The sequence below is a fragment of the Perognathus longimembris genome, chromosome 13 (assembly GCF_023159225.1).
Source record: "Perognathus longimembris pacificus isolate PPM17 chromosome 13, ASM2315922v1, whole genome shotgun sequence".
NCBI lineage: Eukaryota > Metazoa > Chordata > Mammalia > Rodentia > Heteromyidae > Perognathus > Perognathus longimembris.
In genome coordinates this window covers 31985726-32057814 of record NC_063173.1, presented here as the reverse complement: position 1 = coordinate 32057814, position 72089 = coordinate 31985726, and the positions used below count along the sequence as shown (strand labels likewise).

Sequence of the window (72089 nt, the reverse complement as noted above, 5' to 3'; positions counted from 1 at the left end):
GAGGGGAAAAGAGACAGAGACAGACAGAGAGATTACTGAACATGGCAAAAGTACTATCATCTGTCAGCTTAAAAGAGCCACAAGCAGAAAACTGTCACACACCTCACATATATTAGCTCTCCATTCCTGTGATCCCTGTTCATCACCTGACTTGGATGGCTCAGTTAACTTTCTTTTCAATCCTCAATAATTACTGTTATTCACTCAGTGACTATCTGAAATTCATCCCCATTTGTTTCCTTAGATTTTGTTCATAAACATCTAATTCACCATACATCTCCTCTGCAGGACTCAATAGCTCAGATAGCTCATAAAGCTCAGAAGGGTAACAATAATTCAAAGAAAAGCCCTCTGACACCAGACTTCATGAATCAAGCCTGTAATCATAGCTACTTGGAAGGCAGAAATTGGAGAATGGCAGTTTGAGGCTAGCTTGGGAAAAAAGAAGTTCATGAGACTCCATCTCCATCTATGGCTAAGATAGTGGAGCACATCTATCATTTTGGTGACCCAGGGAGTCAGAAATAGGAAAATCACAGTCAGCCCAATCATAAAACAAGACTGGATCTCAAAAGCAACCACATCAAAAGGGATTAGAGGTGTAACACAAGTGGCAAATATGTGGGAGGTTCTGGGTCCAAAGTTCAATCCTCAGTACTGAAAAATGAAAACAAACAAAAACAACAACAACAACAAAAACCAAAACTTCCATATCTAACTAAGATATTCTCTGGTAAAACCAGGTGTCCAACTCTCAGTGAACTGAACACTGTAGCATAGTGGCACTTCTTATGAGGAAATATTTACTGTTATTTTAACTTGTACCCATGAAAATCGCCAGGCAAATTCTTGCTACCCTCTTTCACTAGAAACAAAATAAGTATTTAGGTCTTCCACGACTATAAGAAATTTCCAATGACATAGAAAAAGAAAAAAAAAGTGTAGTTTTGTCTCTGAATCAGGAAAGTAGAAACAAAAAGATCTATTTCCACAACAGCAAAGTAATCAATAACATTCCTAAGCCATTCCTAAAATGTCAAAGAGCTATCAAGGAATGCTGTAGGCTGCCTGTGCTCCTCTGTCGGCTAGGCCTTCTACTAAAGGCCTCTTAACAACTTAAAGAGGCTACAGAACTGTAGAGTCAGCCAATAGAGTAAGTAGAGTAAGAAAAGAAATCTACTATCTGTAAACTAATCAACAATTCAAAATGAGTAGGAGAGCCAAATCTTGTAGTGTGTACTTTTACACTTAGGTCCTCAGGAAGTAGAGCTAGAGATAAGCTCCATTTGAGGCCAGCCCTGCCAAAAAAGTTCAACAGGATTTACCACCTCAAACAACTAAGAGTTGGGTGTAGTACCCTATGCTTGTTAATCCTGGCTGGGACACAAACATAGAAGGTTCTTGATTCAGGCCAGTGCAGGCATAGACTTATGTCCCTATTTGAAAAATAACTAAAACAAAAAGGGCGGGGCAAACTGCACTGTTCACCATAGCCAAGATATGTAATCAACCCAGATGCCCCACTACAGATGAATGGATCCAAAAAATATAGTACCTGTACACAATAGAATTCTACACAGATATTAGAAATGATAAAATAATGACATTTGCAGGGAAATGGACAGGTCTAGAACAAATCATTTTGAGTGAGACAAGCCTAGAATATAGAGACAAATGGTGCATGGTCACCCTGATATGTGGGTGTTAGACATAAATAACAAAGAGACATGACAAAGAAAGCGGAACCCAAGGTACCAATCCACAGGAAGACCAAAAAAGGTCACTCTTAGAAGAAAGGCACTAAAAAGTAAAACACAAACACTAATCCATATGTACATAAATTAATATTCAGGCTGTAAAGAACTCCAGAGATAAGGAAGCACAGGACTTCTTCTTAATTAGTCAGAGAATTTAAAGGACTCTATATCCTTTACCTCACATAAGGTGTATACATGTGCACATCTGAAAGAAGCTCAGAGGAGGGCACAGAATCACTGGAAAATAGGGGGAAATACATTGGAAAGGGCTCTACAGCTGCAATGGACACTGATGAGAACAAACTAAGCAACTCAAGGGCAGCAGGGAGGAGGGAAGAAATCAGAGAAAAAGAAGGAACAGATTACACTAAGCAAAAGAAAAGAAATGCAGATGCATATATCACCAGATCTGGAAGGAATTGTTTTACAGTTAATAATCATAGAGGTCAAAAGCATTGTAGACTAGATTGACAGTGTACATCAAGGGGAAGATTTTTTTTTTTGAAAAAAAGTGAAGAAAGCAAGGGGATCAGTTGGGGGTTTGTGGTGAGGAAAGGAGAAAAATGAGAAAGGGGGTAACAAGTATGACAAGAAATGTATATGTATCCACTGCCTTAAGTATGTAACTGTAACCCTTCTGTACTTCATCTTGACCCTTAAAAAAAAATCCACATAGGGAATTTTTTTTTTTTCTTTTGCCAGTCCTGGGGCTCGGACTCAGGGCTTGAGTACTGTCCCTGACTTCTTTTTGCTCAAGGCTAGCTAGAACTCTGCCACTTGAGCCATAGCGCCACTTCTGGCCTTTTTTTTTTTTTTTTTTTTTTTTTTGTATATATGTGGTGCTGAGGATTTGAACCCAGGGCTTCATGTATACCATGTATACCAGCCAAGCACTCTTGCCACTAGGCCATATTCCCAGCCCTCAAAAAAATTTTTTAAAGGGATGGGCAGTGAACAAGAGATTTGTATAGAACCTTAGTTCCTATATTTCTTTTCATTCACTCTTAGCAGGTGTTTCAATTTTGCTTTTCTCATTTGAATTGAGTTTCCATGAAAAATCATTCCTTCTTACTTGTTCTTTATCACATGCTCCAGCGAAAGCAGTTCATATTAAACCCTGTTTTCCTTCTTAGGTATGTTGTATACAAGGAAAGTTCAATAGAGTTGATCTTATCAAACAGATCAATCAGAGGATGGTGATTCTCTTCCATAACGATTCTTTGCTTTTCAAAGAGATATCTAAATAGGATTTCTCTAAGTAGTTTTGATCCATAACATACTCTTATCACAACATATTATTGACAATTCGATTCAGCATAGAGTATTTAAGAAATACCTATTTTTGTTGATGACCATGATCTTCCTGATTACCATAAGTATTTCTGTATCTATCTGTCCCTTCTTTAGAGTCAGGTAATAGCTCATTCCAAATCAGAATGACTGGAAAGAGCTGTCTAGAACTTTGCATTTTAAATGGTTTTGAGACCCAATCTAGGTTCACATAGAAAAAAAACAGCCTCAACATTGATTTAAAATGTCTAATGTGAGAATAAGAAGTACTGTGCCTGCAAATGTGCTTTCCAACTGCACCAGAAATAAATAGCTTCAGCGAAAGCATAGCATCCATTTTTTTTAGTTAGAGCACAAAGCACAACTTACAGTATATGTAAACATGGTGTATATTCATCAAATTCAGCTTAATGGTAGGAATGAGAATTTCAAGACTATTTGCAATCAATTCAATTGTTTCTCTATATATACAAAAATAGTACTTTTGTCAGTTAACAAATTTATTGAGTGCCTATTAGTTGCTTTTTTTAAGTCCATCCTTAAATGCTCTGTCAAATTCCCTCTTTTCCTCTTTAAAGAGACCAAATACATAATCACTCCTTTGCATGTCATCCAAGCTATGCAGCAGGTTGAGATCCAGAAGATCATTGTTTTAAGCCAGACTAGGCAAAAAAAAAAAAAGTTTAGAGGGTTCAACAGAAGAGGCTGGATGTGGGATTGTGTGCCAGTTACTTCTGCAATGGCAGGAAACATAAATGAGATAATGGTTCAGGTTGGCCTTGAAAAGAAATGAAACCCTGCTCAAAAATAATCATACCACAAAAGGCTAGAGGCATGGCTCAACCAATAGAGTACCGGTCTAGTAAGCACAAAATCCTGAGTTCAGTCCCCAGGGCTGCCAAAAAAGCTCATGATGATGATAACATAGGAGTCCTACGAGGCCTTTAGCTCATAATTCATTATCACCAACTCCTTTGCAATTCTCCTTGTCCTGTTTTCATTCATCTTACTTGCAGATAGAATTTATACATTGCCCTCCACCCCAAGATAAGTATTTATACATGTGAAGCAGGAGTGAGGTACAGGGCCATATCCCCCAAAGCAGTCTCTTCATAGGTATTCAGACAAAATAAGCATTCATTCAGTAAACCACTGATGCTGGAAGGAATTAGCCATCTATTTGTAACAATGTAGTCATTGAGATGTTAAGCAAGCTCATTAGAGGCCTCAAGTTTGGGTTTGACTTGGTGGTGTGTTCACAACTTGACTTCCTTAAGATTTACAGATGAAGGAAGGAACTTATTCTAATTCTGAGTTTAAATATGACAATAGATAGCAATTAGCACAGACATCAAAGGAGTGTAGACAATTTCATCTTAAGAGGCTAAGGATGTTATTATTATCACCAAAAGAAAAGATGATTAGATGCAAGGCTATTATAGCAGCTTCTAATAAAATAAAGCCTCGTAAAATGCGTTAAATTACCTCCTTAATATTAAACAAATGCTTTTACAGAGATATCTTGCATGAGTTAACTACAAGGGCAAATCAGGGTACATTAGCTTCCCTGTTACTGTATTCTATGACAAAGAAAATAATCAAAGACATGCAATAATGACTACATCACTATTCAGGGAGCTGTCTCATCCTTAATACCCTTCCTCAAATATGTTCATTAGATGAAGTTAATCAAGTCAGGTTTGGGACATAGGAGTCTCAAATCCATATTTGTTTTATTCATTAAATAATACATGTAGACCCTAACAATTTCTAGCAAAAGGACTGTTATCTATACAAAGGGGAATTTTAATTCTTTTCTTCTTTCATCCTCCTCTCATAAAATAGGGATCAACCAGTATGAAATGACTTTTATGTCATTCAAAGTTACTGCTTTTAGCACTGGAGAACAAATAATAAGTTTCTAAAAATTAATTACCTGAAAACATACACTTTTAACTGTTCAAAATGAGTCTTAAACCTCAGGAAAGATGCATAGTCCTTTAAAAGAAGGAATACAATGGCATGTAAATGAGGTGACACATTTGCTTAACAGCCAATGACAGAGTTCACAATAATTTGGAATGGGAAAGTGCTTATCTTATCCAACTGAAGAGTACAAGAGAATGCAAAGTTGCCAGAGTGTAATAAATCTTGCTGGAATTTGGTCAAGTCAACATCTGACACTTCTGAGCAATTACATGGTCCTTTGTCATGAATACAAGGTCTTCAGACTGAATTTCACCTCACTTCAAGGTAGAAACCTACACTTTGAGAGGACAAAGTGTCAAGACTTATTAGTTTACCACTGTCAGGTACAGAATTTCCATCCCAGACTTCATTGGACATAACAACTTTTATTTCACAAAAAGAAACTGAGGCTGGGAAAACACAATACCATAAAAGAATGAGTTAATAACTCTTCTTTTGGAGGGGTCCTTTTGTGTTCTTGAATCTACAGTTTCCTCAGTTCAACTTAATCTGTCAAATATTTATTTGCTCTTGTTCCATGCCATGTTCTTTGCAGGACATCGGAGAATTTAGAGATGAAGAATTCTCGATTTCTGCTCTATTTAATGTTTATTTTGTTTAGCTTATTTATGCCTGTACTCTAGTTTTAAGTACAAGATTTCGAGCTTGTTAGGAAGGCATGCTACCACTTGAGACTTGCCTTCATCTTCTTTCATTCTGTTTACTTTTAAGATAGGGTCTTGGCTTTTCCCTGAGCTAGTCTGGACCTATTTGTGCTTCCCACCAAAGCTGGGAAGCTAGGCACATACCACTGAAAACAACAATTGATTGAGATGATGGTATTGGGAACTTTTTAAACTGACCTTGAAGCACATCCTGAGTACATAGCATTACCCAGCCCTAGTTTCTACTTCTAAAAGCTGTTACTCTGGCTGAAATCTGGACCCAAGTAATTCTATCAGAATGCAGAGTGTATATTCACTAGCTTTCCATCTGTATAGCAAATATTTGAGATAATCAACTGATAAACTAGTATTGAGATAATGACAAATTGTGGCACAAATGTGTGGCAGAGTAAAAACACTTACCTCATGGCTAAGAAGAAAAATAGAGAAAGACACTGGTGTTCCACAACATCCTTGAATAAAAGGACACAGTGATCCAATGACTTCCCACTAGGTCCCACTTCTTAAAAGGTTCCACCACCTCCTAGTTATTCCGAATTAGAGTCAAGTCTTTAACAAATGGGCCTTTGGGAGATTCCTCACTCCAAACCCTAACAATGTGCTATGCCATGGAAATATGCAGAGGGAAGCAATCCTTTCCTTCAAGAAAACTGGGAGAGGAAGATGAAGAGATAGAGATAGATGGGGGGGGGGGGTAGAGTGCCATACAGATATGAGCCCAAGGCTGACCAAACAGTAACTAGCTCTATTACTTTGTTCATGTCCCTTCTCAGTTTTTCATTCCCCTTCTCTTAAATAGGGATAATAATAATAAGTGCATAAAGCTGACACATATCCTAATTGTCCAACACTCTCTTTGACTTGAAATCATGTCCAGGAAAAGGCTGTCATAAAGTTTACTTCTTTTTCTTTGTCATAAAGTTTACACTTTTTCAAAAGTGTTTTTCCTTAACAGTTTCTAACATTTTGCCAGTTACACAGATGTCTTGAGAAAGGTGCCTGTTTCCCAGCTTAGGTATCAGTGAGATTTGGCCATGTGATTAATTTTTGGCCAATGCAGGAAAAGAAAACTCCTAGAAAGCATCCTTAAAGCAATAAAATGTGCCTTTGTCCAACCCTTATTTCTTTTCTTTTTAATTTTGCTCCTCCTCTTCCTCTTCCTCTTCCTCTTCTCTCCTCTCCTCTCCTCTCCTCTTCTCTCTTTCTCTCTCTCTCCTTCCCTCCTTCTCCCTCACCCTTTCCCTATCCCTCTGTTTCTTCCTGTCCCAGGGCCTCACATATACTAAGTGCTCAACCACTATCCTTCATCCCTATCCCACACTGTTTTTCCTATTTTCAACCATTTGCAGCCAAAAACAATTCCAAAAGTCATTAAATCTTGTGTGTGCTCTTTTTTCCCACTTTGGTATATTCCAGTTTGTGATGTTTTAGCATATATGAATCTTGCCAAATGTAACTGGGAATTTAAGGGAATTTGAATTCTTAAACTGAAATGTCACAACTCACTAGTGAGATATTGGCCCTGTGGCTGTCTAGCGAGAGCAGCTGGTTTGGAAGGGGTACTTCATCCAATCCCACTGGCAGCCGTAAGAGCTGGCCCCCTTTCCCCACAAGCAGCAGCACCAGTCCTATAGCAGTAATGGTGGCCACTGTTTATTGGGCATTCACTATTTGCTTAGTAATGTGGCAGCTAATTAACTCATTAAATCCTCACAGAATGCCACAACATAAGTATAATATTTCCTATTTTACCAGTGAGTAAACCGAGACCCTGAGATATTAAGTGACTTGCCAGAAAGAAAGCAAGTGACTTGCTAATTGCATTGCTTACCAAAATCCAATCTCAGCCAGAGCCTTGAACAGAGCCCTACTTCTTCAATAGGTACTAAATGAGACCTGTTTTGTGTGTGTTTTTTAATGTGCCTATATAGAATTGATATAACCTAAGCATTAATCAAGTCATTTTTAAAATTTGTTTTACATTGCTGTAAAAAGATATTCCAAAACTTAGAAGTGTCTACCAACAGCTACATATTGGATACTTTGGTGGACTTAGGCCTTGGCCTCTCTCAAGATGATTTTTAAGGGGTAATCTAATGTCCTTTAGCTGGTGCCTGATCTGGTCTAGAGAGTCCAAGACAGCGTTATTTACACGCACAGCATGTTAGCAGGTCAAACCAGAACACTCTTCTACCTCTTCTCCCTCTCTACCTTGTCTCATGGCCTCTTTCTTACATGGTGACTTAGCACTTCAAGATGAAGTATTCATGAGAAAGGGAAAGGAAAGATTGTGAAGGTCCAGGACCAAGGAACTGGTGCAGCAACACTCTCCTATGTTCTGCTGGTGAAAATGGTTGAAAAGCTCACCTACATTTGGATTAGAAATACATAAAATACCTACCCCCTCAAAGAGAAAACTATCAAGGAATTCCCAGTCAATGAATCCACAAATACTAAACTTGCTGAAAAATGAATTGCAGCCACAAGAAGACTAGTAATTTAGCCACTTAAAATCTATATAAATTTGCTACAACTTCCAAAATAATGACCACACTTTGGGGGGTGGGGAGGTAAACAGGGAGGGTTCCACAACAGAAATTTATTTTCTCTTCCAGTCCTAGATACTAGCGATCAAGACCTAGGTGTTTCCAGGTTTGGTTTCTTCTGAGGCCTCTCTTCACGGCTTGCACGTAGCTGCCCTCTTTCTGTGTCCTCACATGGCCTTTTCTCTGCGCATATACACTCCCTAGAGCCTCTGTCTCCTTATAAGAATCCAGTCATATTGGATTATGGCCCCACAGTAACATCCCCATTTTAAATTAAAAACCTCTTAAAACACAGCTCTAAATATAGTTTAATTCTGAGATACTAAAGATTGGAACTTTAACATATGAATTTGGAGGAACACAGTTCAGCTCATAACAAAATGTCAGCTCAAGTACTATTCGATAAATGGAAAAACTGAGGCCCAAAGAGAAAACATGGCTTCCCAAGGTCAGACACTCCAACCTGTAACAGAATCAGAATGAGAACTCTTTGCAGTGTAGTCTGTATCACACATATTAGAAAGTTTTTTTCCCCAAGATTTACATTCTGTCTTACAGCAGGTAGAAAATAGAGACAGGCCCAGTGTGGGAATTAGAAATGACCCCCTGCACAATCATCTCTATTATAGGTCACAGGGCTCATGGGCCTCTCTGCTAATCCAGATCTCTGTTCTGCTCATTCCCTTTCCTTTTTCTTGGCTGACATTTCTAGCGTTCAGGTCATTGTTTAGATTCTGAATCACAGTAATATTGGAGAATATGATGTCCTTGTTTCTGCCTTAACATAGATCTGTCAAGACTTTGGGAACATCTCCACAGTAATTTTCAAACTCATCCCCATTCTGGGACTCTGAGTCATCGCATTAGTGCCCCCTAATTTGCAGTGTATACCCCATCTTTGATTTGTAGCTCTTGGATTGCAAGAATAACCTGCATCTTAGAAAGAAATTGGCTTATGTTCTGATTAGGCCACCTTCTAGGATGGAGGTGGGGAAAGAAGAGATTCCAGCAGTGGTTTAGGCCTTCCCAGATGCACAGCACTACTCTTCTTTTACCTTTTCCTTACCATCCATGTTTCTATGTTGAATGAGATTAGAAAGCCTTACCAGGGATAAAACACACATAAAAAAGAAGTTTGATTATAACTCATGTAATAAAATTATATTTACTTTCTATTATATACCAGTCACGGTTTTGGAGGTGAGATGAGGACTAGCTTTTCTCAATAACCCTAGCACAAAATAAACATTAAGGGAAAGGAAAAGCAGGAAAGAATTAATATAGTCTAGTGATCATAAATTGTGGAACTTGAAAAATCCTGTTTTCCCTCTTCCAACACCATTTGCAAGCTGTTAGCAACTTGATTAGCCTCTCCCTGCCTTAGCTGTCACAGAAACATCAAGAGGTTAAACTAGAAGAATACAGATAATGTCTTAAATACAGAGCCTGGCACAGTGGATAGAAGCTATTACTTTAACATGTCTCTCAATATGGATGTGAAGAGTAAGTGACCTAGACTCTTGATTTCCCCTGCCCCTCACCTAGACTAGAAGTAAGTATAATTTTTCTTCAGTTTCCTTCACTCTGCAAATGATTTCTTTTTTTTTTTAAAGTTTTTATTATAAAACTGATGTACAGAGAGGTTACAGTTTCACACGTTAGGCATTGGATACTGCAAATGATTTCTTGAATGTTTCAGATGGTCATGCCAGAAACCTTCCCTCTTCTTTATTCTCTACTAACCAAATCCTTTTGATTCACTTGCAAAATGTATTTCACATCTATCCATTTCTTGAAAGCTGAGCCTCTGTCATTTCTCATCTGACACCTATAGTGAACTCCTACCTAGACTCTAAACCTAAATGCTTCTCATCTGGTCTTCACAAGACATCCAGTCAAGTCTACTGGTGATTGAAGTTCTGACAGAACTTTTGACTTCAGCATCAAGAGGAAAACTCTTTCTCCTTATACCAGAAATGCTAAGCTGAGTGGATTCACAATTCCCATCCCACCTGGGAATGATTAATGTGAACATTTATTTAAGCTATTAGATTTTGAAGTGATTTTTTATACAGCAGAATCTAACCCATACAGCACCTTGGGAGCTTCCCTGGGGTTCTTGTCCTCTTGGCATATGCTTTCCTCCTTGCCTCCCCTGGCCGACCTTTATTTGAAAGCAGAGAAAGGCAATGCTTATGAAAGAAAGGGTTACAACCCATGTCTTGATGGAGGAGAAGGTAAAAGCAATACAAGGTATACAAACACTATATATTTATTTTAAAAAAATCAGAGAGAGCTGCTTTGTTTCTCTAACCTGCTTCCAGAATTATCAATCACTCACAACAACCTGCAACTACATAAAGTAGTAAAATTCGAGCAATTCCTTCTAAGGTTGGTCCTACTGAAAAGATAAAGGAAAGAATAATAATTTTGACAGAAAGTTAGAATCTTGGGCTAACTTATAATATAATTGACATTTTCCAGACAGCTCATTGAAGGAACTTTCAAAGTTTCTGGAAAGCATACATATTCCAACCTACACAGATAAAATCCAATGATTATTAGTTCTATAATCACTATATTTCCTGGATGTAAAATGATGAAATTGGTCAGGTCAGCCTACAGGCCTTGTCATCTCTCAGCTCCACCAATCATATGATGATGTTGAGACCTCACATTCAAAGTCATGTACAAAATTTTTCTATGAACTAAACAAATGGATTCCCTCCCTTCAGGATTGATGTAGAAGAAAAAGTAACTTAGAGCAATAGACATTGTTGTATTCCTTTGCAGAATTGATATGAGTGCCATTTTGAGTCAGTGATGCTCCAGTATCTTGTAGCCTTCAAATGTGCCATTTGAGGAGCAGAAAGTGGCACAGATTTGATATGTTACAGAAGCAGATACCCTGAGCCTGGGGAAGGTTTGGTAAAGTTCACCATATGTTATGAGTTCGGGACTTCTATACAATTAGTAAATGCCCATTTGAAAATGTTCTCAACGAACAAAGATATTTTCTTATTTCCTACCTTTCACATATTTTCAGATCTCAATCCATTGTTTATGCTTCCCTTAGTGAAAGATGGAGTTTTGCCAATAGGAGTATGCTCATCGAGGATCTTTAGAAAAGCTACAGCCATTCTTCTAGGCTTGATTTCTTGCCAGGATCCTTTAACTCCTGTTTCCATAAGGCACTCCTGTCGCATCCTATTACTTCCACTACTTTTAGAATGATATCACCTCAGTTAGGTACCATCTTTTCTCTCTTACAAAAGAAAACAGACCTAGTTTCTTTAACCTTTCAGCAGAAGCAAATTCCCCAAATCCCTCTGTCATTCTGGTTGCCTTCTGCTATGCCTTCTCTAGTTCCAAATAGCCTATTTATAGAAAGGAACCCAGAATGAGCTCAGGACTCATAATATGACCTAACCAATCCTCTTTACATGACGAGAATAATTTTCCTTGACTTCTCTCTCACTTTGCAATGTGCTCAATATATCTTAAACTGGTTCTTTTTTTTCCTTTCATTGCCAAGCATATGAAATGACAAATAGTCAAACTATAGCCAGTGTTATTGACTCTAAGACGTTGACGCCACTGGGGTCAGGAATGTTGTAGGATTGATAGGTACCACAGCAGATTAGTGTTTACAGTCTGTATGACATTAGGGTTAGAAGAGCACATCTTTGAATTATTGTTACTATTTAATAATATGAACATTGACTTCAGTTACTAAAGAGATTAGCTAGTCATAAATAAGGCCACAATGCAAATGAAACCAGAACTGAGTGTCATGCATTAACACTTAGCTGTGCAAAAGACAATGTAACCTCATCATGTGGGAACTTGTTGACAATGCCAAATCTTGGTCCCCAGACGCAGAACCTGCTTTTCTACAAGTTACCTAGAATATTTACGTGTATGAGCGTACATTTATGAGATGCACAGCTCAGCACCTGTGAATGTTCTCCTCCAGTTGTCATAGGCAGATTCAATCTCCAATATATTTCTCATGTTTCACTACAATATTCTGTTTTCTCACTGGCTTTCATGTGTCTTTCTGTGATTGTAAGTTTGATGACGTCTCTGAGATTGACATCTTATTTTATCCAATTCATAAAATGATTTTACATTTAGTTAGGTATGATTTATAATAAACTTTTCTAATCTGATCTCACATTTAGTTAAGTATATTGTACAATATACTTAGTATTTAAATATATGACCCTTATGTTTTACAACATACTTAACTAAATATAAAATGCAACATACATGTAACTAGCAATACTAATATTGTATAATATGCAATGCACTTAACAAGTCCTGCCTTGAGATGACCTTGACCTGTCTCAACCTCTTATCAACTTTCGATTTCAATGTCACTTCCTTCTTCCTTGTCACCCATATATTTTCTTCTTCATCTTTTATCCATAATATGGTTTAAGAAGACTCATTCAGTTCTTCTAAGTATTCCATGTGGTCTTGTTTCAGCCTCATTATGGGGCTGTCTGGTTTTCTGAAATTGAGTTAAGTCACATCCAGATCTTCTGTCTCATGCTTGTCAGGCTCAGGAATGCACAGAGGTTATTGTAAAGTAAATCCTGAGTTTCCCAAAGCTTTTTCTCACTTGCTTCATTTTGATGCTCTGATTGCTTTCTTTCTAACTAAAGGAGGTTCGGTAGATGGAAGATTCCTTGAGTTCTTTTTAAATATGAGCTCAACACCAGGTTCTTGGCAATCATTGCCCATTCTTGTTTTTGGAAAGCTTTCCAAATTGTGCATCGTGATTCTTTGCCTCTCCTCCTATTGCCTGTGGAGAACCATTAGAGATCAGGAAATGACTAAGAGAGCCAATCTTTCTTTCTACCTGGTCAGAATCACTGCTTATATCATAAGCAGAAATCTTTTGCTATTTGTTTTCTTAGGCTCCTAGATCACAACCACACCACTATCTGAGCCTCTCACATAGAACATTCACCTTCAATCATTAGGGAACATTAAAAAATAGGCTAAAAGCACTATATATATCTTAACAATAATTAGCCAAGTGTTCAAATCTGAGATTCAGGAATGTTTTAGGGAATTGTTAACATATAGATCTCTAATCCTTATCAAAGTACATTGGCTGGTGGTTCAGTCCTTTAATCCTAGCTACTTAGAGGCTGAGATTTGAGGGTCATGATTTAAAAGCCAGCCAGGGCAAAAATGTACATAAACTCTTATACAAAGATAACTACCAAAAGCTGGAAATGGATGTGTGACTCGTGGTAAAGTAAAAATACTAAGCAAAAAAGCTAAGTTAGAGTGCCACAAGGCCCTGAGTTCAAGCCCCAGCACTGGCACACACACAAGAAAAGTCCTTGGCATAGAATAGGTACTGTAAAGGAAGGAGAGGAAGTAGTCATATAGAAGGAAGGAAGGTATCAAACACAACATGAGGTAAAGAATTTGTCAATAACTACAAGTAAATAGATTTAGCAAGAAGAGTTGAGAGGAAAAAATAGTATTTTAACCTGCCACATATGCCTTGATATACAGGAAAAAGCTCCTAAGTCATCGCTTTGAAAGTGGTGTGCTGGGCTTCTGTTTAGAAAAAGAAAGAGTAGACTTTATTTCAAAAGGTTACATTCTAAATATCTTTTATTCTCTAAGTAACAAGGGATTCCTTTATTTCTGATTTTGTAGACTCATTTGATTACCCCACTCCCACTAATTTTGATATATTTGTACATTATTTAATCATTTTTTGCTCCTGTACTCTTGATGAGACCTTTCCAATTCATTTTTGTTATCTTCATAAAAGAACAGGCACAAGATAAATCATTTATAACTGCGTTATTGGTAGAAAAGAGTATGTGAGCACCAAACAAAGCAAAAATCGTTCCTTCTAGTTTAATTTAATCTATTTTACTTTAAGTCTGGCTACTTTGTTAGGTAGTGATTTCTAAGACAGAACATTTGTTTACCATCCAGTTTAAAACATTCTTACCACTGCTAAAAATGAACCGGGTCAGATAAACCTGCAGAAGTGTGATATACATATCACAGCTGACTAGAGTTGTGTGGGAAAAATAATATGACCTCAGGAATAAGTGCTCCCAAGATTAAAATTGTAGCAGGTACACTGCTTGGCATCTATTTTAACAAATGAAATGACTGCAGCTTTTGCTTACATTAGGCCCTGGATTTCTGCAGATGGAATTAAAAAAAAGAAATATGTGAGTTTGTGGACATAAAAGGCTAGAGAGCTAATAATGTACCAAGAGAAGAAAAATTTCCTCATGTCCCTAAGAAACCAGGGAGGAAAAAATATGTGTGTATTTGTCATACATGCCTAGATGACATATACATATATATGTTGAATACATGTTGAGTACCATCTCCACAGCAAATCTCATTATATAAGTAACTCTTGTTGTTCATCTTGGTCCAGAAAATTTTAAGTTTTAGTGAAGTCTGTAAGAAATAAGGGAAATATCCTGTGGGAAATATTTTTAATACAATCTTACGTTGTCCAGCCAATTGTAATCTATTTAATCTATGTAATCTATGTAAGCCATTTCTCAGGCACCTAAGCCAATAATTTATGGTGTCCTATAAAATGTGGCATTAACTTTCAGAATATAGATCCAACAGAGAGGTAACTAATGGCCCCCACATAGAACATACACTGTTGACTAAGTCAGATAATGTATAGCATAGTTGACAACAGGGAATAGTATATTCATATAGAGATCATCTTCTGGTGTCTTTTCAAGATTTCAGATCTATACTAGAGTAACAATCTGTCAAGCCACAAGGCTTATTAACAGCATTATGAATTGCATTCTCAGGAAACCAGTTTTGCCCACAGAGCCTGTACCCCAAGACCTCTAAGAATGGTTTATGCCAGCTGTCTCAGTCTTAGGGCAGCATCTGCTGGCTAATTCATGGATGGACAAAAAAAAAAAATGGCAGTTTGTGGACAATGTGAACAGTTCTTTTAGTTGGAGGAAACTGTTGCCTTGGTGATTGTGAGGGTGTCTGGTATTCTTTTGTGGTGACCTACCTCAGATTTGCAAGAGCTTGGTAAATCTATAACTGCTTCTAATGAGGTCCTGAAAACCTCTGTATATATTTACTTTAGTGGAAGCCTAAGATTAGCTGAATTGGAAGCACATATAGCTAGGCTGGGGAATATATATCCCTATAGAGGCACATGAGCTCAACACTAGACTAATCGGGTACCAGTAATCGGGTACCAATGAAAGTGCCAAGAAACAGAGACCTGAATACAGAATTAGTTGAGCTTATCCTTCCATAAAGAAGGCATTTCTAGGGTAAGGGGGGGGGAGGGGAGCAGAACCTTAAAGCAGTCACTAAATCCTAATGTCCTTCTGAGTGCTGGAACTCTGGTTTTTATACATTAGGAAACACGAATGGCATCCTCACACAGCACTTTTTTCTGAGGAGAACAAGGGAACTGGAAATTGGAAAGGTCTGAATCTGAAGAGTTATCCACCATCTTCTGCAGCTCTGCTTCCTCCCAGCAGTCTACAGCGCCACAGCCAGGGCCTGTGACGCCGTTGGGTGGGCCCACCATGATGGGAACTCTGGGTGGCAAATCAAATCATGGTGCCCGTGCCAACAAGGATGAAACCTGAAAAGCGTGTGGGGACTTCCCCAGGGCACTCGCGCTCCTCAGAGCGACAGGCATCACCATAACAACTGGTTTACATTCATCCTCAGTTCCTGTGCTCAGCCGAGCAGGAGATGGCTGAGGATAGGCAAAGGACAGCATCAGTGGAAAGATACCTTGGGCTAGCGCCTCCCTACGCTGAAGGGAGGGAGGGTGTTGTCAGCGCTTATTTCCTGAGTTACTGCTTATTTCCTGAGATTTCCAGAGTTCTCCCCAGGTCTCCCGCGGAGCCCTTCCCCCACCCCTCCGCCCTCCCCTTTTACACATGGGAAGTGGGGGGGGGGGGGTGTCTCATTGTGTTTGTTTCTTCTTCTGGAAGTTCCTCATTTCCCTTCCAACTTTCAACACGTGACCTCTCCACTTCCCAGCCTCCGCAGCCACGGGTGGGGAAGCGCGGTGTTAACCACGGGACTTCCTGAGAGTGCCCCCCCCCTCCTGCTTCAAGACTCCCCCACCCTCACCCCCTGTTCGAAAATGAAGCCTCGGAGCGCGCGGGGCTGGTTCCCAGCTTCTTTCCCTGGCACCCTGGCGGTGGGGGAGCCCCTGGGTGGTGCTGTAGGAAGTCTGGGGAAGAAGGAACCCCCCACGACGCGGAGCACCGAGCCTGGAACCTGCGGTGGCCCAGGTCCCTGCCTGGCTCGGCGGCTTTGCTCTCCGTGGCTCTGCTGGCCAACCTCGCTGCGCACAGGGGCTGTTAACTCCTATTTGAGAAGCCATAACCCATTAGAGCAAACGCAGTCGTAACTTCATTCAACTCAGCCGCTCGAGAGAGCTCGGCTTACACAGGTTCCTGTGGGCAACTAGTGGCTCGCCTCGGTGCCTCTCGCCTACTCACCGGTCCCTAAGAGGCAAAAAAGGAAAAGTTCCCGGGCTGATGCGCGCTTCGACGCAGGCAGTTGTTCCCTAGGACAAGTCACTGTCCACCCCCCCTCCCTTCCCGCCCAACCCCCACTCCCAACTTGATCATCACTCACGACCACATCGGCTGGAGACCCTTAGTCATGGTGGGGGGAGGGGTACGAACTTTTCTAAGAAGTTTCCTTTTACCAAGGGAGTCACAGTGAGTTGGTCACGTAAACAGCACACAGAGCCGTCGTCGTGGCCCCCACCCCCCATCCCCCTCGCCCCCTCCCCGCGGCGCTTTTCTGGTATTCTTATTAAAGCCGTGGCTGCCGGCGCTGTTCAGCAACAAGTTCCCCAGCGGTCTTCCCGCCCTAGCCTGACAAGGCGAAGAAGGCTTTCTTACCTGGAGACAGGGAAATCTCCCGAGCCGAACTCAGCTTTGCCAGAGCCCCAGGTGTGAATTGAGCACTGGGGAAGGGAACGGTGTGCAGACTGGGTGATTTGTATGGGGGGAGGGGGATTATCCTAAAACTCCTTCCTCACTTTCTCTGGGAACTTTCTGTGCCAGGAACCAGTGAGGAACGGTGAGGAGGCTGCCTCCACATCCACCCGCTATAGAACCGGGCAGTTGGGCAGTCATTGGTAACCTCGCTCATTCATTAGAATCACGTAAGAACTCAAAGGGAACGTATCTCTCACAGTGAGGGCGTTTGCGTAAATCTATAGGTTTTTCAACATCGATGCCAGTGGCTTTGTCTTCTGTAGTGCGCCAAGGTGGTTGAGAGTTTAAGCTTGCGGATATTGCAAAGGGTTATTAGATTCATAAGTCACACCAAGTGGTGGGCGATGCACTGAGCAAAGCCGAACTTCTCACATGATGACTTCAAACAAGACACATTACCTTCCAGCATCTGTTGGGGAGACGGGATTTTAAGACACTTGAGTCTCCAGGACAGCAAAGGCACAATGGTGAGTAGCAATAAACCCTGAATTATAATTGAAAAATCTTGACATGTTGCTTAACAACAGGCATATCATGGCTCTTTCTAGCACTTTTTTCAAGCCAGAGAATAGCAGCTACTCAGGCCAGGGGAATCGGATTTTGTTGCTGTTGTTGTGTTGTTTTGTTTTGTTTTTTAACACAGTGCAACTTCAATAGTAATGATTTGAGATTTAACACTGCAATGTGGAACTGCGTGGAACAAACTTGGAACTGAAGGGGGGTGTGTGTTATATTGGTTGTTCAAAGCTGATGCTTGTCTGCCAAGCCGTCTTGTGTATTCCAGTCCTTGCCTTTACGTGTACGATTGTATGAGCCTGTTCTATGATTTACATGTGGGCATGTAATTGACATCCACAAGGGGGTTAATTACCACCTAAAACAATAATGCTGTTAGAGGCTGGGGGTACAGAAGAGGAGTGGGAATAAGGATGAGGTATAAAGACTGGGAGTTTAGGTAAGGATGGGGGTGGGGGGCTGGGGGAGAGAGAAAAATCTGAAGTGCCTATCAGCACCGTCATGAAATGGGTAATAGAAGAAAAAAAGGTCTTATCAACATGTGATCAACTGTTAACAGGATGGCTTTGGCAAAGCCATTCACACGTGACAAAACGTAAGGAAGTGGAAGAAGCCGTCTTGAGCAATATCAAGTATCACTTAATTAGAGATTTTTTTTTAGCCTTTTCCGCCTGCTGCGCCGAGTGTGTGAGTGTGTGTGATCTGGCGATCAGAGTCCATTCAGCACCTTGGACAGAGCCAACGGATTTGTCCGAGGTGGTGGTACTCCAGGTAGCCTTTCCTCTCCGCTGTCAAGCCAACCCTGTGTCGCCCTTAAAAAGCGTCTTTTCTGAGGTTGGGCTTACACTGAGATCGGGGCTGGAGAGAGAGTCAGATTTTTTGGAGCTGAGCGTTTGGAAAGCGAGTCCCAGTTTGGTCCCCTCATTGAGCTCGCTGAAGTTGGCTTCCTAGCGGTGTAGGCTGGAATAGATTCTTGGCAAGCTCCGGGTTGGTATACTGGGTTAACTTTGGGAAATGCAAGTGTTTATCTCCAGGATCTAGCCACCGGGGTGGTGTAAGCCGCAAAGAAGGTAAGCACCGGGGCGGGGACCCCTGCATCCCCAATTCTTCAGCTATTTTGATACTTGATCTTCCGGAAAGGACGCGTGATGGAGGGGAGGAAGTCGAGGGAGAGCATGAGAGAAGGTTGTTTCTTGATATTTGCTCAGTTTAAATTGCCCTAGGTGAGAACCCTGGGGCAAAGAGAGACGGGGGGGGGGGCTCAGTCTTCCTGCGGATATTATGAGTTTAGTTAACTTGGATCTGCAAATGACTGATTTAAATGCAAGATTTCTCTCTCATTTTCTCCCCTTTCCCTCCCTCTTTTCCGTTCTTTTTGCTTGCTTGTGTGTATGTGTAGTAATTCATTACTAATTATGAAGCGTTGGCACAACATTCGATTTCTTAAAATTTGACTTTGTACCATTTAGGATCAGGCAGTGGAGGTAGTAGTGTTCATTGGAGAAAGGGAGGTGAAGGTTGGGGAGAGGAAAAGAGGTAACGCTAAATCTCTAACACAAAATGAATCAAGGTAATTCCAGCTCTTCTAGTGAGAAGGATTCATTCTCTCAGTATCCCTCCCTCCCTCCTTCCCGCCCCCCTTCTTCCACCCCGCCCCCTCCTCCTGCCTCCATCCCTCCCTCATTCTATCTCTCCTTCTCCGTCACCCTCGTTCCTCGCTGGATGTTTCTTTCTGGCTCCCCCCCGCCCGCATCCTCCTTTTCCCGTGACTTTCGGGCGCTAGCTTGGAGGGCTCCCGTTTTCTCAAGGGAAGGGGAGCCGCTGAGACCGCGCTCTGCGTTCCCTGCCGGGTCGGATGCCTCACTGAGCACAGGTCCGAGTCAGTCGTGATAACTCCAGGGAAAAGAGGGGGAGGGCCTCCGCTTGGGAGTGGATGGTCCTTTCCGGACCCCAGTGCCCGGGAGCCGGCCCTGGGGAGGGGTCCTGGGCGGCTGGACGAAGCGGAGAAGAGCCCTCGTAGCTCGGTTCGGCGGCTGGACGGAACTGCCAATCAGCTGGGCGCGCTGACCGCCCAGCCAGGGCGAGGTTGCGTCCAGAGGCGCGGGTGGAGAGTGCGGGCTCTCCGCCCAGCTTCCGCCGCCCTCCGGGTGGGCCTGGGGCCCAGCCCGGGGAGGTGATGGGGGACTTGGCCGGTGAGATCGAAGCAGGCTCGGGGCCGCCCAGCCTTCCCTTTCCCCTCCCAGGCCCACGTATGAGCCCCTGGGGGACCCGAGCGGCTGGAACTGAGACTGCGTTATCCTCCCGTCTCTCCTCCGGGAGTCCAGGGACTCGTGCGCCCCTGGGCGGGGGCCACCAACCTTTCTACACTCCGACAGCCTTCACCCCCACCCACTTCGGGGCCCTTTGTTCCGGCCACTGAGCTTGGCCGAGCGGCAGCTTTCGTCCCAGGGTTTGGTTGTTCCGGACTCCTCCCGGGATAGACGCCTTGCCTTGGGGAGGCTAGGGCTCAGATGTTGGGGGGTGAGGGGAGTTAGGGATAAACTCATTTCCAAAACTCAAGATGGTTTTTTTAGTGAACGAAAGGAAGAATTCCCAACTCTGCGCAGGTGGAAATGATGGGTTCATAGGCAACGCGAGGATATTGTGGAAATTTAGAAGAAGAAGAAGGAAAAAAAAAAAAAACAAGGCATTTGGATCAGATGACGGTGATAGGCTGCCCGGCACACAAAGGGAGCGTAGGGCAGGGTTTACGGAGCGAGCTCGCAGCGAATGGGGCACAGATTGTTCCGAGATCCAGTCGTTTTCTCAGTCAGATCTACGTGAAGGGAGCGGAGGGGAGGGGCCGGGAGGGGAGCGGGGCGGGAGGGGCTGGGCTTGGGGGCGGGGGGATTTCTGATCAGTCTGATGCAATTTCAAGCGTGCTGCAGAGGAACTCCAAGGCACCCGCATCACCATCGCCACCCACCCTTCCCAGATGGTGCTGTTTTAAATACGGATCTGCAGGGCTGAACGCAGAACTGGGAGATTTATTGCAAAATCCTGGGAAGGAGAGGAAGGGTGGAGCGGGGGGAGGGGGGGGACGGGACGGGGACAGGATAGAATTTAAAGGTGCAACGCCTGCTTTTCTCCCCATCCAAGCGGCGACCGGTCGGAGTTCCCCCCCACTCCTGTCTACTTTTCTCTGGATTCTAATTCACCGAGGAAGAGGTGTAAATATTGTGACATTTTGAGGCAACTTGATGGATGGAGATGGGGGGGAGCAGTCATCTGTCATTCTAAATGGCACAGTTCCCTCTCCCCGCGCCATGCCTTGCTAGAGAATATGCGCTGCTGCCTCATACAGTTGCTAGGGCTTCAAATGAATGCACCGTTAAGGGAATATTATCCATTTAGTCGACTTGCCAATTTATGTGACAGTTGAACTGAGAAAATTGTAGATATCATGTCTGGGTGACAAGGAGGGGAAAATGCTTAACAGCCTGGTTATTTTAACCCGAGATCTTTCACAACTAAAATAAACCTCAAAAGTGTCACGTCATCCTCTTACACACACACACACACACACACGAGTCATCCTGAACTTGGAAAGGAAATGGTTTCTCCTAAAGTGTCACTTTAAGAATGATGCACCTGGTATTCACTGTAGCCCTGTATGAACATAGGGCTCTTAAGCAGAAAGCAAGAAATCTCAATTGCTCTCTTTGGAATCAGTAGATAGATAGACAGATCGACAGACAGATAAGATAGATAGATAAACAGACAGACAGACAGAGATTAAATGAGAGATCATTTTTAACCACAAAAATTTAGTAGTAACAGCCTACTTTTGCACTCCCTGATCTTGCATACTAATGTTTCTGCATGTGAGATTTTAGTTTAGTCTAGCTCCCCCAATAGGTTTTTTTATATCAATACTTAGATGAAAATATGTGCAGCTTCTCCATAGTTTTTTCCCCAGTGTCATTGATAACAAGACCTACAACAGCAATTTTTAAAAGGATGGAAGAGAATGTTTGAAAAGGCACTGTAGAAGTGAGTGATATTAAGACGATTCTCTCCTCGCACCCAACTGTTTTCTTTGATCAAGCCATCAAATAAAAAATACCATCCAAAACACCCTGTAATTTGTATGGGCAAGGTGGTAAGTGGAGAATTTTTTAAAGCCATTTAAAAATGGCTTAAAAAAGCCAATTTGGCTTTTTCAAAATATTGTCAGTTGTCATCAGTGTACATTGTAAAGAAGGCTCTGAAAAAGGGGGAAAAAATCAATGTCCATTTTCATGTGCTAGATTATTTTCCTAGCCAATCTTTTAATCTAAATTCATAATAAAAAAGAAGCTGTTGAATTTACTGTCTTTCCTTTTCCTGGCCTGTCCTCTAGGGGAAGCTTTAGTAAGAAACAACCTGCAAATATTAAGCAATGAGAATGAGAAGGCAAAGCATTGAGTGACACACAGGAGATAGGTATAAAACCCAACAGATAAAAGAGGGGAAATGTACCTTCCTAAAGCATGACTTACAAAAAGGTATTTATTTTATTTTAAATTCTATGATCTTGAGATCAGGCTCCAGCTTGCTCAAATAATATTCACTTGATCATATTGCTAACAATCTGGCAGTTAGAATGATGTCTAAATGAAGATAGTTTTTACTAAATATGCTTCTACCTCATTTTTGCTTTTAATTAGGACAAACTAAGCGTTTAAGTGATTATAATGAATATGAACTGATATCATCTGATTTAAAAACACTGTGCTTAAAACTAAATTTGCACTGAACAGCACTGAGTTGCCAGAAAAATATCTATTTTTGTAGCTTTCTTTCCACTCTATGGATAATTTAATGAGTTGCCTATTTTAATTTTACAACTGCTACCTCAGAACTATCTCAAATTATCTCTCTTTTGCTGGTGTTTTTCCATGCTAACTCACTGCTGCCATGTGTGTGAATGTGTGTGTTTTCTAGAGAAAATTTAACCAGCACTGAGTCTCTTAAAATTATATACCATATTCCATGTAAAGAACAGTGTGCAATACTTAGTAATACAAATATTCGCATTTAGTAAAAGCTTATCATTATTGAATACTATGGAGTGGTTTAAGTAGAGGAAAATTAAATTATTAAACAATAAAACATTCTCCCCTTTTTGACTTCAGTATAGCAATAATTTTTTTAATATGGAATTTTTCAGAATTTATTTTGAAGTAAAATAGAACTGTGGCTTTAGTAAGAGTTTTATTGACAGAGACACATGTTCTACAAGCAACAGTCCTCCCATGGTACTACTTTCCCTGGCTTGATATTTGAATTCTTTTTTCTGTATCCATTTTCACTGGCTGATTTTTTTTTTTTTTTACATATTCCAAAATGGGAAGAATTCCAAAATCTTAAAGTTTAGGTAAATTCCTTTTCTCTCTTGTATTCTAACATCTTAAAAGAGTTCTGTATGGAATTTTTTGTTATAGTGTAGATTTCACTTATTTTCTTTTCCTCTAGTAACAGTACTTCTTATCATACAGTGCTTTGTAAGCTCTTTATACTTTCTTCATTTGATTGCATAACCAAGTGTATAGGCTAATCAGGAATCAAGCCGGGTACCAGTGGCTCATGCCTGTCATCCTAGCTATACAGGAAGTTGAGATCTGAGAATCCTACTTCAGAGCCAGCCCAGGCAGAAAAGTCCCCATAAGACTCATCTCCAATTAACCACTTAACAACCATAGGTGGCTGATGTGGCTTAAAGTAGTACAGTGCTAGCCTTGAGTGAAAGAGCTCAGAGACAGAGCCCAGGCCCTGAGTTCAAGCCCCATAATGCCCCCCCCCCCAATCACACATTGAATTTAATGAATGAAACAATGCAGAGTTGCCAAGACCTACTAGCAATAAGAGGTGAAGTGACTCAGAATCTTGTTTCTTCACATGCTACTTCTCTAGACCATCTTCTTCAAGTCCAGTTAAGGACGCTAAAGGATTTGCAGGCACTATTTCTTCCTACTTCAATTCATTTTTTTAAATAATGACAAATACATTAAAATTTGCCAAGACTGCTGGAAAGTTTTAACTAGTCTGTGACTTTCCTTTGCCAGACTATTCTTTCCTTCTCATACAGTTGGAGGCTCAAAGAAGTCAGAATCTTCCTGTAATTAATATACTAATTTACAGTAATCATTAACATTTCCCCCCCCTCCAAAAAAAGAAAAAACCACAAAACACAGAAGACAAGACGGGCTAAAGCCAAGAGGTACATTACTTTTCCTGATGAGTCACAAAATCTGAGGGCTGGGAAGTTTCTCAGAGGTCACTTAACCCAGCCTATATCCAATGCATGAATTCATGCTGGCTTATTTTCTTTCAACCCTCTGGAATTTCATCCTAGTCTTAGATGCCTAGATACTCGTTTACCTTAATAGTTCTTCTGGGGATATCTTATGTGGTGGTTTATCACTTTGCTGCCCCCCAAGAATATTGTCTAAAGACACTCTTAATATTCATAATTTATTCTGTAGGTAAATTAGCAATCTATTACATTCCAGGATCTGCCCTGGAATCTGGGGAGTCAGCCCTCAGCAAGACTGAATAGTTTTTATCTTTGTGGGGTTTTGAGACTAGAGATGAACACTGGTCCCTTTGTTAGTTCTGAGCTCTAGAAGGGCTCATAGGTCTGAAATTTTGACTTTTTCAAGGAGATACACTGATGCGGATTTAAAGCCCAGGTTCAGGCTTTACTCTCAAGTTGTCAATAAGTAGAAAAATCAGTCAGTCATATGATCTCTATTTCTTTACCCACCCAACTAGAAGGATGTTTTCAGGATAAACCTTATTTTCCATTTCAACTCCAACTTTGAGTGATACAAAATAATTGGCCTGTAACTATTGTTTGGTGATAAACAGGTCTTAAATTACACCAAATTGCAATGATTTACAATTTTAGACACTACTCATCTTAACTTGCTGAGTATATTATGAAACCTCAAGCAATATTCTTGAGACCTGAATAAGAGCAATGTAGGTGATGAGCCTATTGTTTCTTCAGGAGCAATGACTTTACAAAAGTTTTCATTTGAATAATGATTACAGACTTCTGCCAATATATTTTAAAAGGGAAGGATGTGGTAGTAGAAAACCTACTATCAAATTTTTTTCATGCTGGCAAAGTTCTAAGTTTTTAGGTCAGTTCTTTTTAAAAAATCAAAGATATTGCATGCTGAAATTGTCTAGGTCTCATGAATAATGTATTATATGAACATGATACTAGATAATTAGGGTACCAACCAGTAGAAACATGAAAGGGAGCGGGTAGCCTAAGGATTGCAGAAGGTGTGTGGGCATTTTGACATCCAGGAAATGCTATAGGTCTGTCCTTAGCTAACTCAGCCTGGTGGAGATAATTAAGAAAAAATGTGGGTGTAGAAAGACTGCAAGCCATTCCCCAGGATTGGCTGGATTGCTGCAGTAGTTCAAAAACAATTGGCACAGCCACCCACACTGGATATGATTGCCCTTTGATGAGGCAGCTATTGACTTTTATAAAGATGCCATGTTTAAAATAACTTCTGATGTACAAGATCTGGCTGACAGACATCATTCTTGAATTCTATTTTAGACAAATTGCAAAATATATCTTGCACAGTATTAATTTGAAATCGAGAAGCTTTAGAGTGGTTTATGTTTCGAAAGAATCAGTGTGTACTATGGCCTGCGAATTTATCAATTCAGCCTGAAGCTGGTGGTTAAACAGGTGTGACCATTTTCAGGAACACTATAGGAAGTATAAAGTATTTTTGCCCAGGTTTTAAATCTCTGTGTGAATGTTAAGTGCATTTTAAACCCTTAAGAAACTGGGAGAGGAGACCCAACATGGCTACTGTGAACAGAAGAAGAAACACCTGAGATTTCAATAACAGAGCATGTGTTGGATAGTATCTAGAAATCCCTTCAGAATATGGTGAACCCCAGTACCAGAATATGCTGAACTCCTCATTACCAGAAGGAGCTAAAATTGATTTCTCTCCAACCACAAGGAGAGAGACAGATCAACTACCTACAGTCCCTAAGCATTAAAGCTGTGTGAAGGACTATCCAAGTCAGATGACTGTGCAAACATTCTAAAAAACATCTAAAGGTGAATGAATGGGGGAGGGGAAAAGAAAGAAGGAAGGAAGGAAGGGAGGGAGGGAGGGAGGAAGGAAAGAAGGAAGGAATGAAGGAAGGAAGGAAGGAAGGAAGGAAGGAAGGAAGAATGGAAGGAAGGAAGGAAGGAAGGAAGGAAGGAAGGAAGGAAGGAAGGAAGGAAGGAAGGAAGGAAAAGAGACAGAGTAAATGTATTGAGAACTGAGTAGAAAAATAAATATGGTAGCCAAGACCAGGGCAAGATTATATGGGAGCTCTTAGGTCCTCTGATCATTTGACTATGAGATTGATCTCTGACTTCTTTGCTTATTATTGCTCTGGATACTTTAGTAGGAAACAATTTCCTCGGTTTTCATCTTTATTCTCCACTAAGGACTTCTTTCTCCTCCATAACTTCCTCAGTCAATATTTAAGAATTATTATATTTTATTATTCTTTGCTACTTTTTGAACCAACATGAGATTTGTAGTTACTTTTGTGGCACAAATTCTTGGCACTCTAGTAAGACTCACAAAACTCTTCTCAGAACAGTATTTCCAAATGAATAAAATGAAAATTATAAGATGAAAAAGAAAGCCAACTATACTGATATACAATTATAAAAAATACTAAAACAGGGATTGAGGATTTAGCTCAGTGGAAGAGTACTTACCTGGCAAGTGCAAGGCCCTGTGTTCAGACTACAGCTGTATAAAACGAACAAAACTAAAACAAGCCAGGCGCTGGTGGCTTATGTCTGTAGTTCTAGCTTCTCAGGAGATAGGATCTGAGGATTGAAGTTCAAAACCAGCCTGTGCAGGAAAGTCTGTGAGACTTTTATCTCCCATTAACCATGAAAAAGCCAGAAGTGGAGGTATAGCTCAAGTGGTAGAGCACTAGTCTTGAACAAAAAATGATCAGGAACAGCACTCAAGCCCTGAGTTCAAGTCTCAGGACTAACACACACACATACACACAAATACAAACAAGTACATACACATATACATACACACAAACCCCCAAACTAAAACAGTACATTATGTGCCATAGTATATGTACTTTCTTTTTTTTTTTTTTCTGGTCCTAGGGCTTGAACTCAGGGCCTGGTTGCTGTCCTTGAGATTCTTTGTACTCAAGGCTGGTGCTCTACCACTTGAGCACAGCCCCACTTCCGTCATTTTTAAAGTAGTTTATTGGAGATATGAATCCCATCAACTTTCTTACTGGTGCTGGCTCTAAATTGCAATCTTCAGATCTCCACCTCCTGAGTAGCTAGGATTACAGTTGTGAGCCACTGGCACCCAGCTTATATGTACTTTTATACATTAACTAAGATAAAATAGTGATAAACACCAATTTGTTTGGAAATATCTATCGTTGAGAGTTGATATGCAAGTATCTGATTTCTATTGGTAATAAAGTCTAAAAATACTACTAGGTAGCATTTCCCACACATACCAGAGAACAGAACACTTGAGGGAGCATGATTTAGTCTAGAATTAATTCAGAAAATGTAATATATCCAATGTCAATATCAACTGTTTGTTTTTCTCTCCTGGCCACAATATGTGTGTGTATGTGTGTGTGTACATACATACATACATATGCATATATACTTATATGCATATGACATGCATATAGATCCATATATACATGTATATGTATATATGTATATGAAGAAGACGTAAAATTAAAATTCAGTTTTGCTGTTTGGCTGCAAAATGGGAAAAATATCAAATGATGAGACAGTTTAAGTGTGATAGGCATTTTTTCCATTGAGTAAACTTGCTATTATCTGAATGCTTATCTTTGGTATCCAAAACACAACTCCACGACCCTAGAAATCCATCACTCCATTGAAAAAGATAGATACGTTCAAACTTGGGACATTAACTCAGGGACAATGGCCTCCGATACCTGCTATGATCTCACTAACTTCAATAGACTGTCACAGCTCTTCTTTTTCATTCCACTATAGGGATGTACCTGCATATTATGGCAATGTGCTAAGTTACTTGCTTGACTTTGACAGACATTATTAAATCCTCACAATAACTCTTAGAAGAGATAAATTGTCTTCTAATTGTATAAACAATGAAATAGACCTCCAAATATTTAATTAATTTGCCCCAACACAGTAGATCTTAAAGGGACACACTAAATTTCAAACATCAACTTTTCTGATTTCAACATCCATTACAAAATCTTGCCTGCTTATTTATAGCTACCAGTCAGTTGATTTGGGTATCCCAGTTTTACATGGCTTACGCATGTTTTCTTGAGAGAACTTCACCATCATCCTTTGAGATGACTAAGAGTCTCAAAACTGGAGGCCACAAATGCTACTTGAGAACCATTTTTAGTTTTTGCTAATTAAGGGGAGAAAGACATTCAAATTGCTAATTATCACCTGCTCCTTTTGAAGCCCAGTTTTCATAATCTTAAAATTCAGAAAGTGATAATACTTAAACTAAGCTTCTTGAGATCAAATGAAAGAATAACCAAATGTGATTTTGAGTTCACTTTGGAGGATAATCTGCATGTGTATAGTCCATTGACTCTTACTCATAATAGTCTCCCTAGGCAGGAATTATTCTTTTTCATTTAAAGATAAGCACTGTCCTAAACTAGCAGAGCCAGTAAATGGCAATACTCAACTAAACCTATGTCTGCCTAATGCCAAAGTTGTTTCTTGTAATTATTAAATATGCAAATCCATATGCAATCTTAGCTACTCTTGTTATGATTGATGTCCTACCTAAAACACCATCAAGACAGAGTCTTGTCCAGAAGGGAGTGTACAGTCATTGAAAAGATTAGAAACTAGAACTCTTTACCTACACATTCTTTTTTTCCATGTACTTGAGTTTATTACCCAATGGATGATGTCTGACTCCTTTCTTAACTTGTTTAGGGCAGTTCCTGGTTAGTTGACTTCTGAGAGTTATTGAGAAAGAAACCTTATAAATTGTTTAGCTTAGGCTTTAGTGTGTTTAGAAGCCATTTCATAAGTTTGTCTTTCCTAATTCTGACTGGCTGGAGTACTGCAGATGCTGTGATGAGAAACGCCTTCTCCAAAGACCCACAGTGATGACAAACCTCCAAAGCTCACATGTTGTTTACAGATAGGGAGAAAAGAATGGACAAGTATAGTCTTAAACATAATTGGAAGGCTTGTAGGCCCTGTTGGGGACTAAAATGTTTATTGGCTTTCCTTGTGCAATTCAATGTTCTCTCTCCAAAGGCTCCACTCCAAACTTGAAACTTCTATGTAAACATCTCATTTGGGAAAATGCCAGGAATTGGTGTCTGGGTCTCTTGTGTCTTTCCTTCAACTCAGCATTGAGAACATCAGCTCTAGAAGAAAGCTGAGAATTAGCCTAGGTAAGAGAACTCCAGGTCTCCTTGCAACAGCAGCCCTTTAGAAAGCAGTTCCTAGAAAGACTCAATGAGGAACTGGATGCAGAATGGTAAATCTGAGAAAATACAAGTCGTGGTCTTTTCAGAAATAAAAAGATTGGAAAATCTGTGAAGAAAAACTTATCCAACGTTACCCTGATTTATGCAGGGAAGAATATCTAAACTCATAACATGTTTGATATGTCTCAGAATATAGAAATGAGTGCAGTAGAAAAGTAGACCCTGTATGGAGTTTTTGTTGTACAAAAAGTCCACCTAACTCCTTGTCACAGATAACTGAGTAATATATTAAATTTAGCTATATGAACCCTTACCTTGGCCCAAGGTTCCCCTTTAACAAATAATCATATGAGTTTCGACTTATTTTACCAAATGATATACAGCTTCTGAAAAGAAAATCCAGATTTATATGGGGGAAAAACATGCCCTAAAGATGAGCTAATTGGATGGTAGCCTAGCATGTTGAGATCAATTGGATGCTTCGTTCCTGCTGGGTTGAGGTATGAATGTTATGTGAAACTTGTCAGCCACAGTTTGCAGTCCACTGACTTCATTGTACTGATGGAATAACTGAAGGTGTACAGTAATAAATACATTTCAGTGTATTCCATAGCCCTTATGTAAAAAAGTTTGTACTAGCAAATGGGCTTATTCAGATCACATAGCCAAAGAGTAATAGATTTTAAATTAGGATTCAAGTTCTCCTGATTACTATCTAGGCCTTGAAATCATTTGAAATGATAATGATCTCTTTGATTTTCCAGTAATTAAGATAAAACAATGGAAAGTCTGTTTGGGATGTTAATTATTTTCCAAAATAAAGTATTGCACATATTTCTTAATGTTAATTGCTAAAATAACACAAGGGAAAAATAGTGATATTACGTTAATGAGCAAATATCATTTAGCTCAAAATGGTAAGAAAAAACCTAATGGTATTTTAAATGTTTTTTTTTTTTTTTAATTTTTGATGGTGATGATGTTTGGACTCACAACTTCAAGCTTACCAAGTAGTTACTTTACTATATGAGACACATCACAAATCCTATTTACTCTGGTTAGTTCTGTCCAGACTGACCTGGATAATGATTTTTCTGTTTTACACTTTCCACTGTAGCTATGGTGACAGGTACACATACCATACTCAGCTATTCCTTGAGGTAGGATATTGCAAATTTTTTGACTAGACTAGCCTTGAGACACAGTTATCTTGATTTTTCCCTTCTGGTCTGGCATTCTCCCTCCTTCCCTCCCTCCCTTCCTCCCCCCTCCCTTTCTCCCTCCCTCCCTCCCTCCCTCCCTCCCTCCCTCCCTCCCTCCCTCCCTCCCTCCCTCCCTCCCTCCCTTCCTTCCTTCCTTCCTTCCTTCCTTCCTTCCTTCCTTCCTTCTTCAAGACTAGGACTTGAACTCAATACCTGGCACTTTTGTTCACTGGCTAATGCTCTACCACCTGAGCTATGCCTCCAGCCTCTACCTTCCGAGCAACTAGAATTAAAAGCATGAGACACTGGCACCTGGCTATTTTAAACTTCCTGGAAACCCATAATTTCTTTATGATGATTGAAATACTGGCCAAGACAAGATGAATTGAAAGCTCAAGTTTTTACTTATTCCTATGATTTAAACTTATACTTTAGAATTGCCACATTTGGTTTTCTCTGATATTTGATAGTAGCTTTATTTCATTTTTAGTTGAAAAAACAATTTATTTTGGATATGGTGGCTCATGCCTGTAATCCTAGCTCCTTGGGAGATAGAGTTTGGAAGGATCATGGTTTGAGTATTGCCTAGGCAAAAAGTTCATGAGACCCTATCTCAATGTATAAATAAAAGCTAAAAGCTGAGTGTGGTGGGCCAGACCTGTCATCTCAGCTACGCAAAAAGTCTAAGTAGAGTATTGTGGTCTGGGCCATCTGGGCAAAAAAACAAGACTCTATCCAAAAAAGTAATTAACGCAAAATGGCATTGGTATATAGCTCAGGAGGTAGAGTGCCTGTGGATGACCTTGAATTCAAACTCTAGTACTATGAGGAAAAAAAAAACCAAACTCAAAAAACAAAAGTGGGGGCTGGGAATATGGCCTAGTGGCAAGAGTGCTTGCCTTGCATATATGAAGCCCTGGCTTTGATTCCTCAGCACTAGATATATAGAAAAGGCCAGAAGTGGCGCTGTGGCTCAAGTGGTAGAGTGTTAGCCTTGAGCAAAAAGAAGCCAGGGACAGTGCTCAGGCCCTGGGTCCAAGAGCCAGGACTGGCAAACAAAACAAAACTGACCCTTTAAAATAATAAAAAGTAATATAAATCTGAATTCAAAATTTAATCATATTAATTAAGATTCCTTAGAACTATTAGGAAATAGTTCTAATTTAGAATTTATATTTTAAACCACCAATTTCCAAAGAGGTATTCTTTAGAGTTTTTATTTATTTATATATTGTTTTTACTATCCATCCATATAATTATTCCTTTGTGATTAACTTTCTTTTTTTTTTTTTTTTGCCAGTCCTGGGCCTTGGACTAAGGGCCTGAGCACTGTCCCTGGCTTCTCTTTGCTCAAGGCTAGCACTCTGCCACTTGAGTCACAGTGCCACTTCTGGCCATTTATGTATATGTGGTGCTGGGGAATCGAACCCAGGGCTTCAAGTATAAGAGGCAAGCGCTCTTGCCACTAGGCCATATCCCCAGCCCCTGTGATTAACTTTCATTATTAAATCTTGTCCTAAAGTGGTACTTGTAGAAACAGCAATGAGTGAAAGTTACATTAGATATTTTATTTTATTTATTTATTTATTTATTTTTTGCCAGTCCTGGGCCTTGGACTCAGGGTCTGAGCACTGTCCCTGGCTTCTTTTTGCTCAAGGCTAGCACTCTGCCACTTGAGCCGCAGCGCCACTTCTGGCCATTTTCTGTATATGTGGTGCTGGGAAATCGAACCCAGGGCTTCATGTATACGAGGCAAGCGCTCTTGCCACTAGGCCATATCCCCAGCCCCATACATTAGATATTTTATAAATTCTTCCTAGGAACAGAAACCAAAATCGTACAATGACAACATGAATTTCTGAAACTATAATAATTAAAAGTAAAATTAGAAAGATATTAGCCAACTGAATAGTCAAAATTATGTCAAACCTGGACATATTTTAGAGAAATTGGTACCCTGTAGCTCAGCATGATTGTCTTTTATGGACTACAGCTTATTTTTACTCACTTTACTCTAATTAGTTTCTGTGTGCAGACAAAATGGAAGGCACTGGGAATTTGGCTTGCAAAGTAGCTTTAACATGATCTACACCCACAATCTGCTTGTCATGCTATAAGAATATGCTTATCATGTGTGAATGGAAATTTAACTTCTTATTCAGTATCGATGCTGAAGCAACAAGCCTTGCAAAGCTAGTTTCAGTTATTTATACTGAGAGCACTTTTTTAATTAAAAAATGGATTGATGGTTAAACCTTTAATTCATTCTTCCTAAGGCCTCCAAGAAAACATGTCTAGGAAACAAAAGATCCTAAATGCAAAATATTTTGACTGTATTTTGGAGAGGCATGAAATTTAGGAATACAGAAATTGTTGAGTCTTTGTTTTTTTATTTTAATTCAGCATAGTAGCTGTCTTGAGAAATTATGATAGTAGTCTGAGTTTTGGGCCTAGAAATACATTCTTTCATGGCACCAACATGTGACTTCCAAAATTGGATATCTAAACATATCCTATTCACACACACACACACACACACACACACACACACACACACACACATTCCCCTTCTTTCTGGCCATAACTACTGTCTACATAACACAAAATGAGTTATAAATACATAAATTATAACTAATTAAAGTTATAAATAAAATTGATTTAAGGGGGTCTTGGTATTTAAATGCATAAATGTCTACTCCTCCCCATTCATTCTCCAATCTACTTTAGTTCTCTGTTCTCGACTTTTCTGAGACATTTAATTTGTTTAATTTGGTCATCTGCCTCAACTTCCCCTTTTCTCAAGTTCAACTGGGCTTACCAGTAGGAAATAATTAATTCAAAATTAAAAGCTGGATCTTACTATTCTTCTTTCCAGCACCATGTCCCTTGACAGGTTCTCCAAGTGACATTATGATCAGGAAGTAAAAGTCCTCCTCTTAAAATTTGTTTTTTGGAGTGTTGACTTCACTGCCCATACAGCCTAATTCTTTGGGACACTTAGGTTGATTTCACAGTCACTATTGAATATTTCCTAGACACAGTCATGACTGATTAAAAATTGAATTTCTGCTAAGTCTTTGCTCTTCATGTGGGTTATCAAGGAGTAGAAGATGGAATATATTTCATCTCCCTTGAGTTGAGAATTTCAAATGGAGATATAACTGATGAGTGACATGTTCAGGAAAACGATCTTGGTTAGCACAGTTCCCTTGTATGACATCCAGCTTAGTTTAATTAGATTTCACATGCTGACTTTTTTTTTTTAATTCACAAGGAAGTGAACATTTCAAAACTAGGGTAAGGTTTCACAGATTTTACAACCCGAGAGAAATTGTATCAGAACATAACCCATAGAGAATGCATAAGTACTCCTCCAATTTAGCAGTTACAGGCTTGCACCTACAGATAGTAAATATAATACAGAAGAAAAAACAAACAAAACACTTGTTCTTAAATAATTTTGTTCCAGGGGGAGTAGAAACTAAATATCTTATTCAAGATGTGTTTCATTTGAAAAAAAGGAAAAAGCTTCATCTACAAGCTAAGGGTAAAAGACACAGCTTTCATATGAAGACTCATCATTTTATTAAATAATCGCAGTGTCTCCCACCTAGGAAGGAAAGGATTTGTCAGTCTGATTGAGTCTTCCCTTTAGTTTTTCCCAGCGGCTGTGTTCAGATAATTCATGACTGCCATATTTCCTGAACCCTGGATAATCTCACACACATGTCTAGTTTGGGGCTCCACATTTTCAGAATACAGAGACTTTGGCGGAAATCCCAAGTAGACCTGGGGAGATGATTAATGGATTGGAAGTTGGAGTTTATGAAGAAGGTTGTGAGATCTGATCTCTTGCTTTGAGAAAAGTTGGAGTGGTGACTAAATAACATCAGGAGGATAGTAAGCAGCTGTTCTCCATCTTCATAAAGGTTGGATGAAGTGAAATAAGATATAAATCGCCACAAGAACAAGAATATGTTACAAGTAGAAGTTTCCAAACTCTAGACTTGCTGTACTGTAGAGAAGTCCCTAAAAGGAAACACATAGTCTACTTCCCTAATCTGTAGTGATGGGCTTACAAAAGTGAGGAACATGAAATGATCTCTGAAGATTCCAACCAAAACCAAAAAAGTTCACTTAGGAGGCCCACCATAGCTTTATTGTTTGGGGCCAGCCCAGGTAACTGAAGTTAGAGAAACCATTTATCTCCAAAGGAAGCCTGGAGGTTGAGTACAATGGGTATGCCAACTTATTCTTCTTTGTCATTTTTCAAATGTTGGTAAGTCCTTAGGGCTCTAAGTTGATGACTCTCATATGGTTGGAAGTTTAGCTGCAGCAATTTTTAATGATTTTTGTGTGTGTGGTTTTTCTTGATTTAGTAAAATATTACCAGATGGGATTAGTTTTCTACCCTCTTGTTCTACACTCCAAATCTGGGAACTTCTGAAACTTTCTTCTGTTTCCTTGCTTTTGTCTGACACAAATAACACTGCCTGGCTGCATAACTTCAATAACAGGTGTTGACCAATTAGGTCCCATTTAAGTATGGTATAGAGCTATTCTTGTGGTATATAAAATACTTACAGAGAACTACTACCCAATAAGTGTGGAAACTATTTCTCCCTAAAGGATTTTTTCAGGGCAGGTATTATTCAGTGATTTCAAGGAGGGTAAGCAGCACAATTCAAGCCTGTGTTGGACCTGTGCAATTAGAAATAACACAGAATGAACTTGAGAACAACTTTGCTACTCTGTTCAACAGGGGAGTTTTCTGTTCATTTTCCACCCTATGTTAATTACTTATTCCCAATTTTCAGTAGTGTTGGAGGTCAACTGATTTGATACTAGAGCTTTTTAGAGTTTTATTTATTTATTTTTGCAAGGAAGACTGAAGGCAGAAGTAACTAGGAAACTTAAGTAAACATAAACATAAAATGCTTATAATGATAATAGACTTGACCTCACCCAATTAAAAGTATTAATAGAAAAAAAAATGACAAAGTCACATCTGAGCCTACTGCCTCCATTCCCATTTGGGTAATGAGGATTAGTTTCTATTTCCTGACAACCATAGATGAGTTACTCACATTTCTTCCTACTATGGATGCTCCTGGTTAGGGTAGTATTTGGCCATAACTCCAAAGAAGTAGAGACACTAATTCAAAGATAATTTTCAAAACCTCACAAAAGTGAAATAAATAATCTTCTCTTTTCAAGTGCCCCCCCCCCCTTTTTTTTGGTTGGTCATGGGGCTTGAACTCAGAGTCTGGTGCTGTCCCTTATTGCTTTTGCTCATGGCTAGTGCTCTCCCATTTTAAGCTACAGCTCCACTTCTGGTGTTCTGGTGGTTAATTGGAGATAAAGTCTCAGGACTTTCCTGCCCAGGCTGGCTTTGAACCACAGTTCTCACATCTCAGTTTCCTGAGTATCTAGAATTGTAGGCTTGAGCCACCAGCACCCAGCTTTTCCCTCTTTTTTAATGATAGAGAAAATTATCATATAAATTTGTCATCTTTGCTCTCAATCTATCTATTATGTCAGAAACTAGTCTTTAAGAACAATAAAAATACTCCATTTTGACTATTGCTTTTGATCATAATAAGAAAATAATTTTAGTATTTTGGCAAACACTTGTGATCCAAGCTACTCAGCAAGTTGAGGCAGAAGGAGTGCAAGTCTAATGCCAACCTGGGCTACATAGAAGATCCCGTTTAAAAGAAAAGAAAAAAAATTTCTTGTGAAAGATGTGATCTTAGACCTCAACACATGCACACACACACACACACACACACACACACACACACACACACATATAATATGATCTAAATTAAACAAATAAAAATATTTAGAATTCCATGCAAGGCAGTGGTGCTTAGTTTATCTTGGCTTCGTTGTTTTCAAAGTAGGAATGTTATTTTATTAATAGGTGTTTGAAGTTTTATATTTTACTGTTTAGGTAATCATACACAAATCAGAAAGTTAGAAATGCCCAGAACTGTGAAGTCCAGTTCGCAAGGCTTGTGTGAACTGGTATTTGATCTTCTTTTATTTCAAAATATTCTTTGCCTTTCCTGACTTCTCTGTCTTTCTCAGTGAAACTGCACCACACACTGGAAAGTGAAGATACAAACATTTATTTATAAAATATCAACAGAGAATAGGAACAAGAAGATTGGCCACAGACTCATCCAATCACAGCCTGAGAAATGAGCACAAATTCTGACAGGGCAAGTAAAAGACTTGCTCCAACTTCTAACTAGGCAGAGTAAAGAATCATAGCAGGGTCTGGACATTAACTGGCCATATAATATGAGTGTTTTGTGTGTGTGTGTGTGTTTGTGATATTACGTAAAGAAAGTGTAACTTGAGTTTTGAAACTTGGGAACAGAACTCATTTTCTGTAAATTTAAAGTTGAAAAGTAAGCATCAATTTGAGGCAAACTTAAAAGTTATTTTTAACTAGTCCGGGTTGAGATTATTCTAGTCCTTATAAAGAGATATGAGTATTTACTTTAAAAAAAACTATAGCTTCTTAAGTTCTGCATTACATTAAATGACCCTGTTTGCACCCCCCATACCCTGGGAACCAGATATAGAGAGTTTTTTAGATGGCTATGCCCAGCTTCAGGTCCTCTGTCCTTGTTGCTCTCTGGTTACCCTGCACATTTCACATACATTGACTATGCTACAATAAACTCCACCATCTGTTTGTAGGGGAGTTTGTATTGATCATGTGCTCCATCAACTTGACAGAGGTGCAAAGCTAAATGTGTGACACTCTAAGAATATGCATATATTTGAATAACTTGACTATTTAGACCAACAATTTGCAAAGGCGCTCTGAATGATCACACATTCTGGTAACACTTCCAAGGAACAGATAGCTCTACTTACTGAAGGGGGGAGGGGAGAGTAGAAACGGGTATTTCTAGCTGGTGTTCTTGAGTTCATTGAAGTCTTGTCTCTGGCATTTTCCCTGTGTGAGTGAACTTGTAGTTATGAATCTTGGTTCTTCATTTATCCAACAGGAACAATTTTCCCCCCCAAAGCTCTAAAATAGCTAATAGGAGTGAATTCCTTTTGCTACTTGCCGACCCTAAGACAAATTGAACCAAGTATGCAATAATAACCATGCATTCTTGATAACCACAAGAAGGTCCAGGAAAGGAAAATGTAACTCTTTCTTTTTACCAAAATTAATGGCAGACTGTGTAGGAGCATTCTCACAATGAGTCTTAGCAACGCTTAGCTCAACTCCCTTTGAGATTACAGAAAAATGCACAAACACACACGTCGGTACACAGAACTTTGAGGGGAAGGTGTTCCTGTGATTGCCAGCTTTGCATCTATCTGGGAGTATTTCCCAAAGTGTCACTTGAGATTGTCTGTGTCTCTGAATTGCTAAGGATGCTTATTTAAATGCTAATTCCCGCACCCTGCTCCTCCACCTCCACCTCACTGGAGCCTCATTTGGGAAAGAACTTTCATTTTAACACCTAGGGGATTACAGGGTTTGGACTCTTAAATCTTCTAGACCCAGGACTTGCTTTATATTCTGTGGTCTGTCCTAGTCATGTAGGTATTGGTTGAAGTAGCTGAGAATAACATCCAGCTTTGAATCAGGAAGCCAGGGAGACCGAAGACAGAGATAATCAAATGGCTTATTGAAAGTAGTCTTCTAGCTCCTCGTCATGTAGAGTGTTCTCCCTCCAAAAGCTTGGCCACAGGCAAAATAAGGACCGGGAAGGCAACCCTATTCTCCTGTAAACGATGGAAAGGAATAACTAAGCCAGCTGGTTCTCCCAACCCCCAAACATGCCCCCAATTCTAGTTAAAGCAGATGCATATATATATATACATACATATATATACACATACACTCATTTATAAATATATATACACACATATATATGTATATAACTGTCTCCACATCTGTTTCTCTAACATTTCTATCTATCTACCTAGGTATCTACGTATTTGTCTGTCTGTCTATCTCTTGGCTGTCCCAGGTTCATTTTTCAAAGATCTAGTTTCTATGTTGTAAGTTTGCTAGGGCTGGCAACGGAAAAAAAAAAAAAATCTGCAAGAGCGTGCAATGACTGCCCTGGAACGGAACTCTTCTAATAAAAGATGTATCATTTTAAATGCGCTGAATTTTGATTCTGGTAATTCGTGCACTGGAGTGTCTATTTCGAGGTAGAGGAGGTATCATATGACAGCGCGCGTCAAGGCACCGTGGAGCCCTCTCGTGGACTCCCACCCACTCTCCCATTCACCGAGCGGACTGCTCGCACCGCCTCCCCCCGCCACCCCCCCGCCACCCCACCCCCCAGCGAGCTAGCATGAAATCTCCCAGTGTCTGCCGAGATCAAATGGAGCTCCTAGCTCAAGGGGTGCGAGTATTACCTCCGCCATACAATTTCCACTATCAATAATTTAACTTCTTTGCTGCAGAACGGGAGCACTGTACCGGGCGCCAAAGACTCGTCCCGCACCCCACCCCTCCTTTTTGAACCAAAAAGGAAGGTGGGGAAGAAATATACATACATTAAGAGTGAGTTTGGGGGCTGAAGTCTTCCCCTAGAGCAGCTGCCTTGATGTTTACTTTGACAAGTAGTGGTTGAAAAGGTGGGTTTCTTTTCTTTCCTTTGGTGTCCGCCCCCCCCCCCCCGTTCGGTCTGCTGGGAAAGCGCGTGGCTTTAGTGAGATCTGTCATTGCCCCGGCTTCCTGGCTGGAGCAAGTAACTTGGTGTAACGTTATCTGCGGGCGTTCATTAATAAAAAATGCTGTTATTATCTTGATTGAATTCCTATTAGGCAAACTCAGGAGGGGTCAGTGTGCGAACTCTGTTTAAGCCAGCATGCTTTAAGGTAGCGGAGTCAACCAATCGCGTCCACCGTGTGCCATTCACCGTGTGCCATTCACCCCGTGCCTTTCACCGTGTGCTCACGTTCTGCCAGCTAGGGTGGTGCGCAAAGGTGTGTGAAGGTGCGGGAAGGTGTGTCTGGAAAGGGGGGGGGGGTGGTGTTCTACGTCCACAGAACTTAAGAGTTGAAAAAGAAGGGGGAGGGTTGCCCTCCAGGGACGTGTGGGATTCACACTTTCTTCTGACCCAATGCTTGTTTCTGCAGCGGGCGTGGGACGAAGGGATCCCCCAAACTGGGGATCGACCTCCCCAAAGCCTAAGGACCTCCCTCAGAGGTGCAGAGGGCAGCCCGGGGAATCGCAGGGCTGCGTGGCTGGCCCCCAGGGGAGCTGGGGTGGAGGATGGGTGGTACGAGGCGCACGGAGGTTTCTCGGGGGAGGAAGGGGGGTCCGTGGGGCAGAGCTTAGGAGAGGAAAAGGCGCGGCGTTCCCTTTAAGCGGCCGCCCAGAACGGGTATCGGTGGCGCGGGCAGGCTGGGGGAGGTGGGGGGGGAGGGGATGGGGGCGGCGCCGTTTGACCAATCGAAGCTCAACCGAAGAGCTAAATAATGTCTGACCCGAGCGCACGGCACAGGCAGGAGCTTGGGTCGCGGTCGCAGCAGCCGCCGTGCCGGGGCGCCCCCGCCCGCTCGCAGTCCCGCGCACCCCGCCGCGCTCCGGGCTCCGGAGCCCGGCGGACCCGCCGGCCCGGCGCGCGCCCCCCATCTCCCCTCCTGGAAGCTTGGATGAACTATTGGAACCGCAGCTGCCAGCGCTGCCGGGTGCCGGGTGGGGAAGAGCAGCACCACTACCACGGGGACCCGAACTGGACCGAGGCGCCAGGAGCGGGACAACGATGTGACTCCGCTACTGGGGACCCGAAATCTGTGTGTGGACCCCGAGGTAGGCGACTGCTGGGTTTCGGAGGGGGAGTGGAGGGGACGGGGGAGCCCATTGGGGAAAGTTGGCTGGGCGGGGGGGGGGGCGGGGGAGACACCGCGAAGTTGTGGGAAGACAACTCTGTCGTTCCTCTCTCCTGGAGAAGGAGGGCTGGAGTCCCTTCTGGGCAGCTTTCTCCGCATCTCTCGCGATCCACAGGGGAGGCTGGCACCCCACCTTCTACCCCAAGGATCTGTAGTACCCCCAGAGAATCCCCGAAGTGGGAGAGCACAAGCCAAGAGGAGACGCCACCCGGAGTGGCGTCGTGGGACCTAAGACGGCTTCCCGGGGATCCCCGAAGTCTTCCCCCAGAAGAAGAGAGATCGTAAGAGAGCTCTGGAGGGTGGCAGTTGTCGGGGGGCTCTGACCGAGAAGAGGGTGTTGGGACTGGGAGACGAACCCTTCCCACAGGCTGGGCGCCCTCCTCTTGGGTTTGGACGGGGGCGAGGCAAGGTGGGGCGGCGGGATCTCGGCGTCCTCTGCCCTCCTCCGCCTCTCCAGCTTTCCTGGAGGTGAGACCCAAGCGGACTTACAGGTCCCAGGCCAGCCAACGTCGTTTGAAAAACTTGGGGAGGAGTGGGAGGACGGTCTGGCTGACACTTGGCCCTGAACGGGTCTGTGAAACTCCGGGGCAGGCCGTACCCAACTCTCTCTATTCTGCGCGCCTGTCTTTGGGGGACCCCCGCCACCCCACGGGCACAAAAGTTTTGACTTTAAGGAGATCGGTGTGTGTGTGTGTGTGTGTGTGTGTGTGTGTACGCGCGCGCGCGCGTGTGCGTGTGTGCTGATCGGTCTTGTTTTGGGGGGAGTGTTGGTGTTGGTTGGGGGATTCAGGGCCAGGAATATAGATGAATGGGTGGTGGGTGAATTGAGATTGCAAAGAATAGCCTAGGGCTGGGCTTTGTGCCTGGTGGTCCGGGGGAGAAGGGGAAATTGCAGAGCAGGGGATCTCCAAAGGGGAAAAGGCACAGGCTGTGGGGGGTGAACTGGAGTCACGGTTGGAGGAGGATGCAGTGTTCGTGCGTTGGGGGTGGAGCGGCGATCCGGGAGTGGGGGGCCGACTGGGATGAGGAGGGGGAGGAGGGGCCCGGGACAGCGGAGCTGAGGAAGGTGGAGAGCGCCCTCTGCTGGCCTTGCGGCCAAGAGCAGCGGCGGAGGGGGCGGGAGGCTGGGGGTGGGGCGGTAGCTTTGGCTGGGGTTTGCGGGATCCCGGGGGGCGTTGGTGGGTGGGACTTGTTGAATGACGCCGCTGACCAGCTCGTGGCGGTGCGCTGCTTGCGGTCTTGGATCTTGATTCGTTGTGCCTGCTTGGCTCCAATGGGCGGGGAAGTGGGAGGGAGGAGCTATTCTGCCCCTTGGGGTGCTTTGGATGAGGCCAGTTGGGTGATGGAGTAGGTAGGATTCCTGGATCTTCTTTGGGGGTTCTTCCGGCTACCTTGCAAGTCTGGCTCCTCCGTGTCGGCAACAACCAGTGTGCACTTTCTGACAAGAATGCAGGAATGTTCTTGGCCAGAAGCAAAGAAAAGCATATTTCAGAGTGTTTATTATTTCTTCAATTACAGTTATCTCTTAAAGCAAACTGGTATATAACTGGGGGTGTTGGTTATTTTTTTTAACTTTCTATTTAAACATTCTATTATAAATGTTAGTTATAAAGTCAAAAGCCGTTTGGGTCTTACAGTTTGACCTGCCTTGTTTTTGTAGCTTTATTTATTGAGGTGTAATTACAGGCTTAATTCGGCTAAACATTACGGCTTTCAGTGTTTATCTCGCGCGAAAGATGATCATTTTGGGGTTGGAGATAGCTGAGGTTATGAAATGAATAGATCTCACAGTGAACATTTCTACACCATGAAAATTGGTCCTTGGGACCTTTAAAAACAACCACAAACCTTCTGTCCCCAGACTGTGCTTAAAACTTTTTTCCTGAGTTTACCTCTGAACTAACAGGAGAGGTAAGAAAAAGCAAAGAGACACTTGTTGAAATGTAACCATAACCTTTACCGGAATTTGAAACACGTTGGTTACCATTACTGGAATTCCAGGACCATAGAGTCTTTTTGCCCTTGTATTTTGTTTTGCAAAATGAGATAAATGTTGGTAAATATAGACCAATAGTGTTATGACATGAAAAACTATTGTGTACATAGAATTATTTTAAATTATTAAAGAACATTTTCTATTTATAAACGATATAAGCAGAAAGAAATTATTTCCAGATAAACAAGACTTATGGACATGTTTTGAAGCATTACAACAGTGCAGACACATTTAGACCTCACATTTTAAAAAGTAAAATAACAGTAATTTTTCACATACCATTGGAGCCTGTCATAGCCCATTCAGAGCAGAGCTGGTAAGTAGAAATGTTGTTCATTTTGAGGTGGTATGTAAGGCCATTTAAGAAGATAGTATGTCAACATTTGAGTATCCAGAAGTTAAAGCATTTAGAAATCTGGTTTATGATGTCCTTCCAGTGTAACTTTTAGTTGCAAACAAAAGGAAAGAATAAATAAATAAATACCCATTTGCCTAGATGCAGTCAGTAATGGCCTCAGACTATATAAATCAATTGCTTAAATCTCCTTGTAGCCTATGGGAGGTGAGAATGGGGGTGGGGTATTGCTGGTTAGTTTGACTCCCAGGAAGAGGATGTCATGTTAATGTAAATGCAAATTCCTGCAATCTTGGCTCTAAGATCTTGGCTTCCTGTTTAAAAGGGGACCATTAGAACATAAGCTATTCCCTTCTTCCTGGAATCTTTTAAGAGTCCCAGCTTTCTAATAGTCAAAATGTAGATGATTGATAATCTCATTGCTTTTCAATATAAATAGTTCTGGTTTGGAGCTCAGCACACAGCCAGTTGGGCACGCCCACCTGATAGTATAGCAAAGAGCTTGTTTACTTTTTCTTACACTGTTCTTTTAAAACCTTCTGGAAGCAACTCTTCTCTCTCTTCCTCCCCCCCTCTTTCTCTCTTTCCCTCACCCCTCTCTCTCACACACCACCCCTCTATATAAGAGTAGCAGACTTGTGAAATAAAACAGAGCCAGCAGCTTTAGATGTCGTAGACATAATCTTCTACATCAAGACAATTGAAGATGCACACAATGGAAAAGTCATGTACAAGTCACTCATTAATGTTTTTTAGATTTAGAAAGTTAGCCCCAGACGAGAGAAAGAAGAATTTCAGGCTTCCTGAGTGAAAGCAGAGAGCATGGAGAGGAGATGACAGCTAAATCCTGATTCTCTTTTATGAAAAGCTTTTGCATTTCAGATATCCATGATACTGAATTTATTCATCAGAAGTAACTTTGTATCTGTCTCCTCCTGTGCTCAGCTTTAAATTTAGTTTGTGTGAGGGGTTCTTCTAGCCCACTGCAAGGGAATATATCCCTTTAATAGGGTAATTGCTCACTTGTCTCAACTTGTTTTCAAACAATTGTTATGGAGCACTTGATTTCCACTAATTGCAAAATTGCTGCTTAATTGAAGGACTCTCATCCATCCAGTGTAGCCATTCAGCCACTGGCAGGCTCCATGATCTCAAACTGTGAATTGCATTTGAAAGAGGAACCAGGAGAGAATTCTGTGCAATTTTAGGTTTAAAATGCTGGTGGTTGCTCCACGGAGGAAGTTACCATTTGATCTAGAATCACATGAAGTCGTGTTGAGATACATTTTCTTTCTTAAGAAGCATAAATAACTCAGTAACTTCCTGTTACATTCTGCCTCCATTTACTCTTATTTTGTATGGAGCAATGCGAAGCAATAAATGCTGGTGGCAAATGAAATCCGTATGGCATTTGCATGTAAGATTTAACTCTGGGAAACATTAGGAAGGGTTTGGTGCTTCTAAGTCTAGGTTTGCACGTCTTGAGAGTCCTCTGAAAGTTGCCCTTAAGACACAAAAGCATTGAACCCTAATTTTGTACTTAAATACATCCCTACACTTCCATAATGCTTATATCAAAGACTCAGACCCAACTATTGAGTATATGGAAGTGTTATTGACAAATTAAAAAGTCTGTGTTGACATTGCTTGGACTTGGGGAGTTATCAGGCACATTTTCTAAATGGGACAGAAAATATTCTTTTCACTGTAAAACACACGAGTGTCGGCTTCGAAGTTTGGAAGTAAGGTTCAATTCCATGTAAATGCTCAAATAGGAACTGTGACACTAAACAGTTACTGTGGATGAGACAAGCCTGGTAAAATATACTGGATGTTCAGAGGTTGTGCACTGTCTTGAAGTTTGCATTCAGAGATTGCCTGAAGTTTAAGGATGGCTTGCATTCAATGAATATGGGATAAGAGAGTGACAGAGGGGGAGGAGCACATAAATTTACAAGCCTCCGTGACAGCCATAATAAAGTAAAAGTTTATTTCCAAAGAGCCCAGAGAGTAACGAATCTTATGTAGTTTCCCCCAAAGGTTCACTTGAAAGAACTTTTCATTGGTTGTCATGGTAGTAATGTTCTGATTTTGAAAGCTTGCAGAACCCAGTAGCTTTTAACTGCCCTTTCATCTTGGTTCCTTTGGTCTGACTGAAACTTTATGATGACCTTCTGTGTTTTTGACATGCCTCTTTATTTTTGGAGAGAGGACCGACCAGTAAAGGAGTATTTCTTAATTCCCAGACAATCTAACAACTGAAATATGAGATTGCATGATTCTTTTTTTAAGTGTTGTACTTCATCTTGACTTATTAAAACAAAACCTAAAACGGCTTTTATTATCACTAGTATGTATAGATTAAGATGTATATCATTGAAATTTTACAAAAGCAAAATTTCAAATTAAGCTATGTAATTCATCAGAAATTGAAGTCATAGTGCCACCTAGAGAACAGCATCACCAGCCTTACCAGCCAAATACCATCTCTTCTTCCAAAAGAGCCATCTTCCAAAGCTACAGGCCCCCGGAATTCTTGTGACCTAATAAGCACACTTGCAGATTTGATGAGTGTGTGTAGAGAAGAGAGAGAGAAAGGAGGAGAAGGTACATTTGGAATTATAGGTGAACATTTAAAACCAAATAGATACACACACACACACACACACACACACACACACTGTCCTTTTGGTGTTTAAAGCAGTAGCCAAATGTAGAGTGCCAGGAATCAAAGGCTGGCCTCTGATTTTTTGTTTTGTTTTTTTTTAACATTTATTATTTTTCAAGGTATGTACTATAGTATGGGGTACAAAGGTTCTGATTTTATCCATTTGCCACAGGCAATTCATTACACTTTCTGAGATACAATAACACCAAATAAATGGAGTAGAGAGAATGTTAAGAATGCCTTTGATCTCTGATCTAATTTTAACTTTAATGACTTGAGAAGACTCAAGAATAAATTGGAGGGATGTGTGTGTGTATGTGGGTATATATATATACCTGATGTGTATATATATATATATGTGTGTATATATATGTATATCAGAAAACTTAAATGCAGAGAAAAAAATAAGAAAAGGAAAGACACATGAGATAAAGACACATATTTAAGTCAGCAAGCAAAACATTAGTGATGGAACCAAGAACACATTACAAATGGATCAAAATTCCTAGGTGTCAAAACCAGTATTTGGTTTGCTTTTACATGGTTTCATAGTAGCATTCAGGATAAGGTGGGTGGCCCAAGAGGCACATTGCTAAGTGTTCTTAAAGGAACATAAGTTCATTGTTTGCTTCAGATTGTGACTAGTGACATAAGGAACTATATAACTGGGAAGATGTGAGTTCATTTTCAGGCAGGAAGGTAGAAATTGGAGGAAATATATTTAATATACTTATTTTTTGCTAAGTGCAGTTGGAAGGAATGTGAGAATGATGAAAGGTATGATATTGATGAAGATGCTTTGTACTCACAAACTGACACATTGAATGATAACCTCTTTATACAACCACTTAAATGTAACAAAAATAATTTAAAATACTTATTACCCCCCATATCTATTATATAAGTCATTTAGCTAGCTTAGTTTTAAATTTTCTTATGCATAATTTGATTTACTCACAAAGTTATGTTTAAAGGATGTGAGATATTAAAGATGATTTAGATAGCAACTGTAAGCTTGCTGGTGGATTTTTTTTCATGTGTCTTTTAAGTCTTGGATGGTAGTAGAGACAACAATTCTGGGGCTGAAATACAGTGCATCATAAATTTGTGCCAACTTCTGCTAAACAGAGTACAGACCGCATGATAACCAAATAAAACATTATTTTTAGTTGTTTTTATTATCTTTAGATGGTTGTTCAAAGGGGTTTCAATTCAATTTGCTGGTTTGTGAATACAATGCTTCTTGATCTATGTCACCCCTTTCATCATTCTCCCCTGGGTCTCCTAATACCACTCAAGAAAATTATTATGTGATCTGTGTGTCATTCATAGAAGCAATCAGGTGTCAAAAAGTTATTTAGGGAAAAAAACACCCCCTCCATAAAATAGTGGTATGTAAAGAGAGAGAGAGAGAATCTCATTCCATTATATTTTTGCCACACAGAATTCAATCTAGGAGCATATACATACCTTGGCAGTTGGATTTTCTACTGCTTCTTTCTACATTGGGGAACTGAAATGAGACCCAAATTGAGACAAGTTTCTTTCTCTTTTCACATGTTCCCTTGTTCCTTGAATATGTCCCATCTGAAGGTCGAGAGAGAACTGCATTCATGAATCTGGAGGGAGATGCTTGGCAGAGTCCCAGGCCACATTCCTAGACCCAGCTCTCCTAGGTGTTCTCTCTTACGCAATTTCGGGAAAGCACACCCAGCGCTGCGGTTGGCTGAGGGAGGATGTGTCTGAAGACAGGGATGACACACATATCATAGCGAAACGTAAAGCTAGCAGGGATTGTCGACATTCTACTCAGTGATAGACGCTGGCTAAAATATGGGTTGTGGTAGTAGGAGTACAGTACTCAAATAAGCTGGTAATTTCCCACTTACCCATGAGGCGAGAAGGTCATTTTGCTCAAATTTGTAGTGTAGGAATCTGTATATGGTATTCCTGAATCATGCAATACAGCTAGAGCATCATATGGCATGTGAGCTATACTGGCTAAAGTCATGCAGGCATGATAGAACACTTTCATGGTGTGCAAATGTGTAGTTTTTGTCCAAATGTGTAGTTTTTCTATACATGAACTGAGGGCTGACTTAGAAGCCAAATGAATATCCTGTGATTTAGAGAGACTTATTTCTTTCAGTGCTAGAATATTTAGACTTGAACATGATTAGAAGGGTTTCGTAGCTTACAAAGAATCAGACCTTCAGAAGCTTGGAGATGCAGTTCTGATGAAGATTCACTGGCCTGAAAGAAGTGTCTGTATGTGAGGGCAGAAGACTTGAATTAAGAGTGTGTGTGTGTGTGTGTGTGTGTGTGTGTGTGTGTGTGTACATACAACAGTATTAGGGCTTGAACTCAGGGATTCAAGCTCTTGCTTAGTTATTTTGCTCAAGGCGGGTGTACTAACATTCGATCCACAATTCCACTTCCAGATTTTTTTGCTGGTTAATTGGAGATAAGAGTTTTAAGAATTTATCTGCGTGGGCTGGCTTTGATCTATCCTCATCGTCAGATCTCAAGTCCTGAGTAGCTAGGATTACAAGTATGAGCCAGCAGTGCCCAGCATGAATCAATGTTTCTAACTGTACTGAAGGATGGAGTTTGGTTCTAGGCCCAACATATTTACTAAATCTGTGACCTTGGGCAAGTTACTTAATATGCTTTGGGCCTCAACCTCTTAGCAGGGTAGTGGTAGAGATTAAATGTGTTAAGAGATGGAAATTGTTTAGAGTAGTCTTGTAAAGCTACAGTTTTTATTATTAGCATTTTCTAACCCCAATAAGGACATTTTTCAAAATAGATTATTACCACAACAATGTGGAGCGTCATTAGCATGCTTCATACCTAAATTTGCTTCACTTTATAGCAAAGTTGACATGAAAAGAAATTTGTTTTCCTGTGGTGTATTTGTTCTCCTTCTATTCGTGTAAATCTTAGTCATTCTTCAAGACCTAGTTGGAATTCTACTTCCTTTAAAAAGACTCCTTCCCAAAGTGACCTGCCCTCTCTGAGTTGTGTGTGTTCTTTGTGTTCTATGCTATGGATAGGATGCGCTCTAGAAAAATGTTCTAGAATGACTTGCTCAGTATAGTTTGTTGATTTAAAAAATAAATTTTAAATAGAAACTTTGTGAGAAAGAACAAGCATGGTACCTGTATTTCTGGGTCAGATTATTACATTTGATCCCAGGCACAGATTCTATTGGGAAAGTTACTTTAGTTCACTGAACCTACAATAATGTGGGAGGAAATCACACACCTCTCAATGTTTCCTCAAGAGGACTTGCTTCCTGAAAGAGAAGACTATCAAGAATAAATATAAATACCCAGACCGTTCTCTTGTGCTCATTGTCTTCTTCATCTGACTGATGAGATCTGTAGTTTTGTCAGATTCTGTTCTGTAGTTTTGTCAGATACTGTGTAAACCAAAGCAATGGACCACCATGCTTAAATTGAGCTAATTCTCTGATTCTCTATGGGGCTACTATAACCTAAATAGGTAAAAATAGGAAGCTGAATAAATGGTCATGTCTTCATAGTTGCATGAGATGTGGTCCTTGTTGCCAAGATGCTGTCTTCTAAGTTTGCCTTCTACCACCCCTATGTACCTGAATAGGTATTTTAATGTTAACTATGCAATAGAGAGAAAAAATAAATAAATAAATTAAGTAAAAAAAAAAAACTATGCAATAGATTGCAAATCCTTTCAAAGCAAAAATATGCCATAATCTCCATAGATCACAAAAATTTGCTAGGAGTATTCACAGTAGATTTAGCCCTTGCTAAATTTACCATGTCTTTTCTTCATAGGAGAAAAAGTGTTATAATCTATTAGGAAGGAAGGGTCAATTTCATAAATAAGCTTTTTATAGGTACCCATAAATGCAACTTTTGGTTTTCAGTTGATACACCCTTGGTCACCAACATTGGATTCTTTATGGTACTTTGACTTGCTCTAGGGGGCTAGCAGTTCAGATAATACCATCTCTTACTCTACCATATAGGGTCTTTTTACAAAATGGTTCATAGGTGGATTGTTGCCCACCTCCACAACTTTCCGATTTTCTTGTTATACTTGAAAATCAGTGGCCATTTAAATTTGAGTTAATAACTTGATGAATTAATAAAGAGTTACCAGGTTAATTGTTTCAACTTTATATGGACAACGTTAAAAATTATTTCCTAAAATCAATCTAAGTACCTCCAAGGTCAATAACTTCTTAGTAACTGTGAGCTGTAAATACACTAAGATATAACACCTTCTGAATTTTTGATTGGAGGCAGTTTAAGCCTCTTGTGTAAGAGGAGGCCTTCACTTGGATAGTGTGCTTCCCGGAAGCATTTCTGGGAGGAAACATGTTATACATTTTGTAGTCGGAGCTGAGAGGGCTGGCACTGTGTTTGATTCAAGGTGGCCACTGTCAGCTGTTCAATCGGGCCTGATGTTTAGGCTCTTCTTTTTATTAACAGGAGGTTCCAGAGTGCATTGCACTAGCAAGGTGCTTGGAACCAGGCACCAGATACCTGGCACAGGGGCTATGTCTATCAGAATAGAATAGTGGGCTTTCCTTGCTTTTTTCTCCCCCTGGGTTCCAAGTAGCTGGTTTCTTACCACAGCATCTGGATAACAGCACGGATAGAACACTGTCAGTGAACTCCATCATGTGGTTATTTCCAGCCTCCTGCAATGTTTCACTTAGAGAAGGTGAGGAAAGCAGCTCTTGGATTTCCATGATTAGTTTAACATTGTGGGCCAGCTTTGACCATCCGTTTAATGGGAGATCTGCTTTCCAGATGACTGTACATGAAGATGAGAAGGGTTTTTGGGGGAGGGTGGGTGAGGTTCAGGAGAGTGTTTTTTCATTCAGCCTCTAAACTTAGGGTAAAAGGTCCTCTGGGGAGCATTTTGGGAAGTGTTTGAAGTTTAAATCTGATTCAGAGGTAAGAGGAGGTGACAGACACACATCTTCACCAACTACAGTAAGGGCCCTCCTTTTGAGGCCTTTGTTCAACACTGATCTCCTATTCATACTAAAGTATTCTTTACCGAAAGTTACACTCTAATTTCCCTGTTAGATTTTACCAAATAAATGTACAACATACTCAATTTTAGGTAACCACATATGGAGTCATTTAGTTATACCTTTCTCTTCAGATCAGCCTGTTCTTATATTTATATTCATATTCCAGTGTTTGGAGGGCTTCATTCCTCTTTAGACACTTGTACATTTGGCCATGGTCCCCCTTCACTCCCACCATATGTTATGTTTTACAACACTTGTTTGTAGAGTTGCCCTTTAGAGGTCACAAAACCCTTTCCCATTTGTCATCGATCCTTTGATCCTTTCTGCCCTGCAGTGAGTCAGGCAGAGCAAAGTTTTCTTCTCTTCTCCGTATTGCTTAAAATGAGGCTGTGGGGTCCTTAAATTTGTTATTCATGGATGTTTCTAAATTGCTGGTAAAAATGGTCAAATAGCCACTTTATATGGTCAATGTAATACAGAACCAGACCCCAGGTCTTCAGCTCAGGTCCCCAGTCCCAAGAATTGTCATTGTATCTACTTGCTCTGTCTTGCACACATTTCTTAGGGAATTGTATCAACAAGAGAAGTGGCTTGTTTATGTAAGTTGGAGTAATTTTTTTCTTTTGTTTTCCTTTGGTTTATTTTCTGTTGTGACTGTTTTTGATTTTGGTACCCTGTGTCTTGTATATACATTTATCAGATTTGGGGAAGGGAAGGGGAATAACAAAATGGTAAGAAAAAGGACAAAAGGTGAACCAATGCAACAGTGATATAAGACAATATGTTGGAAATGAACTTTATAAATGGGGAGTGGGGAGGGAAGTCGGGGAAAGGAAAGTGGGAGAAAATGAGGTAGGGGGTAACACTGTTCCACAAGAAATGTACTCATTACCATACTTATATAACTATAACCCCTCTGTACATCACCTTTAAAGTAAAATAAAATCTTATTCGAACAACAAAAGAATAGAGGCATGGTTTCCATTGCATGAAAGCAGTGTGGGAAGTTGGTGTCCTCAAATGAATAATGAAGGAGGCCACTAGGTTAAACTTTTAAAACTTATTGTGTGTATGTGTAGATATATGTCCACTATTCACGTCTATATTTTATTAATATATTCTGGAGGGCTTTCTACTTTACTATACGAGGGGAAAACATGTCCTTTACAGTTGTATAGATTCTACTTTAAGTATGTACACCATTCTACTTGCCTGTAGCTGGAAACCAGGCTGTTTCTATCATTCTTGCTAATCTGTTGTTATTAATAACCACATTTTGTGCTTGTGCACCTAGATCTGTATATTAGTTCTCAGGAGTGGGGTGGCTGGATCAAGAGAGTCCACTAACATATTTGATAGATATTCTCTAAATGTCCTACCAGGGGCTTGAACTATTTGTATGGCCACTATCAGTGTATGGGAATATCTGTCTTTCTATAGATTCATCAATGAAGTATGAGAAATAAGATGAGAAATGGGAGGCAAACTTTTAATTGAAGACTAAGCCTTTACCTTGTCCTTAGTTTATAGTGGAATTACTGCACAGTCCTCAGAGCTGGTATAGGCATCAATTCCAATGGAAATAATAGCTTGCCATGGATATGGGTTTATGCCAGCCCCACTGACACATGGAATGGACCTACGTTGTCACTTGTAGACTTTTCCTGTAATGGAAAGTAGAGCATGCATTCATTATTCACCCAACTAGCCATTCTGGCTCTCAAGAGCACAATAGTTACTGAAACAAAAAAGAAAATTGTTCCACCAAAACACACGGCATACCAAGCTTTCAGTGCTCTTTTCTAAGCTATTAACTTTATTTCTAGAGATAGCGTGTAAGAGATGTATCTCAAATCACAGAGGAAGTCTTGCTAATCTTAGAATTTTTCCTACCCAAGGGATGACCTTATGAGGAGTGACTTTACTTCCCTCAAGGTTTGTAATTAACTTAGTAATTTATAAGATAAATGAAAACTTCCAGAGTACAATATAAACAATGAGTTGTGACACAGGATGGGCTTCTTCTTTAATATTGCCAGGCAGTTCTGTATATTATGCAAATCAATGCAATCAATATACCATGATGCATGACTTCAATAACATCTCCACATTCTGAATAGCCTATATTCCAGGTTGACCTCCTGTAACTTTTCACTATTGTTATCAGAAAGGTTTGCCCTCAGGCTTGTTTTTCTCTGAAAACAGTATGTTCTTGTTTAGAAACAAATAAAAATCCCTTCAGTTCCACTGCACCAAAAGTATGGCAAATGAAGCCTGACAGAATAGTTATTCAATCAAAGTGATCTTTTGTAAAAAAAAGAAATATAAAAAATAGACTATTTTAAAGGAGGAAAGCCACATTTCTTTCTGAGCGTAGAATTGTTGTACGTGGAGAGTTGCAATCCTGACAGTATCTGCACTGAAGTAGAGACCTTCCTGGGCATATGGGTGGATTGTGAAAAGCTAGCTGACACACCACTGACAAATACATGTTTTCTTTTGATGATAATGTGTATGAATGCTTCCACAACAGGCATTTCCAGTTTTGCTCTCAGGCTCTTCACAGTAGCTTCTCTGAAAAAAATCTGTTCTCTCCTAAGGGCGGACAATGGCCAGAAGTAAGGTGTTCTCACTGTGACATCTTCACAAACCAACCATCGCATGTGAGACATCAGCCCAGATGTATGTTTTGTACCCACTTATTATGTCTAGGTGGCACGAGTCCTGTTGCTTTTGTCATCCATTCATACTGTAGGCCTCCAAAAGCCAGTTTGATGGGAGATGTTTCTGAGACCTTTGTTTCTTGGGCTGTATTGACTTTGTTGCTCTTGTTGGTACAGCCTGCACTGAAGTTCACTGCAGATTAGCCCATTTCTTCTACTGGCTTTATGGTCTTCAATGGTTGTCTCAGCTACTCTTTGAGAAAATATTTGACATTCTCTTATGATAGCTATCTTTCTGCTCACATCTTTACCTTTCAACTGTATTATTTTAAGGACAGAAATTGCAAGTAGGTCACGTAGAGATCTCTAGATAGGAAAGAAGGATTCTAGGTTCAAGTATGTAAATTTTTATGTCCCTCTTACATTTTCAAAAGGCCCATAGGTCTTGGTTGAAATCATTATTACTCAAGTGGAATTAATAGTATTTTGTAGCTGTGGTTACTGGTTTAAAGAGTGTGTGGTTCTTTTCCAATGCCCAAAGAGATCTCTATAGGAAAATGTTCTGACATGTCCAACAAATTACATTCATGAATTATTCTGACATGGTCCTATTTAGTATGTGTGTATGGTTAGGACCTTGAGGGAATAATTAATTCCATGTTAGGGGAAGGTAGTAACAAAGAGACATTAGGGTTATACTCAACCTCTGTGGCATGAGTTTGTAAGCATCTATGTATGGCTTTTGCTTAAATACATAAATGGCACATAGGGACTCTGCCTATCTCCACCAAGTAGATTTCCCTCCGAATGGGAAACACTAGATCTACATCTGATACTCCCGTCTCCCTCCAATAGCTGGGGGAGGCACTGCATCCATGGTTTAGGTTCCAACTCCATCGTGCTAAGTGCTTGATCTTAGGGAATTGATTGAATGTTTCTTGAGCCTTAGTTTCCTTTAGCTGTAAACTGCTTGATCACATTATTTGCATTTGAATGAGTGAATGTTAGGCCATTTGGGGAGTCATTTTTTAATTGTTATTGTAAAGGTGATGTAGAGAGGGGTTACAGTTACATTTCTCTTTGATCAGTGTCACCCTTTCCCTTGCTCTCTCCTACTTTTCCCCTCCCATTCCCATCCACAAGTTATATAGTTCATTTTTAACATAGTATCTAGTGGGTATCACTGCTGAATTTGTTCACCCAAAGACTGACAAACTAACAAACAAGATAAAAGGCAAAGAAAAAAAAAACAAAGGGAAACAGATAAAGAAAACAAAAACAAAGGGGAAAAACCCTCTTACTTTGCTTAATATGCTTTTTCCCAAGTCTTTCCATTTCCTTATGGATGGTACAATATCATTCTTTCTAATGGATGAGTAGAATTCTATTGTCTATATATACCACATTTTCTTGATCCATTCGTCCATTGAGGGGCATCTGGTTTGATTCTATATCTTGGCTGTGGTAAACAATAATGCAGTGAACATTGTTGTGCTGGTAGCTTTAGCATGGCCTTGTTTGTAGTCTGTTGGATAAATCCCCAGGAGTGGGATTGCTGGGTCATAGGGAAGCTATGTTTAGTCTTTTGAGGAACCTCCATTCTGCTTTCCAGAGTGATAGAATAAGTTTACATCCCACCAACAGTGTAGTATCATTTCCTTTTGGCCACATTGGGAGATCATTTTTAATACAAAGAAAAGTGTGGTACAAATCTTTTATCCAAACATCTAGAACATCTCCCAAAAATGTCATCCTACTTAACACTTCTCACAATTATACTTACTGTCTTTATGAATTCTAGGTAGAAATACTGTCTCCATCCCAGTGCTTAGATGAAAAGTTTTGGCACTTGAATTTACATGTCATTTGCAGGAATCAATGTTTAGTTAAAAGAGATGGAGACAAAGCTCTTTCTACTCTTATACTTAAGGCACTGCCATTCATTCTAATGACTTAAATGATAGGGTATTTTCTGACCAGCCATATGGATCATTTGTCATCTCAGATGATACTAATCTCCTTATATTTTGTAGTAGTTCAGAACATAGCCAGTTTCTTGAATAGGGGCCATGTGTCTCCTTACACACAAGGTCTAGAACTCTCTTAGTTTTCTCTATTTTGATAAGCCATGATGCTTAGAAGAATTATAGCTGGGATAGTCCAGTGGGCAAGGAAAAAAAAAGAACAATGTAGTTCTTTTCCCTTCTGCATTAAGCTACAGATATAACGAGCACTTGCCTGTGTGTCACAGTAAGCAATTAAAAGAAATTATAGAGTTGGATACAAACATAATGCAGGACAACTGGATGTGTGGAACCACCAGTTTTCTCCACCTGTGCAGGTTAATCCTTGCTCATGCTCAGAACACTGGGTTTCTGCAGAAAGGGCTGCATGTCTACACATGTTGCAGCACCTATGCGCACACATCTGAATGGCATGACTGTGCGTTTCAGATGGGCTGTGGTGTTTGCCTCTGCACTTCAGTGGAATGGAACAAACAGATTCCTGAAAATGGTCTCATAAAGGTGAGAAACTGGGAGCAAATGGCCTTCTCGTGCTAATTTGATCTTTCCCTTAGATTGTGGGATAGCATTTTTGAAGAGAGGTTATACTCTTTTGACTCCAGAGGCAATTTATCTTTCTAGTTTCTTCCCCTATGTCTTTTTACCTCTTATATTTTTTAGGGTTCAGAAGATAGGGTCTAATTCATCCTTAGGTGAAAGTTAACTATTTCATTCTCTTTTAATCTTTCTGGTTAATGATGTCAACACTAGTTTGAGGCTACCAAAACCAGCGTCTAATTGTGTAGATATTCTTTCTATTACTAGAAATTGTGTACAGGTATTCTTTCTATTAGTAGAAATATACTGGGTCTGGAGCATTTCAAGAGCATCAATTCTAGGAAAAATTGGGAAAGCTTTACCAAAGCTTTGAAGTCCATGAAGAGTGGGGCTGTGAGAATACAGTATCAGATAGGTTGTAGGATGTCAGCTGTGAGAATTCTCATAGCAGCATCTCATGGCTATAATTCAGGGCATCCAGCAATACCCTCTAGGCAAACTATTGATTAAAGTGACCATTTTTGAGGAATGAAACTCAAATAAGACAGAATGCCTCAACTCTCTTGTTCTCTCTTGTTTTAAACCGGGATTGTTCTGGCAAAATTCCAACCTACAAACATGATGGCAAACAACATTTCTTAAAGGAAGACTCCCTTTATCCTCAGGACTGAGAGTTACCACATACTCTTAGGTACAAAGACTGCCATTGCATTACCTTGAATCATTTTTTTGGTCCAAGTGCACATATCTTGGAGGCAGGAAGGTGAGGTTTTGCTTTGCCTTCACAACATTCTCCTCCACTAGGTGGGCTTTTGTGTAATTTAGAGGAGACAGTCTCTGAGCTGTGTTGAGCTGTGTTTGTTTGTTAACCTGGGGTTGAAGGTGGAAACCAACATCACTCTGAGATACTACCTGAGAAAATAAGGCACAGGGTCACCTCAGCCCCACCTGTTTGCAAATTATTTGCCGAACTATCAGAGTTCTTACTGAGAGTCACTTAGATTTAAACTGGTGTATCTGGTGACTTCTTGGTATTTGAAATATGGAAATCCTGGAAGACTTTTGTAAAAAGCCTGGACAGTAGACCAGTCTCAAGTTCTGTTTACAAAACTGCCTCATCAATTCCCTCACATCTTTGTTCTTTTATTTTTTTCTTTTAATTTTATTGTAAAGGTGATGTACAGCAGGGTTACAATTACATAAGTCAGGTAATGAGTACATTTTCTTTTGAACAGTGTCACCTCCTCCCTCATTCTCTCCCAGTTTTCCCCCTCCCAACTTGTCTCGCTGCCACACTTGATTATCAGCAGTGTAAACATCCCCACAGTAAGCGAGAAATGGAAGCAAGAGAGTTTGTTTTGTACTGTTTGTGTGTTGTCTTTTCTTTACTTTTTTTCTTTGATTTATTCTCTTCTGTGGCTGTTTTTCATTTCTATACTCTTTGTCTTGTATATAAGTTTATCTGATTTGGGGAAGGAAAGAGGAAACACAGAAATGATAAGACAAAGGGTAGACGATTCAGCAGTGAAACTCATATCTTTGTTCTACTTCAATCCTTTCGGATTTCTAACTTCCTTTTTGACACATTTAGGGAACTTCAGATGATCTCAGATTTTAGCTACTAATTGAGAAATCCAGCTACTTAGAGGGCATTTAGTTTCAGAGACAGATTTGAGTTAGAAGAAGATGCTTGATAAATACATTAATGTAGTTTAGAATTTTGTTGGAAATGCTCTCTTACTTATTGAGAAAAGGTCAGGGAGGTGGTTGATACTGAACCTTGGACTTAGGGTTTGGTGCTTGCTAGGCAGGCCCTCCACCACTAGATGCAGGTATCCAACCCTTTTTTCATCAGTTGTTTTCAAGACAGTGTTTCATTCTTTGACCAGGCTCTCCTGTACTGCAGTCCTCCTATCTATACCTTCTATTGAATCTGGGATGACAGGCAAATACCACTACAGACAAGTATTGCTTGAGAATAGGTCTCACAACCTTTTGCACAAGCTGACTTCAAACCACGATTCTCTTGATCTTTACCTTCTAAACATGCAGGATTACAGGCATGAACCACTAGTGCCCAAGCTAGCGAGGTTTTCATTTGTTTAACTTTGAGTTTCATGACATTTGGTATAGAGTTGGATCTATGTATGAGTTTCAGGAAGAGTATAGAAATAATAAAATTATCGCTGAGTGAGTAATTTTTCTCTTCATCTTGATGTCACCATTGCAAAGCAGAAAGAACTCACAAAGACCACAGACATCTGGCTGGAAGTAATTTGACATCTGGCTGGAGCAAAATGCATGGAAATCTACCACCTGCTTTAGTTAGTCACATCATTTTCAGTGTGATTCTGATGAAGAGGATAATATTAAGTTGGCTATGTTAAGTGATTAGGAAGCCTAGATATGCTTGCACACCTGCCTTGTAGCACTTAGTTAGAAATTAATGATTGAGTAGCAGTCCAGATTTATACAGCAGTACTCTATAAATTCTGATTTAACCAGTCACATTTATAGGTATCCTGCACTTTATGGCATAGACAATGAGTGGAAAAGCCAGTTACCATAAAGAGAACCAAAGTTTGTATTTAACTATAACAAAAGCAAAGACACTTTCCTACATAATGAGTGTCCCAATAAAACAAGTTAAACCAAAGAGGAAAGATGATAGGTAACCCGTGGCAAGCTGAGGAAATACCATAATACTTAAGTTGACATTAACCATTTCCTTCCTTATCTTTCTTGGTTTCTTTGCGCTTTATCATTTGGTCTAGTGCTTCTTACCTGTAATGAGAATATGAATTACCTTGTTACCTCCTCCCTCATTTCCCCCTCTCCCCCCTCCCCACTTCCCTCTTCGCCCCCATGAGTTGTACAGTTGGTTTAAGCCAAATGATTTTGTAAGTATTGCTTTTGAAATGGTTTGTCTTTTTATCCTTTGTCTCTTGATTTTGGTATTCCCTTTCCCTTCCCTAGTTCTAATACACATATATACAGTTTCCAGGGTACTAATATCAGGTACAGTGATAGCAGAGGTAAAACCACAGGAAGGGAATACGAGGGGAGTGTTATTTATTTCTTCATTTGCTTCTTTTTTTTATTGTTGAGTAGGCAAGTGCTCTACCATTAAGCTACAACCCCAGCCTTGTTTATGAAAAATCTTCCTGTTCACCATTTATAAAGTCATTGTCCCTTTTCCAAAGGATTCCCCTCCCATATATTTCATAATATTTGAAGAACACCTGTCATTAAGTGTTATGTTTACTTCACAAAATTTCCAGTTTGCTCATTACAGAGTGAGTCATTAAAACCTCATGGAACTAACTGGAATTAATTATTGTTTTAATTAATGTCACTATCCACCATGTATGGGAATTTGGTAAATAATACACTGTTAACTCTAACTTTACTTTGGTGAATTATAATTAATCCCACCTGAAATTTTAATGAAAGCAGAATCCTAATTAAAGAGGTTACACTTTTTAATTGACCATCAACTGCCATTTGGGTCTTATATACTATCAACTAAAAAGCAGAAGTTCCGAAGGCTATTTATTAGAAAAGCATTTTGGACATCCTTCTCATTTAATAGGCAAGCCACTTAGGTATGCTTCTTGTTAAGACATTATTTATTATTTATTTATTTGAGCTAAAGTCTCCCTAGGTAGCCCAGCTTGGGCTCAGATTCCCAATCCTCCTGCTGCAGCCTCCACAGAGCTGGGATCACAGGTGTACACCATGAAGGCAATCTGTAAGACTTCTTTATTATAGACTAGATATGTGTGCTGTTTGAGCAGTATTGGCTCTGTGACAAGGGGCAGAGAAGAAGGTCAAGTCATGGATGGGACTGCCAGTTCTGTGTGTCTCTGGCATCCCGTGAGCCTCCATTGATGCAGAAGAACAATAATTTCTATCTGAGGCAGTAATGAAGAGACCACTTAGGCCTCCTTGTATGGTGCATCTATACCAGAGGTTAAGATGTCAGGTGAATTGTTTTCTGCCTAGGTCTGGTTCTTTTGTCAGGTGTATTTTAAATCCATTATTCCAAGATTTAAGAAATTACTTCAGCTCACATTGAGACTTTACTGCTCCTACTTTACTTCACCCAAATACTATGCAATAGTAACACTACAAAGAGAATTGAGTGATTCAGTGCCCACAGAACCCAGTTTGTGCAACACACTGTGCTGTGTGCTGTAAGTGATAGTTCATGGGAGAGTGCCCAACCTCTATTCTTAATTCTTGAATGAAGGCAGTTCTCTGCAATTTTGTATACCCCCTCTCCCATCCCTTCCCCTCCCCCATGGTGAGTAGGCTGGGAAAGTAGACCACAGTTGTGGGGCTTTCTATCAAAGAACTGTGTATCAAATTGATGAGTAGAGAAATATGCACTGATTTTCTCATGGTAGCTACACATATTTACTACTACCAGTACAAATGGAAGGTCAGTAATTTCTCTGGCACCTTCAGAAACATTACATAATGTCTGCAAGTGCCACCAAGGGAAAATTGAGGGATGAGTAAGTATTCTGATATGAAGGTCTGTTTTCTTTTAGAAGATTATATTACTTGGGGTGGTAGGGAGATTAGAATAGAAGACAAAGGTATCTCAGAGAGAACATATTAGGAAAATTGGCACACATGATTACGGTAGCAAGTGCTTCCATGATGGGCTCTATGCAAACTGGAGATCCTGAGATACTGGTAGCATGGCTCAAAGTCTGAAAGCTTGAGAACCTGAGCAGCCACTGATACAAGTCCAGAGAGCCCATAGTCCTGGTGCTCTATGGCAGGCAAAGAGAGTAGTCCCACTCCAGGAGATAGGAGGATGGATGGAAGGATAGGTAGATAGGTAGATAGTTGATAGACAGACAAATTTGCCTTTCCTCTGTTTTTGTTCTATCTGGGTCCTAGTTGATTGGATGGGTGGTCGCCATCTACACTGAAGGTGGATTCTCAACCGAGTCCACTGATTCTTCCACCAATTTCCTCTGGAAACACTCTCATAGACACACTTCAAAATAATCCTTTATTAGTTTTATAAACATTCCTTCATCCAGTTAAGTTGATACCTAAAATTAACCATCATCGGAGTATATAGTTACATTAAAGTTTGGGGTCTACATTGTCTGACAGCATTTTCTAAAATATGTATTGATTTCTATGGACTGTTTGTCCAAGTAAGTAGGGTGAGTATCAGTAATGAGCATTACATTTTTATTTTCCCGCTTAATTTATGGATATCAAATTGCAATTGTCTTCTTTGAGGAATGTGTGGGAGTTTTTAATGTCTTGGTTTTTGTTTTAGTCTTGGCTCAGCAGGACAAACATAATGAGAAAATTATGTGGAAATAATGTGGATGAATGTACCTGTAGTTTAAGGCCTCGCTTCCTTTGAAATCTGGGTTCTGACCTGGTTCTATCAGGGGAACCACAGTGAGTAGATGAGTTGATTAAAAACTCTGTTCTTCTTTCCTCCTGTATGGGATGGGGATAATTATAGTTACTTGCACCTCTAGGGTACTATGAGTCTTAATTACTTAATATTTGCAAAGTGTCTGGAGATCTTTGAATTAAAAGTGCTGAGCCATGGAACCAAAGTTCAGTGTAATTATAATTGGAATGAAAGTTTGTATTTTCCCCTCACCTCCATCCACCTCTTTCTGTCCTCTTCATTCTGCCAACCCAGACATTACAGACCATTGCTACCTGTTTTGAATACTTCTGTACCATCTTCCCTTGCTATAGCATATTTCAGCTAATAGATGCGACAGTTCCAGACCTGTAATTCCATATTAAGAAACTACTTGTTTATTTTTAAAGCTCACTGCAGGGTGTGGTGGTACACATTGGAATTCCAGCACTCAGGAGGAAGATTCTGGAGGATTTCAAGCTTGAGGCTAGACCCCAGGCCATAGGGGCAATGGCTTTCTCAGAAAACAAAAGCAAAAAATAAACCAATAGTAGTTACTATGACTAAAATCAGCAATTTGTTTGTTTCAATCGTTGATCCTTCCAATTCTCTTGCATGTGATGATAAATTGGTATTTTTGTGGGGTAGTAACTGGAGTTTGAACTCAGAACCTAACACTTGCTAGGCTGGTGCTCTCTTGCTTTAGCCATAGTTCCAGCCTTGTTTTTGGCTTATTATGTAAGAGTTGGAGTCTACTGAGTTTTTCTGCCTGGGATGTCTTCAAACATTGATCCTCTAGAGCTCAACCTCCTGAGTAGATAGGATTTACAGGAATGAGCTCCTGGAGGCTGGCTAAACTGGTCTTCTTAAAGCATTTCCCTGCTTAGAAGCTCTCACTGCCTGTGAAGCAATATCTAATCTCTTTCCCATCACAGGTAGAGTCTTCCAAAATTGGGCAACCTCATTCCAATTTATTTTTCACTATTCCTCGTCCAGAACTCTTCTTTCCCGACACTTCCTGCCTTCCCACCTCCATGTCATTAATCAAGCCACTATCATCTACTGCTGTCATGTGTGGAGATATTCAAATCCTTTACAATCTTAGTTATAGCATTTCTTCAACCCCTACCTGTAAATAGTATTCCATTTCTGTAATTTCATTCTTGCCTTTCCTCCGTCATTTTTATCTTTATATTTAATTATGCATTTCTCTTTCCTCCCTGCTAGAGGATGAACTAGAAAATAGACTCCATGTTTTGTGACTGAAAAAACAAAAGGAAGGCTAATATACAGATATGGTGAAACTGGATGCAGATTAAGTACTTTTAATATTGATTGGCAGGATTTTGCTAAGTTGGTATCAATCAGTTTACATTTTGTATATTTGGAATTAAACATCAACATATTATTTCTCCATCCTTCCCATTATGCTTATTATTTGTGGGACTGTTTAACATTGAGCCATTCTGTCATTAAACTGTGGTTTGTTTGATTGCACATTCGTAGACAGATTCAAAGGGATAGAAACAAATTTTTAAAAAATAATGTTTTCTTTTTAAATTTATTTTCTTGGTGTAACTAAATTACCTGCATTGTTGTTTGGTTAACCTTTTTATAGAGACATGGTTCTAATATATATAAATGTTTGTGAAGCTATCCCATAGAAGAATACATTTTCTGAAATGCCATTGAGTAGAGTAAAAGTTTAAAACTGAGTGTTTCCGGGGATCATAATTGTGTTCGTTTCACATTGCTAGAACAAAATGCCCAAGAAAAACAACCTGAAAGATAAAATACTTCTTATTTGGGCTCATATTTTCAGAGATTCAAGTCCATGATTGGCGGGGTCCATTACTTCTAGGCCTATGGGAAGGCAGAAAAACCATGGCAACACTATGTCTGGTAGAGTGGAGAAGGTTGCTCTCCTCAAAGCCACCAGGAAGGAAGAGGAAAAGAGAGAAGAGGGGGAAGAAAATGGAAGGAAAGTGGGAACAATTGGGAGACTATGGATAAACTTCCAGAGCGAGCCTTCAGTAACCTACATCTTCTAACTAGGGCCTTCTCCTACTGTTGCCAACATGTCTCAATAGTCTATCTAATCACAAATGTACCAATGGATTAAATTTTTGATGAGATTGGAGTCTTCATGGACAGTTACTTTCAGAAAGCCTAACTGAACAGAGTACAAGCATTGAACACATGAGTTCTTAAAGGATATTTTTTATTCAAACCGTAACAAAGTAGTATCTTAGTATCTTAATGGTGTCACCTTTAACAAATTGGCCTACATCCCTATTTTCTTTGTGGGTTTTTTGTTTTGTTTTGTTTTGTTTTTGCCAGTCCTGAGGCTTGACTTGGGGCCTGAGCACTGTCCCTGGCTTCTTTTTACTCAAGGCCATCACTCTATCACTTGAGCCACAGCGCCACTTCTGGTTTTTCTATATATGTAGTGCTGAGGACTCGAACCCAGGGCTTCATGTATGGGAGGCAAGCACTCTACCACTAGGGCACATTTTCTAAGCTCCTTCATTGTCCTAGCTTCTCTCTTCCTGAAATTAATATTCTGAAAATGACAGTATGTCCTCGTGGTAAAAGCTCAGACTAGGAAACAGGTGACCTATTAGCTTTGTGACATTGGACATGTTATTTAAACTTTCTGAAGTGTAATTGCTTCATCTGTGTGGTAGGGATTATACTACTTGTCCTGTTGCTTGTAACCATCAAATTAGATAATGCTTGTGGACATTGTATAGTCAGACAAATGCATGTTATTGCTGCAATGTATCAGGACAGCATGCTATCTAAAGATACTCTAGAGTTGAATATTTAGGATTTGTGGCTTCAGGCTCTAAATTAAACTTTCAACCCTGTTGGTTGTCTTTTCAGTACTATGTACCAAGAGTGGGGCCATGAAAATCTTCCTAGCATTTTATAGACGTGGTTTGAGTGTTGTTAAGCCTAAGAGAAAAATTAAGCAGTTACCAATATGTTTGTTTAATAAAAGTAGGCATAAACTTACGATTTACTTAGCAACGAAGCACTTTTCTTTTTGTCTATGGATTCATCTCAAGGGTTAAAAAAAAAAAGGTGAGAATTGTCATGGAAGCTCTGTTATTCCGTTTCCTGTGACTGTGATGTAATAACTTAAAAGGAGGAAACACTTGATTTTTGACTCATGGTTTCATAAATTTCAGTCTATGGTTGGTTAACTCCATGGAGGAAGACCTTAATGGAGGAAAGCTGCTCACTCCATGGGACCAGGAAGCAAAAAGAAAGAGGCAGAGGCCAGACAAGATACCATCCAAGCCCCAGTGACCTACCTTTTCTAGCTAGACCCTATATCCCCAAGTTTCCAATGCCTCCTAAAATAGTACCACTAGCTGGGGACTAAGCTTTCAATACACTAGCCTTTAGAAAACATTACATATTCAAACATAACAGAAGCTCTTGTATGATTTCCAGATCTATATAATTGCTAATTGAACAGTTTCCAAGAATAAGAAAAAGATTTTAAAAACGAAAAAGAATCCACATTTTGCTATTATTTATATTAATCTATGTTTTTCCCCCTAGTCTCCCATCAATGGATCCATTGGAAACAGAGCTACATAGAATGTAGTATACTGGAGAGTTAGAATATTTTAGTATTATTTGTTTTTTAACACTCAAGCAAAAATTTTACCCCATTAGAAGAAATCAAGAATTTTTTTCTGGTTAATACTTGCCATCTGTAAAATGCCTTAGAGAGATTAGTACACTGATCAATAATTTACTCAAGGATTTCAATGTGTTCACAAATGCCTTTCAAACAAAAAGGCTTCTTATAAAAGTTGTCTCAATACCCTCTTCTCTTTTGGTTTAATAAAGCAATTAGTTAGTTTCTACTGAATATTGTAAGTAAATTTTCTGGTTTAACCTTAGGTGTGATATAGTATGATCAGTTTTTTTCAGAAATCTTAATTTCTAACTGAGAAATGATCATAACAAGAAAATATCATTAGCAGCATTCAAGTAGAGAATAGAATGCTGAATAAGATCATATTGTATAATTTTAGAGGAAAAATAGTAACCAGAGAAGGTTGCATGTATGATTTGATACTTAAGAAGGTTGTGAAAAATGCCCACCTGGAAGAGACAGGTATCAAGATGGAGAAAGAAGAGCATAATAAGTCACTTCTTATCACAAATACATAGAAGGCTTCAAGGACTCTGGGCCCGGTAGAGCACAGTTGATGACATTTTGAGCAATATGAAAAAGTTAGCTGAGTGGGGTAAGGCCAGATTTTTGGAGGGTATGGAATAACAAATAGAGGAGAGTAGATTTAATCTGAAGAACTCAAACAGCCACCACAAGTTTTCATGTATGGGAATAAGTTGAACATGTTTAGTTTACTTCAGATAAAGCAGGTAGAGCAGGAAGGATGTTCAGTTCAGCAATTAGATAATCGTAGACCAAAAATGAGATGGTAAGGACTCAGCCAAGATGTTGGTAGTAGGGTGGAGAACAAAAAAGAGAGATAGAAGAAATATTTTAAAAGAAATGTTTCTTTGTAGAATACCTTTACTAAGTAACTTTGAAGGTTATACAAGAAATGCACAGTCCAACTTCATTCTTAATTTCTAGCCAACCCCAGGGTTGCCTAAAATATTGGGAAATGGTTGTTTGAAGCCAAACCATTGTTTTGACAGAAAGTATTGACTTTGCTGTTAAATCTACTTACCTTAAGTTGGCCAACAGGGTTGCAGAAGTGCTGCTTGGAGGGAAGCATTGGAGGTATGGAGTTGGACTTTCATCATCATTTAGTTCATTACTGAAACTATGCTTGTATTCAGCTTTGAGTGAAACCCATGTGTGGACTTTAATTAATGCCAAGTAATATTTACTCAGATGCAAATTGTTCCTTTGGAATATTTGCATAGGGAACTGAGAAAATGATACAAAGCATTAATTACTTTTCTAAGTAGTACTTCAAGTCAAGTATCAGTGAAGGGCTCATTATTGCAGTAGTGCTAATAAAACAATTTCCTAACTCTGCCTTAAAAGGCTTCAATTCCTTCAGGTGTTTTAAGCAATTACTGTGAGCACTTAGTGAATATGTACTTCAAACTTACATTGTAGTCATTCTAAGCTCATTTTTTAAAACATTTTTTTCCTATTATAACATTTCTCAGATTGGCTTGCATCTTCCAGATGATGTCACCTTGTTATTTTTGGCTAATTAGTCATGACATGGTTGTCATTGCCTTTATCAATTCCCTTTCCTTCTTTGCTTTGTGCATGCACAAAGGTTACCTAGGGGGAAAAATGTGTGCAAATCTAAAACTCCCCTGTAAGAATACAGTAATGTTTTAAATAACAAGGCACTATTGTCTCCAAATAAGTTTTGGTGGTACATAAATGGGTGAGTTGTTAAGTAATGGTAACTTAAAATTGATGAAATATGGGATTGAAATAGTCAACCATGACAAACCTATACCAGCACCATACAGAGGAATATAGTATTTTAAATTTGCATTTTTTCATCCACTTAAATTGGAGGAACCCCTGTGGTTGGTTAATTTGGATTGGGAATATTAGAAGAAAGAGTTTTCATTCAGTAGTGTAAATACCATCTACCCAGAATAGAAACCTCCTTGGAGGATCCATTTCTCTGATGATGCAGATTCCAGAAGATTTACAAAACTTTAGGTATCAGCAGAATAAACATATGCATTTCACACAAACCAATTTTCTCTTCCTAATCTTAGACCATTGTGTAACTCGTGCCTTTCTGAGCATGTTCACTATTCTGTGGAACAACTTTGAATCTATACAGAAATTGTATATTTAGGAATGATATGGAAATCTCCTTTGATGGTAGAAAAGTGCAATATCTTTCCAGAGTAGAAAACAGAAACCCTTGGTTTTTAGTACCAGAGTTTTCAGCCATTTCTGCACTGTGACCTATTGGCTTGGAGGTAGGTTGGCTCTGTGGTATAGGGGCACTTCAAGGACGGAAATCAAGTCTCATTTCCTGTGGATTTGCACATTAGTGATTGGAGTGTATGTCTTTTTATAAGTCAGTGCTCCACAATGGAGAAGTACACACAGTGTTAAGAGTATCAGGGCTGGGGGCAGCTTCTCTGTACTGCTGAGGGATGCAGGTAAGTGATTCTGAAGTCTTCTACCCCCTGAAGATAACCTTGGGTTGGTTCATAGGTATGGTATGTTTCTATTTTATTCATTCACTCTAATTGGCTTCCTAGAGCATGCTTGCAGATGTAAAGCCATATTTTGAGTACAGTAACCCTCTGGCAAACAGGAAGAGATTAATTTTGTGGTGTGCTGTTAAGGGACTTCCCAGAAAACTTCAAAAAGCACAGAAAGAAAGCTGCTTATTTCCAAGCTCTAAAACACCACTCATCTTTTGCAAAGGTTTGCTAAATTCAGAGTAGCGTACACATGGACATACACATTCATTCATAAACACACTTGTACACACACACACGCCCTGGAGGATATTTCCAATGGGTGAGCTTAACTAGATCTGTGTTACCTAGAGAAAAGCAAAGGGTGAGGGGCTTCATAGTGTCAGTGGAGAACAATGTGGAGTCTGCATATGGGAGGTATTTGAAATTGATTAAATGCCTTCTTAACACTGACTTTTCCAGTTTTCTTCTAGCCAGATACATTGTTTTCATGGCATCAGCCTCAGGCGTAGACACATCATTAAAATGAACCTATAGAAAATGATTTCTGTTTGGAAATAAGTACAACATTTTTTTTTAAAAGTCGTGACCACCCAGGTGTAGTAGAAAGAACACTAGGGTTAGGAACTTAAGTACTAATATAAACTTTGTTCATGACAGGAGACAAGTCCTGTATGGTCTTTGGTTTCTTTATGGATAAAACATGGTGGTCCCGTGAAATCATATTTATTCTTTGTTATAATAGATTATCTCTGTGGGAGAGGAAAAAAATCAACATAAAGGTTCCTTACATCTCTCTGCTGTCATTTCTAGACATCACTTAGCTAGAAAGACCCATCAGACCCCTCAAGCCACTCTATTTTTGTCACATACTCCAGCAAAGGATCATGGGGCTAACTTGGTGGGGGTAGGGGAAAGATTACTATTACACTTGCAATTGTTGCTTAGTAACATTTCTGATTTGGCTCATGACAGCCTGAGCGGAGATCATTAAAAATTAAACTTACAAAGCTGTTAAAGTGGGAGAGAAGAGGGGAAATGAAGCCATTCCCCCCCCCTCCTTGCTTAGAAGCCATTTAATCTCAGGCTTATATGCTAAGTCTCAGAGAAAACACTGCATGTCTCTGGTTTATATTAAACCACATAGAACCCACTGCTGACATTGATTTGTGTATAGTACAGCTGGAGTTGATCACCAAGACGTTAAAAAAAATCACCAAGAAGCCTTGACCCTGCAGAATGGTCTGGAATTACAATCAGATGGGCCACATGGTATCCCTACGAAGGAAACTCCTAACCAGTTTTGCCTCTTTCTCTGCTTTCTCCTTGCAGTTCCACCAGGTGAGAAGAGTGATGACCATCCTTTTCCTTACTATGGTTATTTCATACTTCGGTTGCATGAAGGCTGCCCCCATGAAAGAAGCAAACCTCCGAGGACAAGGCAGCTTGGCCTACCCAGGTGTGCGGACCCATGGGACTCTGGAGAGCGTCAATGGGCCCCCAGCAGGTTCACGAGGCCTGACGTCATTGGCTGACACCTTCGAACACGTGATCGAAGAGCTGTTGGATGAGGACCAGAAAATCCCACCCAAGGAAGAGAACAATAAGGACGCGGACTTGTATACTTCCAGAGTGATGCTCAGTAGTCAAGTGCCTTTGGAGCCTCCTCTTCTCTTTCTGCTTGAGGAATACAAAAATTACCTGGATGCTGCAAATATGTCCATGAGGGTCCGGCGCCACTCTGACCCTGCCCGCCGCGGGGAACTGAGTGTGTGTGACAGTATTAGCGAGTGGGTGACCGCGGCAGACAAAAAGACGGCAGTGGACATGTCGGGTGGGACTGTCACAGTCCTGGAGAAAGTCCCTGTATCCAAAGGCCAACTGAAGCAATACTTCTACGAGACCAAGTGCAATCCCATGGGGTACACGAAAGAAGGCTGCAGGGGCATAGACAAAAGGCACTGGAACTCTCAATGCCGAACTACCCAGTCGTACGTGCGGGCCCTCACCATGGATAGCAAAAAGCGCATTGGCTGGCGGTTCATAAGGATAGACACTTCCTGTGTATGTACGTTGACCATTAAAAGGGGAAGATAGTGGATTTATGTTGTATAGATTATATTGAGACGAAAATTATCTATTTGTATATATACATAACAGGGTAAATTATTCAGTTAAGAAAAAATAATTTTATGAACTGCATGTATAAATGAAGTTTATACAGTACAGTGGTTCTACAACCTATTTATTGGACATATCCATGACCAGATCGGAAACAGTCATCAGCGCACAACTTAAAAAAAAAAACAAACAAAAAAAGTCTGCATTACATTCCTCGATAATGTTGTGGTTTGTTGCCAAGAATTGAAAACTTTAAAAAGTCTAAAAAAATGATAATAATAAATTGCATGCTGCTTTAATTGTGAATTGATAATAAACTGTCCTCTTTCAGAAAACAGACAAAAAAAAAAAAACAGAAACAAAAAATTGAAACCAAAACATTCCGTTTACATTTTAGACAGTAAGTATCTTCGTTCTTGTTAGTACTCTGTTTTACTGCTTTTAACTTCTGATAGCGTTGGAATTAAAACAATGTCAAGGTGCTGTTGTCATTGCTTTACTGGTTTAGGGGATGGGGAATGGGAGGGGTATATTTTTGTTTGTTTTGTGTTTTTATTTTGTTTGTTTGTTTGTTTTGTTTTTTCAGTTCCCACAGGGAGTAGGGATGGAGAAGGAATTTCTTTAGTATCTATTTTGGTTGATAAATAGATACACTTTTATGTTGTAAAAGATGTTTGCAGTATCATTCAGATGACTGGAAAGTGAATAAAAATTAAGGCAATTGAATAAAGAGCTCACACTCCACTTCCCATGATGCATTTCCCAGGTACCCCTGAGCACCCTTGGGTGTTCTCCACTTGCTCAGAGCACATTCTTTCCTTCCTTCTCCCTCTGGTTGCCCTCTCTGTTTTGTTTTATCTTAAGGAGAAAAGTCAGTTATGTGCTCTGAAACCTTTCCCACTGCTGTGATCAAATTGTGTCATGGCATGACACAAGAGAAATCAGTGACTTTTTAAAGACTTTTTCTTTTTTAATGAGGGGTAAACACTTTAGTAAGTCATTGGTAATGCTTAAAGAAAAAGAAAATCTTGGTAACATTTACTGATGTCTTGCAAGTGATAAGAGCAGGAATCCCCAGTGTCAGTGAAATGAAACTGGACAGCCCTATGGAGGCTTGGGGAGCTGACATATCATTTACTGGCAGTGCAGGAGGGATTTCTGAGAGCCCAGCTCAACATCTAGGAAGAGATGGGAAATGGTACTTGTGACATTCCAAAGGGAAAGCCTTAGGAGACCCCTCACAGATGGCTCTGGAATGACATGTGTCAAGTAGCTTGGACCTCGTGCTTTAAGTGCCTACATTATCTAACTGTGCTCAAGAGGTTCTCAAATGGAGGACCACACTCAAGCCGACTCATGTTCTCCATCCCATTGCTGGATCAGTGTGCAAAAAGTCTGATTCGCCCGAAACAGGGTCTGGAGCCAAGTGTGGCCTTTGTGGTCATGAGACTGGTGCAATGAGATAGACGTTTGCTACAAAAACACTTACTTGATTTTAAATTAGATTTGAGGAAACCAGGGTTTTATCTTTTGAGAGCTTTTGGTAGAAAGAAAGCGAACAGGAAAAAGCCTCCAAACTCAGGCTAAACGATAAAGGCCTGAAAGGTTAGAAATCTTGTCCAGAGACAAGGTTTGGAAGGTGCCTTGCTCCACAGAAGAGACCAGGAGAGATTTCCCCAGTGAAGGCCACAGCACCTTCTTTTCCATTCTGTCTGTTGATGGAGAGGGTCTGTGCTGTACCTCAACCATTTGGGATTGGGAGAAGTTAAGTTGGGAAAAATGGGCCCAGTGAAAGTTAGTGCTAAGCTCATTTACCTATCCAACCCACTCCCATATTTGAAAAGAGTGGGGGTTACTACCTGAACTTGAGTTCCAGAAAAGGCTGCATGCAATTGCTGCATCTTGGTAGGATAAGAGCAAAAGAAGATGTCCACCGTGACTCAGGGAGTGAAGATACCATCAGCAAATTGTTTGTTCCGTCTTTCCTTTTGAACTAGCCTGTCTTACCATACCAACTGAATACCTACCTGTCTTTAAAAGAAAGACTTTATGTAGTATAGATTGTGTGTGTGTGCGCGTGCGCGCGAGTGTGTGTGTGGCATTTTACAATATCATCTTTGTAATTATTTTTAATTTGTAAGGAAAGTATAGAATATCTGCTGGATATTAACCTTTCACAGCGTTTTTGGAAGAGACAACAGTTTAAGAAAAAAAACCCAGCAAAATAAAAGTCCTCATCACAATCTGAAAGTACGGCCAGGGTTAGATCTTGTTAGGGGTTTCACAGGAGACATTCAGCAATTGTGTGGTCAGTGGCTCTCTCTTACCCAATAAGATACATCACAGTCACATGCTTGGTGGTTTATGTTGACCTAAGATTTATTTTGTTAAAATCTCTCTCTGTTGCTATTTGTTCTCGTTCTGTTCTGTTTTGTTTTTAAAGTCTTGCTGTGGTCTCTGTGGCAGAAGTGTTTCATGCATGGCAGCAGGCCTGTTGCTTTTTTTTTCATTATGGTGATTCCCATTGAAAATGTAAGTAAATGTCTGTGGCCTTGTTCTCTCTATGGTAAAGATATTATTCACCATGTAAAACAAGAAAAAATATTTATTGTATTTTAGTATATTTATATAATTATGTTATTGAAAAAGAATTGGCATTAAAACTTAACCGCATCAGAAGCCTACT

The 72089-nt window shown here is 40.0% G+C and overlaps 2 protein-coding genes across 3 annotated transcripts; one reads left to right on the top strand and one right to left on the bottom strand.

Annotated features, from left to right (window-relative positions):
- Window positions 1-40203: 40203 nt before the first annotated feature.
- On the top strand, window positions 40204-69742 carry Bdnf (brain derived neurotrophic factor). Of its 2 annotated transcripts, none has more exons than XM_048360145.1 (2): window positions 40204-40325; window positions 68615-69742. In XM_048360145.1, the coding sequence occupies exon 2, from the start codon at window positions 68636-68638 to the stop codon at window positions 69377-69379; it is 744 nt and encodes a 247-aa protein (XP_048216102.1). In that variant the 5' UTR covers window positions 40204-40325; window positions 68615-68635; the 3' UTR covers window positions 69380-69742. The 2 variants fall into 2 exon arrangements, with proteins under 2 accessions (XP_048216102.1, XP_048216104.1); XM_048360147.1 differs by lacking the exon at window positions 40204-40325 and adding an exon at window positions 55391-55644.
- LOC125362464 (extensin-like) lies at window positions 40542-47459 on the bottom strand. Its single transcript, XM_048361307.1, has 3 exons — window positions 47314-47459; window positions 41146-41911; window positions 40542-41111 (listed from the first exon to the last, which is right to left on the bottom strand). Exons 1-3 carry the CDS (start codon window positions 47457-47459, stop codon window positions 40542-40544), a joined length of 1482 nt encoding a protein of 493 aa, XP_048217264.1.
- Window positions 69743-72089: the final 2347 nt, after the last annotated feature.

What these genes read in the sequence shown, in the direction of transcription:
- LOC125362464 (XM_048361307.1), bottom strand. Translation starts at nt 47,459, where the DNA reads ATGAAAGTGTTCTATCATGCCTGCATGACTTTAGCCAGTATAGCTCAC. An exon ending in ATGACCTTCTCGCCTCATGG is followed by an intron (nt 41,912 to 47,313) that starts GTAAGTGGGAAA and finishes CTGTAATTGAAG; the next exon opens with AAATAATAAACACTCTGAAA. An exon ending in CCCAAAACAAGACCGATCAG is followed by an intron (nt 41,112 to 41,145) that starts CACACACGCACA and finishes CGCGTACACACA; the next exon opens with CACACACACACACACACACA.
- Bdnf (XM_048360147.1), top strand. Translation starts at nt 55,411, where the DNA reads ATGCAGGACAACTGGATGTGTGGAACCACCAGTTTTCTCCACCTGTGC. An exon ending in CTGAAAATGGTCTCATAAAG is followed by an intron (nt 55,645 to 68,614) that starts GTGAGAAACTGG and finishes TTCTCCTTGCAG; the next exon opens with TTCCACCAGGTGAGAAGAGT.